Consider the following 72089-nt stretch of genomic DNA (forward strand, 5'->3'; position numbering starts at 1 on the left):
TTTCTTTTTCAAATCTTCTTGTCAACTAGTTTTTATGCTTGAGCCCCCACCCCCAAGTAGTCAGCATCCTAGAAATCAATGTTATTTTCCTTTTGCTTAAGCATATGAAATCTAGGTCAGGCTTGGGAACACTCCCTTGAACCAGTGTTTCGCAAAGCGCTGAAAAAATTAGCTCCATCTTCTCTGTGTGGCTTTGTTTCCTGTTATGTTGTTGCAAACTCCAGTCCAGCCACATTACATTGGCTTCTGTGTTCAGTATGCCAAACATACCAAAGAAGTATGCTCAGGTGTGCCAAAAATGTGTACTGCTTTAGAGCATGTAAAATGTATAGTATAGTATAGTATAGTGTCAACAAAATATTTCAAGTTACAGAGCAACATGATCCGATTAAAGTTTGAGTAGATTCCCTCTGGCTGCTGTGCTGAGAAGGAAACAAGGGTGAAGGCAAACAGCAAGGCCAGTTAGGAGGCTTGAAGACAAATGAGATGATGATCGTCTAAACTGGAGTTTTAGCAGGTGACGTTTGAAGAAATAGCTCAATCCCAGACGTACTTTAATGATGGATTCCCCTGAACTTGTTTTATGGTTTAAGAGAGAGAAAATAGTTTAAAGGTTTTTCCATTTGAACAAGATGAATGTAGTGGCCATTAGAAGATTGTAGGAAGTATAGATTGGGGCGGGAGGCACTCAGTTTGGAACATATAAATATTTGAGATATTTGTTACATATTGAATCACTGGAGAGAGTTGAAGCTGCTCTTGCAACATTTACTGTGTTAGAGATCCTACAAAAGGTTGGTATGATTTTGAATTAAATTGATGGCAGTGAGTTTAAGTTTTGTTTTAGTTTTTTTTAATTAGGGATGCAATTAAAGATGTCATGTAGTCAGATAGCACACATAGATCTGAAAAACTATAGATGCAATTTTGGTAGTCCTTAGGACAATGATGTGTATGTGATTATACACGGGGGCCACATTTACTGTGAACAGAGACAATGGAGGAACTCAATATCCTCAGTCAGATCAAAGCCAAGGGTTGATTGCTGGACAGACCATCAATTGTTCACACACAAACAAGTTTACTGGAGCTAAAGTATGACCCATCTAATCCCATCCAAAGTCAGATACCTTCTCAGAATAGAGTTGATGCAAAGAACACTAATAGTAGAAGACCAGAGAAGTTGTGGGATGACATCCAGGATATCATACATAAAGAAAGCAAAAAGTCCATTAAAAAGCAGGAAATTTAAAGAGTGAATGCTACAATAGATTCTGCAGGTTCCTTTTGAACATATAATAGCTATAGTTAGAGAAAGAAATGATTAAATAAAAAACATGAACAAAAGATTTCAAAGGGCAGCTCAATAAGACAGAGAATTCTATCAACATCTTCAGTCAAAAATTGATCAAACTTACAATCAAGAGGTATTGATAATGATGATTGATTGGAATGCAGAAGTTGGAAAAAAGAGGGAGGAGCAGTAGTTGGAAAATATAGTCTTGGCGAAGAGAAATGAAGATAGATATCACATAATAGAATTTTGCAAGACCAATGATTTATTAATAGCAAATACCTATTTTCAACAGCACAAACAATGAATATTCACATGGGACCCTCTAGATGGAATATGCAAAAATCAAATTGACTACATCTGTGGGAAGACATACTGGAGAAGCTTAGTATCAGCAGCTAAAACCAGGCCAGGATTTGGCTGCGGAACAGACCATCAATTGCTCATATGTAAATTCAGGTTGAAACAAGAATTACAGTAAGTCCATAAGAGCCAAAATATGACCTTGATTCTACACCCCCTGAATTTTGAGAACATCTCAAGAACAAATTTGCTGCATTGAATCTGAATGACAGAAGACGTGATGCGCTGTGTGATGCCATCAAGAGCATCATTCGTGATGAAAGCAAAGGCTATTAAAAAGAAAAGATAGAAGGATATGTCAGAAGAGACTCTGAAACTTGCTCTTAATGGTAGAGGAGCTAAGGCAAATGGAAATAATAATGACATAAAAGAGCTGCGTAGAAAATTTCTAGGCAGACCCAGAAGACAAAGACAAATATTATAGTGAAATGTGCATAGCCCTGTAGTTAAATCCCATAAAGGAAGAACATGCTTAAGATATGTTGAACAGAAAGAATTGAAGGAAACAACTCAAACCTCGAGTTGCAATACTGTAAGATTCTATGGGCAAAATATTGAACAATGGAGAAAGCATCAAAAGAAGATGGAAGGAATACAGGGTCACTGCACCAAAAAGAACTAGCCAACATGCTACCTTTTTAGGAAGTAACACATGAGCAAGAACTAATGGCAATAAAAGAAGTTCTAGCTTCACTGATGGTATTACCCAAAAAGAAGGCTCTAGGAATTGATAGAATTTCAACTGAAATGTTTTAACAAGCTGGTGAAGCACTGGAAGAACTTATACTGCCAAGATACTTGGAAGGCAGCTACTTGGTTAACTGACTGGAAGAGATCCATATTTGTACCCTTCTCAAAGAAAGGTGACTGAACAGAATTTACACATTATAGAACAATATCATTGTGTTAGTCTGGGTACTTTGGAGAGACAAATCCACAGAAACTCACATATAAGAGAGAGCTTTATATAAAGGTTGATGCACATCAGAAAAATATCCCAACCCAGTGCTGTCCAAGCCCACAAGTCCAACATTAACCCATATGTCCAACACCAATCCACAAGATCTTCCTCCATCTCACAAAACACACACTATGACACCAACTGCAGGAGGAAACTGGAATCAGCGAATGTGTAAACATCTCTGCACTGGCAGGGTTCTCCACACGGCTGCTCCAGCACCCAGGGCTGCATAGGAGTAGGTCCATGTGGCTTCTCCTCAGGGATGTCTTGCAGGAAGTGATCCTTGCCAACTGAAGCAGGGAACTGGATAAGGCAGCTGCACCCTGATCTGACCATCACAAAGCGAGAGACCCAAGAACTCAAAAGGCAAGGCTCACCGAGTCATTTATCCCTCCACCGTTCAATTAGCTCCACATATGTTTATCGCCCAGCTTGGCACAATAAACTACCTCAATAATTGATATCACAAAGAAGTAAATATTTGCTGGAGATGATCCAGCATCAGTTACAACAGTACACTGAAGACAGGGGGCTGCCAGGAGGTTCAGGCCAAATTCAGAAGGGGATGTGGAACAAGTGAAATCATTGCTGACTTCAAATGGATCTTGGCTGAATGCAGAGAATACCAGGGAGATGTTTACTTATGTTTTGTTGACTATGTCAAGGCATTAAACTGTGTGAATCATAACAAACTGTGGATAGCCCTGAGAAGAATGGGAAATCCAGAACACTTCATTGTGCTTTCGCAGAACTTGTACACAGATCAAGAGGCAGAACAAGAGAATGCTGCGTGGCTTAAAATCTGGAAAGGTGTGCTCCAGGGTTGTGTCCTCTCAACCTACTTATGACGAGCAAATAATCAGGGAGGCTAGCTTATATGAAAAAAATGTGACATCAGGATTACAGGAAGGCAGGTGATATGCAAATGACACAACCTTGACTGCTGAAAGTGAGGAAGACTTACAGCACTTGCTGATGAAGACCAAGGAGTGCAACCTGCAGAATGGATTCCAACGCAATATAAAGAAAATCAAAGTCCTCACAACGGACCAACAGGTCACAGCATATAAATGGAGAAAAGTGTGAAGTTGTCAAGGATTTCATCTTGCTTGGATCCACAATCAATGCTCATGCCAGCAGCAGACTAGCGAGCAAATGAAGCATTACAGTGAGTAAATCTGTCGACAAAACTTCTTTAAAGTGTTGAAAAGCAAGGGTGATACTTGGAGGACACGTGTGCAGCTGACATAAGCCATGACATTTTCAATAGCCTCATCTGCACTGTATCAGGAAGGCTGTAGAAGATTAGACGCGATTGAATTATGGTGGTAGTAAAGATTATTGAAAGCCCATGGACTGCCAAAAGAACAAGTCTGTCCTCGGAAGAAGTACTGCAAGAATGCTTCTTCGAGAAAAGGGTGGAGAGACTTTGCCTCATGTGCTTTGGACATGCTGTCAGGAGACACCGGTCTCTGTAGAAAAACATCGGGCTAGGTAAAATTGAGCATCAGTGAAAAAGAGGAAGACCTGCAAGGAGAATGTGTTAGTCTGGGTTGACTAGAGAAACAAATGTAGGGAGGCACTCATATGTATATAAGAAAGAGCTTTATATACAAGAGAAATTGTATGTTAAGAAAGCACCCCAGCCCAGTCCAGTCCAAGTCCGACATTAGCCCAGATGTTCACTACTAGTCTGTTAATTTCCTCTTCAGACTCATGCAATGTCATTTGCAATGATGCCAAATGCAGGAAGACCACAGGCCAGTGGGTGGACAGTCTTGTGGATCCAGTGGTGGTAGAGGCATCTCAGAGCTGGCATGGGTCTCCATGTGGTTCCTTCAGTTCCGAGGCTCTGACTGCCATCCGCCTGTCTCCATGTGGCTTGTGAGCAAGAATGTCTTGCAGGGACTGAGCATGTGTCCCACCTCCCGTGAGCTATTTATCTCCTTAGAGCTTCCAAATGAGGTCATCAAGCTACTACCTGATTGACAGGCTTGACTGTACCCCTTCACAATGAATCCTCAAACTGACGCCAGATTATGTAAGTACCACAAAGATGGATTGACACAGTGGCCTACAACAATGGGCTCAAACATAAGAACAATTGTGAGGATGGTGCAGGACCAAGCAGTATTTTGTCCTATTGTACGTAGGGTCACTATGGGTCAGAACCGATTCCATGGCACCTAACATCATGCAATGGTAAAGAGTAATGATGAACTTTGGGAAAACCTCATAACACTGATGAACATGGAAGATATTATGCTGAGTGAAATTAGTAAGACACCAAAGGCTAAATATGTATGAGGCCCTTATTATTTTTTAAAAACTAAGAAAATATTTTTATAGTAAAAGAAACTTTCTTTGATGATTAGCAAAGATGAGAAAGATAGGGGTGTAGATTACTGACTATAGGGTAGACATACGTTAACATGGGTGCAGGGGAAGGCAATATGTACTAAGGAGGGAGGTGCTCAGCAAAAAATCTTGGTGGTAGTGGACGGCAGAGTGAGGAATGCAAGAGTTAAAGGAGCAGAGATAAATACTGTTATAAATACAATCTTGCAATAAGGGCAATCAAAGGGGAAAAAAGAGAAAAATATTTAAAAATAGATGCAGGGCTAGACATGCAGACTGAATCAGTATGTAACGGAGAGGGGCCCCTGGTAGCAAAGTGTGCATTTAATCGCTAAAGGCAAGGTCGTTGATTCAATCCCGCTGTTCGCTCTGTGTGAGATAGCTGGGGCTATTTGCTTCATTTAAGCTTAATAATCTCAGAAACCCAAAGTGGGCAGTTCTAATCTGTCTCATAGAGTCTCTATGGGCCAGAGCAAACTCAATGGCATAGACTTTGTTTAACTTTGCTGCTAATGTATCTATGAATGTGGTGGAACATTTGAGGGGTAAGTTGTGAGACCTTCTTGGATATATATTCGAACTTCTCGAGGGAATGAGTTATTGGATCTAAGGTCTCAGAAGCATAGTCCGAGGGGATGCCAAGGTCCACTGGCAAAACACAGTTCATAAAGAAAATGTTCTGCTTCCTACTTTACTGAGTAGCTACTGGTATCTTAAAAGCTGCTGAGTGGCCACCCAAGGTACAATTATTGGTGTCTCTGTCTGGAGAAAAAAAGATGAAGAAAATTAGGGATACATGGAAATGTTAGCAGACTAGAAGTGTAGTTTTCACTCCCCTGAAACCAGAAGAACTAGGTGATGACTGGATACCAGTACTTCTTCTCTGAGAGCGATCACGCAAGATGGTCCTGAATAGAGTGGGGCAATAATGTTGAGCAAAACTAAAAATTGTAAAAAGATCAGGCTGGTGAGTCAAAATGAGACATATAGAATCCCTGAGAATATGGCCCTTAGTCACCCTTCAAGTCTGATAAGACATTCACCCCCAGGACTCAGTTTTCAGCCACAAAATAGGCAGATCTATAAGGACAACAATGACACAGAGAGATGCACATACTGTAGAAGAAGCAACCATTTGAGATTGAAAGGGTCGCATTTCCCCAAGAACAAAGTTCAGAAAGCTCAGAGGAGCCGGCGAAGAATGAATAGAAACATGACGTCTACAAGGAGAGAGGGATAAAGATGTTACATTACATTTTAGGAATTGCAATCAATGATATAACACAACATGTGTAAGGATTGTTTAATATGAAATTGATGTGTTTATGAACTTTTACCCATTCACAATAAAAATTTAAATAAATAAGTTTAGATATATATAAACTTCACCATCCTTTTATTTCATATGTTTATTTAGTGTAAAACATACACACACATGCAATGAGTTCAATGGTAGCAATAATTGGGGGTTGGCTCGACGTTGCCTTCATTTGTGTGGGCCTGTGTGTTCACTATCAGTTAAAACCAAGTCGACAGCGCCCAGCCACCGTGGTCTTTCACTAGTACGCACCCTTGCCTCCTCCTCATGAACTCTGCAATTTAAATCATCAGTGAGGAAGAAGTATGCTAGGACTGTCGTGTAATTCAACTATGTCTCATCTGATACTTAAAACCCCTCTGCCATACTCCCACTGCCAGCTCTTCCCTCCTGAGCTTGGGCATGTCCGGTGCCTACGAACATTCTGTCTTCCTGGATAATCCAGTCCACTCCAGGAACTCTGATTATTAGGCAAGCGTACTTCCTTCCACACAAGAGTATGTCCCATACTTTAAGACATAAGCCATTGTCATCTTTTTGGAGGTCTTTTTCTACACAACCCATGTGTCTCCTGGTCGCCAACCCCATTCCTCGGCTATTTCTCCATCTGCCATCTGCTTAGCTGCTGCCTATTTCCCAGCAAAACTTGTGAAAATACCTGATTCACTTGACTCCATGGCGCAATCTTCTCAAATTTCCCTCTTTACCGCCAACAGTTCATTTGTGCATTGGATTTTCTCAGCGTTAAGAGTTTGCCGGCAGTTATTAGGCCTCCTATTTCACTCCAGGGCCTTGTCCTGCTAGGCTTTCCCCACGCTCTCTACTAACATTAAGTAGGTCTGGGGAGGCGGGGTGGGGTGGTAGCTACTGAAGGCTTCAAGCAGAGCTGAAATCCATCTCCACTAATCAGGTCTAACAAGAGTTAAATTGCTCAGCCTGCTCCCTCGGGAGGGTTAAGCAGGAGGAGGAGGAGGAGGAGGAGGAGGAAAAGGAAAATCACTTGAGCAGGGGACTGTCAGCGGATGAATGGGTCTGCAACAACAGGAAAATTACTGCTGACTGGAGAGCTGGGTGGCTTTTTGTTATTCACGCTGAGGGTTTGTTGTTGTTGTTGTTGCTTTTTTTTCTTCTTTTTTCCTCCCAGCGAAAGATACCAAATAGGTATTATTATTGACTGGTTTTTAAATAATTGGCTCCAGCTAGTCTGATCGGAAGACAGCTGCTGACCCCATCCATACACTGGGTAACCAATAGGACTGCTGAACAATTCGGCCCTGTTGACGTGAAAGTGCTGCTGTCTCTAGGGTGGGGCTCTGGAAGCCACCGGCCCAGGACACAGGCACTGAGGCCGGCAGCAAGGCCCTCCCTCACGTCATCTCTGTGTGTAGAAGGAAGGTCGTTAACGTCCTTGGTGGACCAAAGAGGCCTGTGCAGACCAGAAGGCTCCGCCCAAGGCTTCGTCTTTGCCTAGCGGTCATCCATCACACACGGCATCGACGGAGACCATCCCGCAGAGCGGAGGGAGAATTAGAATGAGGACACGTGGAACTGGCCAGAAGACAACTTGAGAAGAGGAGTGAGGAAAAAATGGCCTCGCCTCATCTGATTGCATTTCCCTCCCCCTTAAAAAAAAATCTAAGTCCTCAATTTAGCCACTTCTTACTGAATTCAACACCACCCATAAGAAATTATGGGTGTTCTTAAAAAAAATACATTTCCTCCTCCATCCCGGCCTTTGCCACCACATGACAAAGAAAGCAATGAAATGTGTGTGTTGGGGGGTATTTTATTGGCTACTTTGGAAAAATAAGTATTTCTTTTTCTGACAGGAGGAAAGGCGACAAGACATAGCTGGGAGACGCTGGGACCAGGCAGTACGCCTCTCTAAAAGGACACAAAGGGGCCCTTGGCTCATTTCTGCCTGAATAAATGATCATCCCCAAATTGTCTTTTATTTTTCACTGACACTCTAAGAAAGATACAGTGCCATCCCAGGCAACAGGCAACAGTTTTCCAGAATATTCAGGCAGCCCAAATCCATCTGCCTGGATTACCAATGAAAATAACATTCTTTACAAAAGGTTGGGGAGTGAGGAAAGTGCGATATTGTCAGCTACCGCTTCCTGCTGCTCCAAAGACCCCCACGGACTGGGTGGAGTCCCAGGATAATCCGTCTCCCATCACTGGCACTCTCAACTAGCCTTGGAATTCAGCAAAAGAAAACGCTCCCCAAATGACAAACTCCTTTAAAACACATATGCATGTAGACAACAAAAAATAAATTGTACCAGCTTCATGGTTTCCTTTATGAATCTTAGTCTTTCTTAAAAAAAAAAACTTTGACACTCTAAGAAACCCAATCAATGCTAAATATGCATTGTATATTTTAACGAAGCAGCCCTGGTTCCACATTGGGCTGTTAACCACAAGGTCATCCATTGGCAACCACCAGCCAAGCTTCATTAGAGAATGATGAGGCTCTCTACTCCCAGAAAGAGTCACAGTATCAAAAACCCACATGCGGCAGTTCTATTCTGTCCTAAAGGTTGCTATGAACCAGAATTGGCTCCATGACAGTGAGTTTTTAGTTTAATATTCAAAAGTAAAACTACAAATAAATATAGGCAAAATATAAGGATGTAGTACAAGATATAATACTGAGTTCAATATTTTTCAAATATTTTGAGCCATGATGAATAATATGAAAGCTATTTATGGCATATCTCACTCGACACATACATGCACATATATCTAACCGAAATAAAACGATCCCATGCTCTGATATTCTTTAGCTATATTGTTTTAAAAATAGAATACTGGTCATTATCCATCAGGTTGATATCAAGATTCTGTGGTGAATGGCAACCCACAGTTTGTTTTACAAATATTGGATTGATTAGTGAGAGTTCAAAAAAAAAAAGAAAAGAAACAATTCAGTGCCATCAAGCTGATTCCAACTCAGAGCGACCCTATAGGACAGAGCAGAGCTGGCCCTGTGCGTTTCAGAAACTCTAACATTATGGGAGTCTTTGGCCACAGAGTGGTTTTAAACTGCTGACCTTGGGGATACCAACCCAATGTGTATTGGGAGTAGCTGAGGATTTGTGGCTATATTCAGGCAAATAGGTGTGTATACTGTGAATTTTCATACAATAAGATTCACAATGAGTTCTAACGACAATAAGACAATAAGAGCCTGATTATCTGTACTGAGTTCCAGATACAGTATTTAGAATTCACAAGTTCACACACCCAGTTCCCCTAACTTAGCCACAAAGCCGACTCCCTCTTTGCTAAAATGACTGCTCGTGAAATTGTGAACCAATTGTCTATTTTATTCTCTTACATGATTTTAAAGTTTTCTATTTGTCCTACTTAGTTCACACCATGTGATAGTGAGCTTAAACCCAGTGTTTTTGTTTAGAATCCAAGAGTTATGACCTCTTTTGTTTAGAACACCATGACTCCCAGTGTGCAGAAACACACAGTCCCGTCTTAACAGGATCAGTTTGCAAGAACACGTATGTACACTACTTAAGGTTGAGAAGGGGAATAAAAACTGATGAAGAAGACAGGCAAGGAATAAATATTCTACAGTCAAGACATAATTAGTGATATCTTTTTTCAAAATATGGAAGCCAATTAAAAAAAGCACCAACCAAACATAATTCTAGATATCTCCTCATATCATCATTTCTTTCCCTTTTTTCCCTGACTAATATTTGCCAACTTATTGGCAAAGGCTGAACTGCCCCTGTGGATTTTTGAGGCTCTTTATGAGAATAGAAAGCTCAGTCTTTCTCTCTGGATAAGATTATGCTGAGTGAAATCAATCAATCATAAAAGGACAAATATTGTATAATCTAATTTTCATTAAAAAGTCAAGAAGAGCTGTAGATACAGAAAGTCATGTTCATTGATCCTTACTAGGGATGGAAGGATGAAGAAGGGAGGATCATTTATATCCTTAACACTTATTTTTGTTGATGGGAAAGGCATTACCCAATATGGATGGATTCTGTACAATATGACCAAGCCAAATGAAGACACTGAAACAACACACAAGAATGAAGGACAATTTGGTAAACACTATTACAAATGCAGTTTTTCAACAACAATAGTGACCAAGAGTGTGAACGTGATGTAGCACATATAGGCATGTAGGGAGACATAGCTGAATACTTGTGTGTGCGTGGACAGCCACGTGCCACTTTTCAGAGGCCACAAGGATATCAATTTGAGCCCAGTGGTGCCTGCAAGAGGAGGCAGAAAGGAGCACCCGCAGAAGGGCAAGAATAAGATGCCAGCAGCACAGCCGATGGGGGCGGCCAGTGGAAAGACCTCTATGACCTACTTCAGGTTCATTTACCTTCCCTGCTGGTGCTTTGGCTGCACTTTTGATTATTTGACCAAATCCATGTGCCTCATATTCAAAAAAGCCCTTGGTGATGCAAGTATTATTCTCTATGTTTTTCTAGAGCAGAAGAGAATGAAGTCAAAGACTCAAAGTAGAGACTAGTCCGTGGGACTACGCGCCCACATGAACCACGGCCTCTCTTGTCTGAGAGCAGAAGAACTGGACACCTTCCAAGTCCTGGACAGTGTGGGAGGCAAAACGTAGAGCAAATTTCAAATACCTAATAAAGGCCAGACTCACTGGACCAATAGAGACGAGAGGCAGCTCCTAGAAGACAGTCCTCGATAGCCTTTGAAACTAGAACTGAAGCCATTCCTGAAGCTCACCCTGTAGCGAAGCAATCGTTTGGCTTATAAAATGAATAATATGACTTGTGAATAATATGTTCCCCTTAACAATCAACTACATGGGACCAATGGTCAATGTTGACAGCAAAGGAAAGACGAGGAGGAAGCAAAAACAACAAAAACAGAACAGACAGAATGGGAATAATGAGAACCCTGGCGCGCGGGAAAGTCGCGAACAATGCCACGGAAAGAGCAGTGTGAAGTGCGTTCAGCGTGAGCTCAGCTCACTGCGCAAGCTTTCACCTAAAACGCACTTCTGAGCAACTACAACACTAAGTAAATAACAGAACGAGCCCTGGTTAGTGGGTCTGGGGCGGCGTGGGTTTGGTCAACCTCTGTGCGCACTCTGTGGGGCTGCTTTTCCGTCCGGAGTGCTCCATTGGTGCCAAAGCATGTGTTGTCACACACTATTACGGAGCGAGGGAGACAGCTGTGAACAAAACCTCCTATACGGCTCGACCTCATCATACTTACAGATCAGATACAGAGATAAACATTAGTCCGATAATCACACAGAAAACTTCGCAATGAAGAATATTGGATAAGCTCTCACAGTGGAGAGACACCTCTCCGGGCTCTGATCTGGGTGAAGGATACCACCCCCCTGTCCCTTATCATGAATGTCCTCTCAACTGCCATTCTGGTGAAGGGCTGATTGAGCTTACTGATGGAAGCAATAGGTTATCCCCACGGTCTGATTTCCTCTATTTCATTTCCTCCTTCCTCCCTCCTTCTCCACACCTCCTTCTTCCTTCCTTCCTTCCTTCTCACCAATCCTCCCTTTCTCTTTGATTGAGCAAAGGACGGAGAACTACTAATTATCTCACCATAGTCACGGGAGGTCACATAACCAAATTCCATGTGACGCTAAAGACCACGTTCCAAACCCTGAGCCCAGAACCTCTCTCCAATGGGGTTCTAAAACGTCCCCCCACAATGCAACATTACAATATTAATTCAAGAGAATAAAGTAGCAGTTTCTCTCCAGAGCCAATATTAGGAGTTTTCTCAGGCATAGGCGCTGCCTCTCATGGCTGTGTGACCACAGGCAAGTTCATAAGCTGCTCTGTGCTTCAATTTCTTTATCTAGAAACGGTTGCATAGGACTGTCAAAAAATGAAATGACTTCAGGCATGTATAGTGTTTGAATAAGGTCTTCTAATAAACAGAGTGGCTACGTGTTGGGCCGCTACTGCAAGATCAGCAGTTCGAGACCACCTGCTCCGCGGGAGAAAGACCATTTTCTATGCCTATGAGGAGTGTCAGTGGGAAACTCACAGGGAGAGCTCGACCCTGCCTTTTGGGGTCGCTATGAGTCAGCATCAACTCATTGGAAAAAGCAACAACAAAATCAACCTCACTGCCATCAAGTCAATGCAGACTGAGAGTGACTGTCCAGGACAGGCTAGAACTGCCCCTGTGAGTTTCGGACACTGTAACCTCTTTACAGGAGTATAAAACCCCATCTTTCCCTGGCCCGAGCGGCTTGCGGTTTCCAATTGCTGGCCTTTTGGATCCCAGTCCAGCACAGAACCACTAGGCCACCAAAGTGCCTACAGTGAGAAAGAAATGTGTGACCCTGCTATTGTGCTTTACGTTTTGCAATCATGAGGCATCGCAGTGTTTTAAAATCATGTGAAGCAAGGCCCCTCACCATTTGGTACTACGGTTTTAGGGAAGAAACGATGGATAAATTAACTCATTTGTTCTGTACGTTTTTGTAGAGACTCAGCTGCCCATCGTAAAGGGACCGGGTTGAGAATCATGGCCAAGCAACTTCAACAGTCATCAATCAATACCACGTACAGGCCGCAAGCACCGCTTCCTGTTGCCCAGCCCTGCCTCTCCTTCCAAGTTTAGCAACACTGAACCTAATGTTTCCCATCACTCTGTTATGGAGCCGAGAGTACAGTTCAGGTCTGGGTTTACTTCCGTTTGTCTGCCATTCCCTCGGCCGAATTGGCCTATTCTGGACTCCTTGCTTCAGCACTCTGCCCGGTGTCCCTCATTCCTTTCCCCTCGTTTACTTTCTCCAAGGAAATCTCCACCTTGGAGTGGAGGAAGAAATGTTACAAACGGAGTTTATGTGAGGAAATTAGATAGGAAATGTAAGAATAATCCTAATGTTCAATATGTGATTAAGTAGATTTTAACCACTCATTCCTATTTCCTTTTCCTATTGATTATTATCCATATTATCCTAAGGCTGCACTTTTTAGTTCTTATGACTAGATTTAATATCGACATGCAAAAGTTACAATTATCGGTTAGAAGGAAGACTTGTGTATGAAAGAAGAACGTTTCAGCCCGAGCGAGTTCATCATGTGGATTGTGTGGTGTTCTCTGTTGAAGCAGCCTTCCTTTGGCTGTCGGCCCAGGAAGTTATTTATAATCCAATAAAAATTAAAAGGACTTATGGGAAGGATTTACTTACAGAGTCAATTCGCTCCTGCATTCAATTCATTGCAAATGTTCATTCCTGCTCATTCTAAAAATTCTGAATAGCCTTTCTCTCGATAGGGGATTTAGCAAATAAGACAGCATTATTAGTAATTATTATTATTATTAATTATTATTATTTATTCCTCACTTCATGCTCCGGCCTAGCTCAAGGTCTAGTACATAGTAGGTGTCCAGTGAACATTGATTGAGGGAATCAATGATATAAAAATACGGTAAAGTTAGATAGATGTGGTTGTCATAATCATAGATAGGGCATGATTGCCCTGTGTATAAATACAATTCACTGAATGCGGAGGCTTCCCTTCTAAGAAAATCCCAATGACTGGTGAGAGTTTCCGAAGAGGTCCGGTTGTGCTGGATTTGGGGGCAAGCAGCCTGTGTCCAGTAGTGTGTGCTCATTTTCCTCTGAAACTTCCTTATTTTCTATTCATTCACGCATTGACGCAGAGTCTGTAGCTCATATCTTTTCTTTTGTTTTAAGGTGCACATTTAATCAGACATGCCCGCACATGTGGTTGCTTCTGTTAGGTGCCATTGAGTCGGCTCCGACCCATAGCAACCCTATGCACAACAGAACGAGACACTGTACACTCCCGCAGCATCCTCACCGCTGCTCCGACACAGAGCCCACTTTGCATGCACTGTGTCAGTGCATCTCACTGAGGACCTGCCGCTTCTTCCCTGCCCTCCATTTCACCAAACCCGGGGTGCTTCTCCAGGGACTGGTCCCTCCTGTCCAAAGCATGGAAGAGGAAGTTCACCATCCTTGCCTTTAAGGAGTACCCTGGCCATACCTCCTCAAGACAGATCGGCTTATCCATTTAGCAGTCCACAAAAACTTCAATACTTTTCTCCAGCACCACAATTCAAATGCATCAATTCCTGCTCAGTCTTCTTCATTCAATGTTCAACTTTCACATGCATATGAAGCAGCTGACAATACCATGGCTTAGGTTAGGGGCACTTGAGTCCTCAAGAGAACATCTTCGCTTTTCAATACTCTAAAGAGGTCTTGTACAGCAGGTCTCTGTTACCTACTGCAACATGCCTGCTATCTCTCAGCTGTAGCTTCCATGCTGGTCCGAACAAAACAAAGCCCTTCCCAACTTCAAGCTGTTCTCCATTTATCATGATATTCCCTACTGGTCCACTTGTGAGGATTTGGGTGTTCTTTAGATGGAGTTGTAAACTGTACCGAAGGCTGCACTCCTTGATCTTCATCAGCAAGTGGTTCAAATCCTCCTCACTCTGGGCAAGCAAGGTTGTGTCAGCTTCACATCTTCATGCTGCGGACTGTTAATAAGGCTTCCTTCAATCCTGTAGTAAGAGACTGAAATAGATACACGCTCAACCTCAGAGACTAGTCTGTTCTGGAGAGTGTATGTCCTGCTCTCAAGGCCTCCTAAGGGGCATTAAAAAAGGAATTTTTGTTGTGGATAAGGTGGGGTGGTTTACACTGCAGACCATGAACTCTGCATGCAACAGTTCAGACCACTCTTGGACCACCTCCTCCCCCTCCCCAGTGTTCTACTCCACCTCCCCTCCCCTGATTTCCTTTCTACGTCTCATGGACCTCTATCCTCCCTTTCACCCAAAGCAACACTTGTCAACGCTGTCGTCTGTTGGTTCATCTTCCTTCCTTTGCCTTCTCCTTCTTGGTAAGCTTCAGAGTCAGTTCCCCTTGGTATGCGAGTCTTGGTCTTGGTTTTTATCCTTGCAGTAGTTACTCATACGATGTTTGTCATTTTGTGATTGACCAGCATCCCTCACCACCACTGGTTGACCAGAGTGCTCTTCAGAGACCAGGACAGTGGGCTTTCTGGTTTACTTTGGGCATGCTGTCAGGCGACACCAGTACTTGGGGAAGGACATCATGTTTGGTAACGTAGAAGGACAATGAAAAAGAGGAAGTCCCTCAACGAGATGGATTGGCACAGTCCTTGCAACACTGGGTTCAAGCACAGGAACAACTGCAACGATGACACAAGACCAGGCATGCGCAGTTGTGTATAAGGTCACTATGGGTCAGAACCAACTCATTGGCACCCAAGAACAACAACATCACTCATAATGTTCTCTAGGCCTGTTGATGTCAGGAGGTGCTTCAAGGTTTCCTCGCTGATTTTTAGCAATGCATAGCAGTCCATTTTATGTATGCACTGAAGTTCCTTAGCCACTTTCTACTCCTGGGCATTTGAGCTATTGCTAACATTATTGTGGGAGTGCAGATGTCTGTTCTTAGTATAGTTCTTACTGCTTTGGGGTCTACCCAGTGGAGGCATTGCTGAGTCATAGGGATTTCTATTTCGAGTCCTTTTAGGTAAACCATATAGCTCAGCACAATGGCTGTACATATATACAGGTTCCCAACACCCAGCCGCATATGAAGGTTCCCATCTGTCCTTACCCTTTCCAGAACTTATTGTGTTCTGCTTTTGTTGAGTATAAGGCAATACCTCATTGTTTCTTTGATGAGCATGTCTTGGATGGCCAATGATCCTGAGCACATTTTCATTTATTTGATAGCCATTTGGATGTATTTTTGGTGAACAATCTGTTTATATCCCTTGCCCACTTTTTAATTGGTTTGGGGGGTCGGTGTTTTTTTCTTGTTGACCTAGACCTTATACCTTAAAGGGTTTTAAATGCAGGGACATATAATAAATGTATATGAGTTAGGGAATGCTTCAAATTTCAGCCTCCAACAACCAAAGCAAAAACTATTCATAAAATGAAAATAGAGCAATTTCAGACAATGTTTCCCAACCTTTTCTGCAGCATACACATATGAAGTGATAATACTTGTATATATCACATAGACATGTACAGATACACAGGTCTGCAGGCCAACGGCCATTGGTGGTGGGCCCAAAGTCCCCAGGCCCCTCTCAGCCTGAAACCTATAGCAATATATAGTTTTGAATATCTGTGGCCCATTCTCTAGTGGAACCTGGGTTGAAAATCTCCAGCTCAAGAGAAGAGTCACATTTTTGTGAGACCACCATCTAGTAGACATTTCTCTTGGAGGCACTGAGAGACTCATGAGAGGTTTATGTCCCCAACCAATCTCTCATCGCTTCTATGGAGAATCCAACACTGTTCCTTGTCATCGTTCTTATCTCAGTCCAATGAAAAGTGCACAGGTAAAATGTAGGGGATCAGTTCTATAAAAACCCTTGATATGATGTTGTCTAATACAAAAAACAAGACGAAACAAAAACTCACTGCCATCTAGTCAATGCTGACTCACGGTGAGCCCCTGTGAGTTTCCAGGACTGTACCTGTTTATGGGAGCAGCCCAGTCTTTCTCTTGCAAAGGTGCTGGTGATTTTGAACTGCCAACCATATGGATCACAGCCCAACTCGTAACCACTACAGTACCAGGGCTCCTTTAATTGTGGCCTCCAATGGTGTAGCTTTATCCAAGGATCAAGAGGGAAAGCCATGCTGAAAGGGAACAAATGGATGATAGATCCTTCGGGCAAGCTCCAGAGCAGGGGAGCATTTTCACTGGATGATTGACCTTCTCTATTTTAGTTCAAGGGAGATGCGTGCAAAGAAAATAAGAGGAATTTCTTATGAAAAGCAGGTGGAGCCATATTTCTCATCGGCTCTGCATCTGCTTCAACCCACTGACAAATAGGTGATGGAGCTCCCAAACTAGAGACATGCAAAAGGAATTCCAATATTCCAAAACCAGAGCTACATTAACCCAATAATATTTAGTTCCCCAAAAAGACAAAAATCAACAGTAAAGAATATTTTGTTGGGTTTTGTGTGTGTGTATGTGTGTCTGAATTTTAAAAATCAGTCTCTATATTGCTTGGCTAACCCTGTCTCCCTTTCCCATTTTTTATAACCCCAACACCCACCCCACCATCTTGCATTGACACAAATGCACCATTTGGATTGCATTTAAGAAAATAGCATTCAATTTTTTATTGCATTTATCAGTGTGGATGTCCCATCTCACATACTCTCTGCTTTTTGAGAATGGCTCATGCTTAAAATTGTGGGTCCTCCTCACTGACTAATATAGCAGCTTGCATATTTAATCACAATGGAGCCCAAGTTCATGCTGTTGAGTGAGAACAATTAGTGAAAACTTAATGGAATGGTAGATCTGAAAATCCTAGTCCATATTAATCAAGAATTAAGCAGTATGGCCAACTCAAGGTATAGATCTCTGCGGCGGGGAAATTTTCTATAAACTCCCATTAGCTCTTTGACCCCACTCGTTGCCATCGCATCCATTCCACGTCATAGCAATCCGACTGGAAAGAGCACTGTTTCCCGGTGTTTCCAAGACCATCCTCTTGAGAGAAGCTGGCTGCTCCTTCTTCTTCCCACGGGCTGAGCCCGGGATGGGCTTGAACCACGCACATTTCGGTTGGCAGCCCAGCCCTTGACAGCTGCTACCCTGGAGTTCTATTTACTATTTACAGATCTCTACTTTTCCTAAGACCCAAATGCGTTTACTAATTGTTGCTCAGAACTCTGGTATGCATATGGATTTGCATCACTCAGCTTGGACCATTTGAGGATACTTTAATAGTATTGTAGCCAAATGACAAGGCTGTATTTGACAACAGTAGAGCGTGATGCCTGTTAAAGTTTAGAAGCCATTCCATCTTCTCATTCCTTCCTTCTGATCCGTTCTTTACCTCCAACATTATTGTCTTCCCTTATTGAAGCTTCTTAATGTCTATTTGTACATATTTTCCACTTGCGCTAGGCTGAATATGCAGGAGATTGCTGTTGGGTGGTTTCAATTCATAGGCAACTCTGTGTACAAGAGAGGCAACCCCGCCCCTTCCCTGCACCAACCTCACAATCTCCCATTGTTGGAGCCACGGGGTCGATTCATTTCGCTGAGAGTCGTTCTCATTTTCACTAATTCTCTGCTTTACCAAGCTAATACCCTATGCCAGGGATTGGTTCCTCCTGAGAAGACGTCCAAAGCATATGAGACAAACTCTCTCTCCATCCTCACTTATCTCTAAGGAGGATTCCAGCTGTACTTCTTCCCAGACATATTTGCTAATTCTTCTTGGAGTCTATTATATATTCAATATTCTTTGCCTACATCATCATTGAAGCATATAAATTATTCTGTGGTCTTTCTGATTCATTGTCCATATTTCATATGAACATGAGGTGACTGAAAACACCATGGCTTGCATTAGGAACACCTTCAACTTCAAGGTGACATCTTTATAAGGAGACCTCGTACAGCAGACGTGGCCAGTGCAATATATTGTGTTACTTCTTGACTGCTGCTTCCATGAGCACCGATTATGGATTCGAACAAAATGAAACCCTTGACCACTGAAGTATTTTCTCCATTTACCATGATGCTCTTTGTTGATCGAGGTGTGAGGATTTTAATTTTCTTTACATTGTGTATAATCCAAAAGGCTGTAGTGGTTTGATTTTTATCAGTAAGCACTTCAAATCCCCTTTGCTTTCAGCAAGCAAAGCTGGGTTATCTACATACATCCAGCTGTTAATGATTCTTCCTCCATTCCTGATGGCCAGCTTCTTGGGCTAGTTACTGAGCACACAGATGGGAAATGATGGTGAAAGATACAACTCGGATGCACATCTCTCTTGATTTGAAATCAGGCAGGGCCCCAATGTTTGGATCTCTTTGAACTGCTGGTCTACGTACAGGTTACACATGAGCATGATCATATGTTCTGCGATTTCCAGTCTTCTCAATGTTATCCGTAGCTTTGTTAGGACCCTAGTGCGTTTACATAGTCAAGAAAACATAGACAGACATCTTTCTGGTATTATCTTCTTTCAGATAAGATCCATTTGAAGCCAACAATGCTGAGAATATTCCAGAGTAAGCTGGGTTGAGAACATAGATGAGAAAAATCACAGGGAAAAAAAGAGAAAGAAAACGGCTCTTTAACATGTTGTGCTGCCCTTGCTTTGACAGCCATCTTTGTAGGAAGAACTCTCCTCCCAATGACAGAAATCCTAGAATCTCGGTCCAAGAAATAAGAGTTTCTCACACGGTGGTGGCTTCTCCTATGGTGCAATACTTGGCCACCAGTATTTCTGTTTTTTTATTTTTTATTAATAAATCTTTTTATTGGGGCTCATACAACTCTTATCACAATCGATACATACATCAATTGAGCAAAGCACCCTTATACATTCGTTGCACTCGTCATTCTCAAAATTCACCTTCCACTTGAGTTCCTGGAATCAGCTCAGTTTCCCATTTTTCCCCCCCTCCTCCTCCCTCCCCGTTCCCCACTTCCCCCTGGTCCCTTAATCGTTTATAAATAATTATTATATCTTATCTTACACTGCCCGGTGCCTCCCCTCACCCGCCTTCCCATTGCCCATCTCCCAGAGAGGAGGTTACACATAGATCTTCAAGATCGTTTCTCCCTTTCTACTCTCCCTTCCCTCCTGGTGTCGCCACTCCCACCGCGGGTGTTGAGGGATTCATCCGTCCCAGATTCCCTGTGTTTCCAGATCCCTACTGCACCGCTGTACAGCCTCTGGTCTAACCAGGTCTGCAAGGTAGAATTGGGGTCATGATAATTGGGAGGGGAGGAAGCATTCAAGAACCAGAGGAAAGTTTTTAGTTTCATTGTTGCTACACTAAACCCTGAGTGACTCATCTCCTCCCCACTACCCCTCTGCAAGGGATGTCCAGCTGTCTACAGATGGACATTGGTTGGCCACCAATATTTCAAATGGCAGCAGGGTCACAGGCTTCAGCAATATTTGCAGACGAAGATAGGAGAGGAAGGATGGGGAATCTCCTTCTGTGGGTGGGTACAGTATTGAAAGATGAGCCCTCTAGATTGCAGAGCACTGAAAATGCATGATAGCTGTCATAATCGTCCCAAACATCACAATGATCATGAAGATGGTACCCTCAGGCCGTGCTTCAGGCTGTGGTACACGGGGTCACCTTGCATTGGAGCTGACTGGATGGCCATGAGGTAGACAGTATCTGAAAACCTCCTGATTTCTTCCCACATCTTGACCACCAGGCTCCATGTGCCTTATCGTCAGTGAGGAAACTTCCAACACTTGTAACCTCACAACGATATTAGATGTACCTCCCCCAAAAGACTGAAATATATATATTTCCATTTTAAAGAAAATATATTCCCCGACACATCCGATTGCTATGATAGAAGGGTGCAATCCAGCTGTTACCATCAATTCTAAGCCTCTCTTTTCCTCCGAATTGGTAGATGCATTTTGTGTAATTATTCTGCTTGTTTTTCTGTGTTTTAACGATTTTCCCGGTAGCTCCTTGGATATTTTTTCTTGGTTAATTGCTCGCTTTGCATCTCGTTTTACCATGATTTCAGGGGGTTGTGAGCTCCCAAAAGGGTTTGTTGTAATCACCCTTCACTTGAAGGCTGATCCTAATGTAGTGGCAAGACATCCCTCAAGATAGAAGAAAGGGCCTTGACCTGGGCAAACATCTGATTGCTAGTTTTGCCTCTTTGAATTGCAGACAGTTGGGTTCTTGGCTGCTCTCAACTCCCAACCCCCACCCACTTTTTGGGTCGCCCTTGTACATCTGTACAAGGGCACACTATTTACCACCATCCACTCAGGCTGAAATGCCCCGGCCACCACTGACCTGAAATAACCCCCACTGAGAGGCAATCCAAATAAAGCAACGCTGGAAAATAGCAAGTAGTTTGGTAAGTTCTTATGTAACAGAATCAGCTGTAGTTGGAGATTTTCATTAGTTCAAGTTGCAGATTTGAGGGTACACTCTTTGGGCTTGGTGCCATCTTTTGCCCCATTCCCTTCACCCTTCAGCGACATTGTGTGCCGAGCAGCTTCTTTGGACAACGTGGTCTAATTAGGTCCAGCACATTCTTTCTGTGTGGTCTCCTCGTTGCCCAGTCCTCTGGGAAGTGGTCCAAGGGGAACTTTAACTCAAGATGTTCTGACAAAGTCTAGAACAGAGGTTGCTCCAGGTTGGGAAATTGAAAGTATCTCCATGTGTCCAAATAGGAGGATGCAGCCTGGATGTGGCTTTCGCTGACGGACCTCTGGAGTCGCATTGGAAAAATAGATCCACTTTCAGAGCACAGCAAAAGGGGAACTCGAAACTTTTTCTTGGTTTTATATAACTTAAAGTGTTAGCTTCAAAGAACAAGTTCTGCTAAGAAATTAGAACAAGGCAGCGCTATTTCAATTCCATTTGGGGGGAAATAGAATTACCACTGTGTCATCATTTAATTACAAAATTACCTTCCTTCCATTGCCACTAAATCTTTTAGTGAATCTTGTTTCCAATTCCAATTCTTCTTAGAATCCTCAGAATCATTCTGGGCTTTTCCATGCCAAGCACCCACTCGGTCAATTCCATCGGTTTCATTTTGTTGGCCAGAGTCTCCCTAACGCCTCTCTCATTTCACCAATCACTTCTTTCCACCACTGTCAAAGGTGCTCTGCAAGCAGTTGGGCCTGGTCATCATCTACAATGCCTTGGAATTTTCTGTGGCTCCCATTTCAGAGGAAAGCTATAACCCTTGAGCCCTCCGCCCTTATCCTAGGACCTATCGAGGGACCTGGCTTCCCCACCAGCTTACTCTCCGTGCACAGCCACCTTCCCAGGCTCAATTTCTTTGCTCACACTGTTCCTTCTACAGGAACTCTTCCCCCTGCTTTCCCTGCCTTCCCTGTCACTATGAGACAGCCTTGATTTGACAGCAGTGATTTTGAGTTTTTGAGTTCCTTCTCTTAGTGGTACCTTTCCGCACCCAGCACAATGCTCGTGAGGTTGACGTTCCCTTCCCAGAGACACATATAACTGAATGGTCCCAGTGACTCACTTGCAGAAAAAAAAATGCTTCGTCCCTTCTGGTTATTGTAACCACTGCATAGTAAACCAAGTTCCTCAGAATTCTTTTTCTCTTATTCTTAAAGGTCATCTAAATATCTAAGTTTACATTCAGACCGTTTCTTTCATTCTTAAAGACTTGCCAGCCATGGGTGTGTGTTGGTAGAAGCAGTATGTGATTAGAGCTAAATAAAACAGCTGTTTTTAAGGTGTCCAACTGGAGGTTAGCATATTCTTATGCAGTGCCTGCTTTGTAAATTAATAAAAACAATAACAAGGCATTCATCACGACGACAGTAAGGCAACCGTACAAGTACGAACCCTCTTCCTGCATCACTTCACAGAGTGACAGAAGTAGTTTGTGTTAGTCTGGCTAGACTAGAGAAACAAATCCATGGACACATGTATGTGTATAAGAAAGCGATTTATATTCAAGAGCAATTGAACATTGAGAAAACATCTCAACCCAGTACAGATCAAGTCTATAAGTCCAATATTAGCCCATATTTCCGATATCAATCTCTAAAATCCTCTTCAGACTCACGAAACACATGCAATGATGCCGATGCAGAAGAGCACAGGCCAGTGGGTAGAAAGTCTTTGGATCCAGTATCATTGGTAACATCTCTGCGTGGCAGGGGTCTCTCTGTGGCTTCTCCGGCTCCCGAGGTCTGGTTACGTCCATGTGGCTTGTCTTCTGCAATGTCTCCCAGGGGGTAATAGAGAGAGAGAGAGGTGTCTTCTGCCTCCAAGGAGGACGTACCAGATTTCCCAGCATTCTCAGGAATATAGGCCATGCCCACAGAAGTCTCACTGGCTATCTCCAGGTTGACAGCCTAGACTCCACCCCTACACTCTTAATCCTTAAATTGACACCAGCTTAGGTGACTACCACATAGTTCAAAAGATAGTACCATGAAAATGTATGAAAAAGAAGTTTTAAAAGCTTCCAAAGTCTGTTAGTGGAAAATCCCGAGGGCCAAACAAACCAAGTTGTCAAGGCTTTAAGGCTGTAGAAGGTTGTTGGGATCTTAACAATGACAACCATTGAAGTCACAACCTTCAATAATTAGGGTAAATTTTACCTGCTTCCAACTGGAGCCCAAGATACAGTCAGTCACTGATGTGAAGGAAGGGCGAGTAAACAACTGGTGTTGGGCAAAGGAGGCAGAGCCTGGGTCTTCTGCTGAGATTAAGAGCCTGGGTTTGGAGGTGGAGTTGGGGTTTTGCTGCTGCCCTCCACTAACTCAACGGGCAGGTTATGTGAACCAGCCAGGCCTGCTTCCTGATCCATGAAAGGAAGGTTTTAATCATATACCTCTCTCGGGAGGCAGTTGCTTGGGGTATTGATGCAGTGCTTCCGAGGCCCCTGACGCAGCACCTGGCTGAATAAAACTCAGCACTTGGGGTGATTTAACCTTTTCCAGCACCTCCTGTGCCTCTCCACATCTGGTGACTCATCCTTCCTCTATGTATCTGTTCTCTACTTCTTAGCATCTCCCTTCTCAGATTCTGGTTTGCTTACCTGGACTTCTACCTAAAGCCAAACCAAGCCTGACCCATAGGGATGCTACAGGACAGAGTAGAATTGTCCCTGTGAGTTTCAGAGACAGTAAATGTTTGGGAGAATAGAAAGCCTCCTCTTTCTCCTGAAGAGCGCCTGGTAGTTTCAAACTTCCGACCTTGTAAATTGCAGCCCAGTGAATAACCAGGAGGCTTCAAAAAGCTAGTCAAAAATGGAATGAAAATATAGCCTCTTAGAGTCTTGGTAGCACGCAGGTTAAGCACTGAGCTGCTAACCAAAAATGGTGGCTTTTTAACACCCCCCCACCCCAGTGGCTCTGTGAGAGAGGACTCTAGAGATTACAGTCTTGAAGATGCTATGGGACCACTACCTGTCAGACCAAACTCAAGGACACAGCAAACAAGCACCAATACGGGCTCTGCTCAACCTTATCGCCTCAATTTTTCCTTAAATTGAAGTATTTTCTGGGATTTTCACAGAGAACAAGGATTTAATAAGCAAGAATAATTTTAAGGGTGGACATTTCAGAAGAAACTGTCAATCCGATGGGCTATTTGCTCTAAGTGAGGTGCCCGTCATGAAGTAAACTCATTCTGCCCATGATACTGTTCCTTCAGCGTAGCAAAGGGTAGGGCCATTTCTGTGAGTCTCAGCCCATCAGATACATTCTGCCTAGACTAGCAGCAAATTATGGGTAAAAACTATCCCAATCCGTAGTGCCCTTTAAAAATAATACCTTGTTCATTTGGAGTAAAGAAACTAAATTGCTTTGGTGGTACAACAACTCTTCCAGGAAAAAGAATATGCCAAGAGTGATATTAAAAGGAGAGAGAATAAACGTTTCATTGAGCCAGTAAGGCTTATGGATAAATATATAAATATGACTGGCGAGTGAGTCAATTCTCACTCATAGCAGCTCCCTGTGACAGTTAAACTACTGCACAGGGTTTTCTTGGCTGTAATCTTTATGGAAGCAGACTGTCTTCACTTTCTCGGACAGATGTGATGGGTATGTTCAAATGGCCCTCCTATCCGTGAGTGCTCCCACACTAAGCCTCATTTAGCAGTCTCACACACACACACACACACACACACACACACACACACACACATCCATAGAAATGGGACTTTGCTTTCTAGTGCTAGAATCGGTCAGACAGTAAATATTTGTTGAGTTCATTCATTATCTCACTGTTGTCCAGTTGATCAGGGCTTGGAGCAACCCTGCAGGACAGAGTAGAACTGTGTCTTCGGGTTTGCATCTCCTCCCCTGTCGTTTTTTCCAGAAGCAGACTGCTGCGTCTTCCTCCCAAAGAATGCTGGCGATCAGAATCAAAGACCCTCTAGTGAGCTGTCCAGTGCTTAACCACGGTCCCACGAGGGCTCCTGACAGGCAATTCATTAATAATTATTCATGAAAGTAAATGCTGTTATGATAAGGGATAATATTAGTGAATTGATGTGCCCGTGATCTGCCATTTACATAGTAGAGGTCAAATTCTGTAAGATATGCATAATATGGAGACTTTTTCAGATAGTGTATGGTGTAGATGTTTTTATTTTCTTATTTACATGGGAGAACAGACAGAAAAAAGAGCAGTGTATATTAATGATATTGAAAGTCCCAATAGGTAGAGATGCTTAGTAAATGCTTTTTCAGTCAACGAACTCTCTGAGAGCACTAATTTTAAATAATTACACAAACAGTTCCCATTTCACCTGGCAACTAAAAGAAGCTCTCTCTCTTCACTGGATGAACTTTAAATGAACTTTCCATGTCTTCGCTATTGAATAGGATGCGCTTGCTTGTTTTCTAAATCCACAGTGGTTTTAAGAAGACCCATAATCTCAAGGTGGCTTTTAACAATTATCTTATTACTCGTGTGGTTATAATATTTTTGCTAAAATGAATATAATTGCAAATCTAAAATATTAAAGGAGGAGTCACTTGGGTTTGGAGACCATCAAGCCAGGATCCAAAAATGGCTGAAAACCCTATTCGCAGGTGCACGCCATCCTGAAGGCCCCTGCATGTGTGCTGCTGGGATATCTTAGATCCTTTATTCACTGAGTAGATAACCTGATTCCAGTTATCTAATGTCTCCATGCCTCAGTTTCCTCATTCATGAGTTGAGGATAGCAATGAGTATTAACCTCATAGCATGTTGGAAAACCTGAATGAACTCATACATGCAGAGTACGCAACACAGTGGCGGGTACACAGCAGATGCATGGTAAGTGCTGATTCTCAATACCCCTTATTCTCAAGATCACATCTACCAATGCAGATGCTTTTGAGAATTAAATTTACTTCTTATGGAAAAAGCCCAAGTTGGGCCATATTTTGAGAAAACCCAACTTGGAGAAAGATCGAAAGAGAAGGGAAAATTGAGGCTGAAAGTCAGAAATAGCAGGGCTGAAATTCCCCTAAAATATCTGAACTGCTCAGAGGCAACTGCTCTTTCCAGTTGTTTTGTTGTTTGTTTGTTTGTTTTTCATAAAAACCATTTTATTGGGAGATACAGGTATCAAGCCATTTCATAGTTCAATCACATCACGCAGTACTGTATAATTGCTAACACCATCGGTTTCAAAACATTCTTTATCAGCTCCCTTTTACCCACCCACCCCATAGCCACCACCCCTGGACCCCACCCCCAGAAACCCTTATTCTACTTGCTACCCCTATAGGGCTATCCTGGGGTTCAGATATCAAAAACCAGAAACATACATAACAAAAATTCAAGAGGGTGACCCCCAATGACATCACATATCTGAGATAAACCCCAATATGAAAAAATTTTTAAAAACCCAGAAAATGTTGAAAACCAGATCAGGCCTAATGTACCTCAGAGGGAAGGATCAACTGACAAGGTTTCAACCCATCAAATCAGGGTTTTTAAATTTTATTTTGATCTCCTATAGTCATCTCTCCAATGCACTCTATCACCCTTTTCCTCCAATCCCTGCTATAGACAGAAGGAATCATAAGAGCCTGTGTCCTATGTAGGTCCCAGACACGAATCTTGGGCTAATGCTCTTATCCAGAGCCTTCTGCAAACCAGATTCTCACAATTTAGGCTCTGGTAGTAAATCCCTCCTTCACCTTCAGATTATGTGATTTGTAATCCTGGATCAATGATGTTGGGGTGTTTCTTCCATGTGGATTTCGTTGACCTCTCACTTAGATGGTTGCTTGCTTGAAAATAAGCCTGCAGATACTATTTTATCTGACAGCCGGGCCCCATCTAATTGCTTCACCAAACTTTGATATAGCACCCGTATCTTCCGTGTTCCCTTTCAAGCAGGGCCATGATGTAAGAACTATTTGTTCTTCAATTGGAGCTAGGATTTACTGCAAGCCCCAAACCCATCCTTGAAGCTATGTTGTTGTTGGTTTTGGTTTGTTTTTTACTTTTGGCTCCGTTTTAAAACTTCCTTTTTAATTTATGGTAGAGAGTCTTATCGATCATACCCCCCTGGGGCATAAAGCTCTTCCATTAATATTGTCTTTGATGAGCCCTGGTACTAATTTTATAAAGCCCTTTGAGAGAAGGATATTGGTCCAATGTAGGCAAACTCTATATTGCAGTACCTGAATTGATTTTATAGTCGACCTTTATGCCTATGTTCCTGATACTTGCAGAGTTTTTTTTCAGCCAAATAAATTGGGGACACAAAATCTAATTAAAAGGCAATTTATACCTTTATATCTTTTCACCTTGAATTGGATCAGTCCACAAGCTAAATTGTTGATGACAGTTTACATTGAAGTTTCCTAATATGTATATGTATGTGTGTATACATGTGTATGGATGTAATTAATTATCACTGTAATCATCTTCAGTTAATATGCATGCCTGGCCCTTTGTGTCATGCAAATGTTCTACTAACCTAGCATGAAGAACTTACAGAGACTTCACTGGGAAGACAAAAGACAAGACATTGTGAACATGTTTTATTGTGCGCAGAAAAGACCCTCCATCTTTGATGGCACTCAGTGCTCTCACCCTGAAAGCGGCTGTGCTGGTTTGTCCCTGGAAAGGTTTGGAAAATGCTTCCACGTGGGCGTGCTCTCTAATACCATGTCTTGACAAGATGGAGAATGTGGACAGTCCCGGGCAGCGCTCCCTTTGCTTCTCACGAGCCATTCTGGTGCAAAATAATGTTTTTCCTGCTCTCTTTCTCCACCGGGAGTTTTTCTCTATTTTCAGGAGCAATTTGAGTTTATTTCACTTGTTCCTGTGTGGACATTTTTCATAATGAAAACTGTCATTCAGGATATGGTGCTCAGTGCGCTGTACATTCCCTCTGGGAAGAAAGTACTGTGATTATTCCCATTTGACAGATGGTAAAACTACCACCTCGTAAGAAGTCACACAGAAAAAAACATTGGACATTTGTAGTTGGCGTCGTGGTTATGCATTGGGCTACCTTTCACAAGGTAAGCATTTCAAAACCACTGTCGCTCCACAGGACAGACAAAGATGGGCTTTCAATTCTTGTAAAGAGTGACAGCCTTGGAAACTCACAGGGGCAGTCCTACCTGTCCCCTAGGGTCACAGTGAGTCAGCATTGGCAGTGAATTGGGTTTGGGGTTTGGGGCTAACACTCTATAGTCAGAATGTGTAACCGATGCTACTTTCCCCTTTCTCTCACAACTCTTCCTGCAACCTCGGGGTTTGTTGGGAAGTGAGAGAAGGAAGGGCTTGCAGTTTTCTTGTCGCCTTTGTGTTTCATTGGCTTGTGTTTTGATATTGGGAAACCTGGCTGAACGTCCTAAAATCTGAAAGTCACAAAATAATAAACCCTCCCAAGCTCATGTATCAGAAAACGCCTCTCAGCAACTTCCCGTGTGTCCAGCAGCAAAGGTCCTGAATGAAGAGACTGGCTTTGTCCTTCCTGTGTATCCTGTCCAACTTCTCAAGGGGGTCTTTCCATGCTTTCAAGAGGAGGTCCCTGGATTGGATTTACAACTATGCCCACACTGGTGCCAGGCCTAGATTTATCAGTAGATTTCTGAAAAGTCCATCTAGAATGAATTCTGAGTGGCAAGAATTTAGCAAAACACCACTTACTTTCAAAGATAAGTAGGCCTTCTCCAGAACAAACTATTTTCCCCACTGTGTGCTAAGGGTTCACAATCACTCTTAAATGCTCATAATTTAAATATTTAAACTTTGAAACTTTTTTGCATAACATATTTCACATTTTATTTCATGGGTCAAAAGCACACTTTCTTGTGTCTTAAATCTGACAATGGCAGAAACGGGATTCATTCCTTGGGGTACCGCAGGGAAGTCTGGGGGGAAGTGGGGAGCAGATATTGATGAGCACAAGAATGAAGAAAATGTTCTAAAATTGTGGCGGTGATTGTATAACCCTTCTGGATGTGAATGAACTGTTGAATTGTATGATATGTGAATTGTATGCCAATAAAACTATTTTTTAGACTCTTACAATGGTAAGCTACCTCCTGGTGAATTTCAAGTTTTTGTTCTATTTACATGACACTATGCATAGGCTTTTCCCCTCTTGAGAATTTTCTGAAGGTGCAAATACATCAAATTGTCCAAGCGCTTAACAATTAAAACTCAGAACTTTCCAAGGGTTAAACATTGAAACCACTCTTGTCATTGAGTTTTGTGCAGATTGATGGGATGACTAGGAAAGGGAAGGTGATCATGGTAGCATGATATAGAGAATGTAATCAACCCCACTGGATTTTACACATGGAACTTATTTAGTCGGTGACTGTTTAAGTGTGTTTAGTTCCATAAACATATATAAACAAAAACTGCCTTTACCCTGCCCACTACTGCAATCCATGGTAATTTTCAAGACAAGAGTCCTATGTCGTATCCTGAACAAGGAGCCCTGGTGGCACCCTGGGTTAGGCTTTGGACTACTAACCACAAGATCAGTGGTTCCAACCCACCAGCAGCTCTCTGGGAGAAAGGCGAGGCTGTCTGCTTCCATAAAGATTTACAGTCTAGGAAATCCCATAAACGTTTGCTTTGAGTCAGAATCTACTCAATAGCAGTGAACCCAGTTTGATTTTGAGGGTTTAGTATCCTGAATCCCAAGGCTTTACATACCGGTTTGATTTAAAAATAATAAATACTCTGTTTGCATCGCATACAAGTGAAAGTCCAAAAGTATTGTTTCTAGAGTTCCAGTTCATCCGTGAGCAGGTTTACTCCAAACAAGACGTGTTGAGACAAGTTCTCACAGTCATGCACTTGACTTTGCCATGTGTGTTAGTCTGGGTACATTAGAGAAACAAATCTACAGGAACTCATATATATATATATATATATATATATATATATATATATATATATATATATATGAGGGAATTTTATATAAAGGGTAAGTGCACATCAAGAAAACATCCCAATCCAGTGCTGCCCAAACCACAAGAAAACATCCCAACCCAGTGCTGCCCAAACCCACAAGCCCAACATTAACCCATATATCCAACACCAATCCACAAAGTCCTTCTCCATCTCACAAAACACACACTATGATGCCGACTGCAGGTGGAAAGGCCCATGAGTGCATGCGTCAGCATCTCAGCGCTGGCAGGGGTCTCCACACGGCTGCTCCAGCACCCAGGGATGTTTTCTTAATGTTCAATTGCTCTTGTATATAAATCTCTTTCTTATACACATATATGTGTCCATGGATTTGTTTCTCCAGTCTACCTAGCCTACACAGAGTCCCTTGGAAATCTTACAGATAGCATCAAAACTCCAACCCAAACAGTCACTTCTGAGAAGGCTTGCTGAACCAGTTAAATTCAAAGCAAAGAGGTCAGCTCGGAAGATTATGGCAACTACTTGGGACATCCCAAAGGGGTAGCATGATTGATTTCCTTAAAGAACATAGGATGATCATGGGGGCTTGACACATGAAAATGCTTTAAAGACATTGGGAACCACTTTGGGGGGGGGAGGGGAAGGCCAAGAATGTTATGCCAAGGATTTGTTTTCCTAACACAACAATACACTTGCTTATTCTTCAAGGGTGGCAAAGTCTGCCCTATGAGAATTTTATTGAGAGACCTTGTCCCATCCACCCTACAGGCCTGCTTTTGCCCCTTTGGAATTCTTGTTTCCCAAACTCAGAGTACATTGAAAAGGAACATACTTTCTGTCCCTTGAGGATGCCAAAGCCGCTGGTTTGCGTTGGTGTAAGTCAAAGAGGCCAGAGTTCTTTGGGGAAGGGTCAGAGAGATGGAAGCATTGCCTGCCAAAGCACATGCACCTAGATGGAGCGTCTATCAATTAATAAAACCTTCACATATTGATATTTTTGCTTAATTGATGTTTCTATGATTTTAGTAAAACCCCAAATATTTGTAACTGGTAAGATCTTCTCTCCTGAGTTCTGGGAACCAGAGCCTGGATTTATGATCACTGTGAGTAACTCCTGCTCTGCTGTGCTGGTGGCATGGGTAGCAGATCCTTGCTCTGAGCAGGGTACTAGCCATGGAATCCACTTGGACACAACCAAGGAGTCCCTTATAGTCACAACGGAGCCACCCACTGGGCTCATGGGTAACTAAGTACTTTTGTATCCCTGTATTAAGAGGAGAGACTCTGCAATTCAGGAAATGACATGTTCTGGATTTGCCTTACCTGTGTTATAAGCAGAAACAGTGAGGGATGAACTTTGAAAAGCAGGCCCCTAAGATTTAGCTGTGGGACCAGTTCCCCTGACTAGCAGTGCAGGTTGTGCTGCTATGTCCCGTCTTTAAACAGGTAGACTGATGGCATCCTAAGACGCCTCCATTACACTTCTGACACAGTCCCTCTGCTCTGCCGATCAGGAAGAGCTTTAGTAACAGGCGTTATTTTGCCAAAGAACCCTGAAAGCAAGATGTTCTTTTAAAAAGGTGCCACTACAGGGAGGGAGGGGGTAAAAAAAGAGAGAGAACCTGATGCAAAGGGCTTAAGTGGAGAGCAAATGCTTTGAGAATGATTAGGGCAGGGAATGTGCAGATGTGCTTTATACAATTGATGTATGTATATGTATGGATTGTGATAAGAGTTGTATGAGCCCCTAATAAAATGTAAAAAAAGGAAGAAAAAAAAAGGTGCCACTAAATTAAAAATGTGACCAAGATGGGAAAGGCTAGCTTGGAAATTAAAGTGTAAGGAAGGAAATTGGCTGTCCCACTCAGCCTCAAATCAGCTTTGATGGTTTAATTTTTAGTAAAGCAATAATAATAAGCAGGTGAAAGAGGAAGACGAAAAAAGGTTCCTGTACAGAGGCTTAGTGGAAAGGACACCAGAGATGGGTTCTCGTGCTTCCTCTGCCACCACCTCTGCCACCACCTCTGCCTCTACCTCTGCCACCACCTCTGCCTCTACCTCTGCCACCACCTCTGCCTCTACCTCTGCCACCACCTCTGCCACCACCTCTGCCACCACCTCTGCCTCTACCTCTGCCACTACCATCTCTGCCACTACCACCTCTGCCACCACCTCTGCCACTACCTCTGCCACTACCACCTCTGCCACTACCTCTGTAACCTTAGCTAAATCCCTTTACTTCCCGGAGGTTCTTCTACAATAGAAGGAGGGGGTGGACTAGGTGAAGTTAGAAGTGTTCTGAGATCTAAAATGGAAGCTTCCTAAGTTTTAGCTTCCAAAAATTACAAACGAGTCAAGAACATGTTAATGGGATTCCAAAGTGCTTCCCTTTATCATACCATAAAAAAATTAGTTCTCATATACAATAGAAATCTTCATGAACTCACCTAGTCCCTGCTCGGCTATTGTATTTCACTTGAATGGATGTGAGTTGGCAAACGAGGTGGGTGCTGTAGACACAATCTGACTTTTCTGTGTTCAATCCTGCTGTAGTGACTTACAATCTTGTCCAGGATTTGATATATTTGAAATCAAATGAGCAATTTAGATGGACTCACTAGTTGCCTCGTGACTACCTGTCTGATGGAGACCCTTGGTTCTGTTTTAGAGGAGGAGAGACTGACGAGGTTAAGTGATCGGTTCAAAGGCAGAAGTGAAGTGATCAATAGAAATAAAACTCAGCTCCTGGTTCCTGGTGCCCTGACCTGTGTTCAGACACGGCACGTGGCTCGTTGGAACAGAGGATCAGTTGGACTTTGTCCCTTTCAGAGTACCTGAGAGCAGCAGCCACTTGCTTTCAAACTCTTTTTTTTTAAAATTTTTTTTATTTTAACAATTTATTGGGGCTGATACAATTCTTTTCACAGTTCATATATATACATACATCAATTGTATAAAGCACATCTGTACAGTCTTTGCCCTAATCATTTTTTCCTCTTTTCTTCTTTTACATTTTATTAGGGACTCAAACAACTCTTACCACAATCCATACATATACATACATCAATTGTATAAAGCACATCCATACATTCCCTGCCCCAATCATTCTCAAGGCATTTGCTCTCCACTTAAGCCCCTTGCATCAGGTCCTCTTTTTTTCCCCCCCTCCCTCCCCATTCCCCCCTCCCTCATATGCCCTTGGTAATTTATACCTCGTTATTTTGTCATATCTTGCCCTATCCGGAGTCTCCCTTCCCCCCTTCTCTGCTGTCCCTCTCCCAGGGAAGAGGTCACATGTGGATCCTTGTAATCAGTTCCCCCTTTCCAACCCACTCACCCTCCACTCTCCCAGCATCGTCCCTCACACCCTTGGTCCTGAAGGTATCATCCACCCTGGATTCCCTGTACCTCCAACCCTCATATGTACCAGTGTACAGCCTCTGTCCTATCCAGCCCTGCAAGGTAGAATTCGGATCATGGTAGTTGGGGGGAGGAAGCGTCCAGGATCTGGGGGAAAGCTGTGTTCTTCATCGATACTACCTCACACCCTAATTAACCCATCTCCTCTCCTAAACCCCTCTATGAGGGGATCTCCATTGGCCGACACTTGGGCCTTGGGTCTCCACTCTGCACTTCCCCCTTTATTTAATATGATATATATACATATATACACATACATATATACATATACACATATATACACAGATATAAGGCATCATGCAAAAAAAAAGATATAAGTGTGTGTATGTATGCTTTCAAACTCTTTAGGCAAAAATGAACTCACATTTATCTCCAGTTATCTTTTAGTCTTGAAAATGAAAGTTGAAATGAGACTGTTGAATGCTGCTAGTTCATTCTACATGGGATATGGGTTGAGTTCATAAAGTAACGTAATAGTTTAACTTGGCAGTTTGGCAGCTCTTCATCTGTCTCCTTTAGTTACAAATAATTCCCCAGCTCATTTGCTCTTGTTTTCTTTCTATCTTTGTATTTGAGTATTTTGCTTTCATTCATGTCTCTCACTAATTAGAAGGGTTTTTTGTTTTATTTTGTTTTTTTAAGAACGTTCTCTATAGTGTTAGGGCGCTCCATTATTTTACTTTCCACTTTTTGCTTTTAATGGAGCCGTTTGGTTCAACTAAGAGTTAAACTATTCTCAAAATCCTGAAGACATTCGACAAGAAAATGGAGTGATTTTAAATAAATTTTTGTTGTTGTATAAAGAATCGTTTTCTGAACAAATAAAATTGCTATTAGTAGTAAGTGGAACCCCCTTACAGTATAAACACAAAACTCTTTCTGGTTTTTTTTTTTGGGGGGGCGGGGGGGAAGCTCACAAAAATCTCAAATTAGCAAATGAAAACATAGCATCCATTGATATTGTTTCCTAACTATGCCTGAAATGTGTCATAATCTGTTTTCCTGGAACAATAAAGAAGTGGCTCCCAGTCCTACATCACTATCATTTTCCAGACAAAGGTTATCTGTGCATTATGTTCAATATAGAATTTTCAAATTTTGAAACATTTTATTATTACAGTAATGGCTATTGCCGTTTCTAACAGACACCCTGTCAGAGGTTTAAAAAATGTATGCCTTGGTTCATGTGAAAAAAAAATAAAATAAAAAAAAACAAAGGTCAAAACTTTTAAAATGTCACTTCTTCTACAGTTTTGCATAGAAAATACATTGGATCAGTGGGAGGGCTCCTTGCCCATAGAAACAGGCTGTAGGGGAAGAATGTTACCCTGCTGCTGGAGTTTCCACTTTCACTGGCAGCTGCGGCTGAGCAGAAAAGCACTGTGGGAGCCTATTGTTACCCCAGCTGGGTAATAGTTTTCTTATTTTACAGTCAGCAACCAAGGGGGGTTGGGGTGTCTTGGTAAAGTGCCTGAAAAAAAATACATATAACTCCTGCAAATAGATCACACTTTCCCTCCTGGAAGAGGAACCAGGATCTATAAATCGGGCCCAGCATTTGGACTTATGCGTGCAATTAAATGTAGCAAACAAAAGCAACCCCCAACGGAGGAGGGTTAGAGATTCGATGGATTTTCCTAACAAACCTGGGATTTAGGAAACACCAGCATTTCCAGGGTTTGCTTCCTTGCCGCCACAATGCCTTTGCCATCCACCACCAGCTTCTTCTTGCTTTCCTTTTCTGCTATCCGAGGGTCACCTGTCAGAGTGGAAACATGAGGATGTGCAACTAGAGGTCTCATAGGTGCTCCTCAGCTTCTGAATGGAGCTTTTGTTTGTTTACTGTGCAGGTCGCCAAATTTGTTTAAATGGTGGCTGGATTGGGGAGTACGTCTTCCTGACGGAAGTTTCCACAGAGCCTGTACCTGAGGCTGTTTTTGTTTTGGTTTTAACAGACGTATCCATTGTGGTTTTGTTGCCGTGGAAACCCAGTTTATAAAGGTGAAAAGTCACCGACCTCTTACCATTTCCACTGTGGGAATTAATATTCCTGCAGTTTAGGAGAAAGGCAACTTCTAGAATGCAGGTGAGGCCATTGTCTAGTGGTATTGCCACAGTAAACTACTCCCCAGCTTTAAAGTCAGAAGGGGGACTCTGCTCTCATTTCTGATCAAACCCAAACTACCTGACTGAGTGTTTCTAGAACAATGATGCTACTTCGTGCAAACACCAAAAGGAAGCTGCGATGGCTAGTGACTCTGGATTTTTCAGAGCAGCCCAATTGTCAACTGTCTTCCTTCCCAGGAAGCTGAGCTCGACTGAGTTTGTAGATGGTGTCCTCTTCCACTACCTGGATCAGGAAGTGGTGGTGGAGGGTGGGGGTGGGGGGGCCAAGAGGTAGATTTGTTTGTAAAAACTAATGGTAAACAATCCCTGTAGACAGAGAGCTACCACGTGGTAATCTTTGCGACTACACGCAGAATTTAGAGCACCAAAGGAAAATGTGGTTATTGGCTGTTTCTTTGCTTTTCTAAGTACCTACTAAGTAAGATTTGGGGTTCATCCATTTGATTGAGCTGAAGAAAATGTTCTTGGAAAGGAAGCCTTGTTCTAGGAGGACTCTGTCCTAGCACGGCCAATGCCGTATAGGTACTAGGTGCTCAATCAATTTTTTATCAACTTAATAAACTATGTAGGAGTTGCCCGGAGCCCTTCCGGTCCTATTTTCCTTGTCAGATGATTGACAAGTCAAACAACAAGTGTGCTGGTATCGAGATGTAGCTGCTCCTTTTCCCGAGGGTCTTTCACGTAATCACGCGATGGTACCGATGGAAGGAAGGGGTTCTTCGCACGGCCTTGAACGTGAGCAAACCGCCGCAGCCCAAGGAAAAGATACGAACGAGCAGGAATCGGGTGTTTTGACTTTCTGTTTCATGTTCATACAGAACAGGAAGAATAAAGCCCCAGAAATAGCAGGATAGGTAATTGGGCGGGCGCAGCAATGAAGGCTGGGGTAGGTGTCAAGAGCTGACAAATCCTTTTAGCAGAAGCATCTCCAGAGAGGAGAGCTTTCCCCAGAGTCCGGAGATGTAAAGGCTGCTGAGGCATTGTGATCAATCTGCCTGCCCTGCCTTTCTCTTCACCGCCCAGGGATGACAGTGTGGATTAAGGCTAACAGATTTTCTCTCCATTAATCTTTGACCTAAATTTGCATAGTCTGTTTAAGAACCTTTCTTTAAGGCTGTTATGCAAAACAAGTCTAGATAATGGAAGCCGCCGGGCAACCTGCTGCAAGCAGCCCATGGACCAGGAAGTGGGCATCAGAGCAGGGAGGTGGGCGCTTAGTGCCGGCTCCCTCCTGTCCAGACACAGATGTCAGAGAAAGAGCTAGAGTCGAGGCAGTCTTCGGTGTCTCGTGGCACTTTCAGAAAGAGCAGAAACCACTTTGTTTTCTATCTTTTGGTTTTCTTGTCTGTCTGAACGCACAGGCTATGTGGTCGGTGACGGCAAGAATGGGCTCATTTATTCCTGAATCCCCACTCGAAGCACAGGCTCTCAGTGGAAGAGGATGTGCATGTCCGTCGACGCGTGGGTGGTTCCGTGAAATCACAACATGCTGCTATATTCTGAAGGTCAAGGGAAAAAGAAGGAGCGAACCCCAAGCGACCTCTTTATCATCCCACCCGCATCCACCCACCCCTCTGAGTGAAGATACATGAAAACCATAAGACAAACAAATAAACAAACTCACTGCCATGAAGTCTATGTGGACGCCTCGCGATCCTACAAGACAGGGCAGAACTGCCCCTGTGAGTTTCCGAGGCTGTAACTCTTAACTGAGGAGCCGGTGGTGGCGTGGTTATGCACTGCGCTGCACCAAAACCATCAGCAGCTCCGCCGTAGAAAGACTGGGTTTTCTATTCCCGTAAACAGCTACAGTCATGGAAACCCACAGCGGGGTGGGGTCGCTATGAGTCAGCACGGACTCGATGGCAGGGAGTTTGGTTTGGGAACTCTTGATGGGAGTAGAAAGTCCTTTCTCCTATGGAGCTGCAGGTGGTTTCGACCTGGTGACCTTAAGGATCACAGCCCAGTGAGTCACCACTACCAAAACCACTAGGGCCCTTCGAAGGTATATCAAGTCCAGGGAAAATAATCCACAGTCCTGAAAAGTCAATTAAACACTGTGAATGAAAGGATATAGAATAACTCGGAGAAAATATAGTATTCTCTCATATATATGGTATATATGTATATTTAGGATGTATGTATACACACACACACACACAAAATAGCAACCGCAACAAAAACAGTTGCCATCAAGTTGACTCCAACCCTATGTGTGTCCTATTAGTACTGTGCTCCCTAAGACTTCTAATGATGGTTTTGTGGAAATAGATCACCAGTCCTTTCTTCCAAGTCACTTTTAAGCAGACTCGAGCCTCCCACCTTTCAGTTAGCAATGAAGTTCATTAACCATCGGCACCACAAGTTCATCTAAAATCAGGTTCTTGTTTCAACTGACCTAATTTTCCTCCTGGGACAGTGGCCTCTTTTTAATTAAAATGCTTTTGTTGGTATCCTGGTATTTATCTCCAATATATGAATACCTTGAGATTACTTTTAGCAATTTAGAAGAGGAAAGTAGTTGTGGAAGGTTGGGGGGGACTATTGGCATCAAAACATAATTATGCTTCAATTTTTGTCTTGGTGAAATAGGGATCATAAGGGAATCTACTATACCTGGTGGTCTGGAGGGTAAACAGTGGGCCATGGGGTCGCTGGTTCGGACCCACAGTCACTCTGTGGGAGAAAGATGAGGCACCCATAGAGATTCTCTGAACCTGCTTTGTAGACAGTAGGGGTCCTCTGAATTAGAATCCACATGATCCCACTGGGAGGGTGATTGGTTCACAGAGTCCTTGTGGGATGAGGAAAGCACAGCAGATCATCAGAAAAGGGGACTGGACTCCCACCCAGGGAGACAGAAGGGTGAAGCTGGGCTGCAGTATGCAGAGGTCCAGTGGCACAGGGCCTGGGCCACAGAATCTGAGCTGAGTGCACCCTCCACAAGAATGATGAATGTCCCCTGGTGTGCTCATGACTTTCCTGGTGTTAGTTCTGTACCAGGCTCCCAGGTCTGGGGGATCTTCTCAGTCCAGGAAAAATACGGTTGACTGGGTTCTGGAGTTTCCCAGGATACAAGAGAGACGCTTTGCTCTGTTTCTACCCTTCTTCTCCCAGAAATGGTGCACTAGGTTGGAACCATCTTCTCAAGAAGGTTTGACTGAGGTCCAAATCTCCAGAGGGGAAGCTGCAGGCAGCCTTTGGGAAGACCTCAACTCCAATACATTGAGGCTGTGGACAAATTCTGAGATGTCAAATTAAGTCAATTAAATTTCTATTTAATAACTCTTGATGTAGCCATGATTCTATAATTGGTACTAGGAGACAGGATTTTACCCTTGGGAAGTTTATCTCTTGGAGTTGGAATAAAAATGCCTACTAAATGGTGAGGGACACAAAAGATGGCGGGCATTGCACATCAGACAAAGGAGGAAGTACAATGACAAGGACGGCCGCTCCAGGCCTTGAAAGTCAGATGAAATAGTGCAGGTATAGATAATGGTTCATGATGTGGGGGAAGGTAGTTTTTAAATGATGAAATTATTCTGAATGAGAAAGTTCACTGTGTTCTGATATGAAAAATTCTCTAACAAATACTGTCAACTGACAAGAGCAGGCACAGAGCATGGAATGTATAACTCTGTTTAAAATTATGATGAGGATAAGAATTTATATTTGAATCTGTTTTTATATACATAAAACATGTCTAGAAGGAGCCACTGAAAATAAAAACACAGTTATCTATTGAGAGGGGGCTTGGAAGAGAGACCTAACACCACATTCCAATTTTTAAAGTCTAGCTCTTGAAACGCATCGATGTATTGCTTATTTAAAAATTATACTTCACAAGACTATGACATTGACCCAAATGCTGACAACGGGAAATGGCACTAGCCCTGCATTTGGAAACTTGGAAGGGCTTTCAATAAATCTGGTGTGTGAGACGGATATCGTGTTGTTTGCATTTCCTCCCTATTATTTTCTTTTAAATTTCTCTTGGTCTTACCTACAATCAATTTTGAAAATGTCAAAAAATAAAACTTAAAAGACAATGAGAAAAGTTTTCTGTGAGCTAGAGGCCTGGGTTTCATGGGGCTGGGCACTGGCCATCGGGCATCCTAGGACATGGCCAAGGAAGAGGCTCTTAGGATTTTTGAGAAGAACTTTCTCTATTGCATAAACATTCACTTAAAGATTTTTAGAGAAAATCATTATAAACATGCACATAATACACAATTATTACATGGTGATAAATGAGGTAACAGAGAGTTGGTAACAGAGAGGTAACTCATGAAATCTAATCTCCCATCTTATACACAAGACTGAGAGCCTGTTATTTTTCCAAACTCATACTCCCTCAACACAAGATCACTTTGCTCTAATAATCCGGCATTCTGTGAATCTCACCTTCCTGATACGATCACTGAAGAAAAATGTGTGCATAAGCAAATGTGGTGAAGAAAGCGGATGGTGTCTGGCTATCAAAAGATGTAGCATCTGGGGTCTTGAAGGCTTGAAGATAAACAAGCAGCCATCTAGCTGAGAAGCAATAAAGCCCACATGGAAGAAGCACACCAACCTGTGTGATCATGAGGTGTTGATGGGATCAGGTATCAGGTATCTAACACCCAGAACAAAATCATACCAATGTGAATAGGGGAAGTGGGAGGCAGGGTGGAGACCCAACGCCCATCTGTAGACAACTGAAAATCCCCTTACAGGAGGGTGACAAGGAAGAGACGAGCCAGTCAGGTGCAGTATAGCACCTGTCAACATACTACTTTCCTCTAGTTCTTCAATGCTCCCCCGCCTGCCACTATTTTGACCTCAGTTCTACCTTACAAATCTGACTGGAACAGAGGATGTGCACTGGTACAGATAAGAGCCTGCACCACAGGGGGATCCAGGACAGAGAAACCCCTCAGAACCAATCATGAGAGTAGAGATACCAGAAGGATAAGGGGAAGGTGGGGGGAGAAAGAGGTAATCGATCACAAGGATTGACATATAACCCCCTCCCAGGCTGACGATTAACAGAAAAGTGGATGAAGGGAGACAGAGGACCATGTAAGATATGAAAATAATACTCTATAAATTATCAAGGGTTCGTGAAAGAGGGAGGGTGGAGGAGGGAGGGGAAAATGAGGAGCTGCTATCAAGGGCTCAAGTAGAAAGAAAATGTTTTGAAAATGATGATGGCAACATATGTACAAATGTGCTTGACACAATGGATGGGTGGATGGATTGTGATAAGAACTAGAAGAGCCCCCAATAAAATGATTTAATAGTAATATTAATAAGTTGATGGAGTAAAGATCACATTTTCTACTTCCCAAACCAGGGAGTTCCTAGAAGACTGTCTGCCACGTGGTACATCTGAAGATAATCATAGATTTAGTTGAAATGTTATGTCAAATATTGATTAGCTAATAAGAAAGAATTTTTAAATGATTAACTATACTACGGCAAAAAGAGAACACCGAAGCATTGTGTAAAATGCATGTAAGTCGTTACATCAAATTAGATCTATAAACATCCATTACTATTTAGCCATTAGAGTATATGATCTAATAACAACACATTATATAAGGTGGAAAGAAGTTTCATAAATACTCAAAGTAGAATTTTATGGGTACGTCAGAAATTAAAGTTATGTTTGAACACAGATCCCTAAAGAGTAATTAGCGATATCATAATATAGTTTAAGTTTGCTTAAAGTAACACGGTATCACTTTACTTTTCTGTTCATTATGGTTGTATCAATATCATAGTTAATAACTGATAGGGTTGAACTTAAGTGCCAACCTTTCCCTGCTGCCGACTTCCAGAAAGGAGAAGGGAAATATGTGAGGGACGATGCGGTCGTAATGAACATGGCAGTCTTTCAATCTGAATACTAACAAAAGCTGGGAATTTATAGTAAAGGGTAAATAAAGCATCGAGAGGAGGAAGGGGTGTGCTTCAAGGGAAAATCCAGTAACTTTCCTGAACCAAGATGCTAAGCTCAGAAAAGACAGGGAGTAATAGAGAGAGGAAGTGTGCCTGATTCCAACGGTTTCTCTGACCTGCGTTGAAGGAGGCTGAAGTGAGGGCATGTAGCATTTGGGCATCCAGTTATCATCCCGCATTTGGTGGGGAAAATGTGTATGACTGATCCGACAGAGCAATCATTGGTGGTCGAAGTCCTGGAGTCAGGATGACCCTGGGTCACCTGTGTGCCCTAGAAGGGGGCACTGCCAGGCCCTCCTCTCTGGAGGTACTTCTTCCAACACAGATTTGTTTATTCTCTTGGCCACCCTCGGTCCTTCCCATATGCCTAGCCAACACCGTCATTCAAATACACCAGTTCTGTAGTCTTCCTTATTCAGTGCTCAGTTGTCAAATGCATACGAGGTGACCGAAAATATCATGGTCACGCGGATCTTAGTCGTCAAAATGGCTTTTTTGCTCTTTAACACTTTAAAGAGGCCTCTTGCAGGTTTGCACAGTGTAATACAGCATTTGATTTCCTGACTGCTGCCCCCATGCGCGTTGAAAGAGGATCCAAGGAAAATGAAATCTCACTTGTCAATCGCTCCTCCATTTACCATGATGTTGTTTACTAATTCAGTTGTAAAGTTTTATTTCCCTGGCACTAAGGCATACTCCACACTGAAGACTACAGTCCTTGATCTTCCTCAGGCAGTGTTGCAAGTTGTCCTTGCTTTCAGTTAGCAAGGTGGCGTTGAAATTCTGTCTCCGAGGGTTCATGAGTTTTCCCTCACCCCCGAGGCTGCCTTCTTCTTCAAACAGGCCAGCTTCTTGGATCATTTGGCAAGAATGCAGACAGAGTAAGTATGGAGAAAGGATAAACCTGGATGCACACCTTGTAAACCACTGGGGATCCCCGTGTTCTATCTGAAGGATTGCTACTTGGTCTGGGACAGGCTTACATGAGGAAAATGGAGCGTTCGGGAATTCAAATTCTTTCTCAACAGTCTGTTAGGGTCCACATAGCTAAACGCCCTTGCAAAGCCAATGAAGCACAACCAGCCATCTTTCTAGTGCTTTCCTTCAGGACTTACTTTGGGTGGCACAAAATAGTATCATTGCTTTTGAAACCTCACCAATGACACGCTTTGGTCTTCATTGTCTTCTGAATCTGACCTGAATTTCTGGAAGCTCCCGGTTGCAGTCTTTTTAAAATTAGTTTCAGCAAAATTTTGTTTGCATGGACATATTCATTACATTGATAGTGTCCACATTCTATTGGGCTACATTTCTTTGAAAGAAGCACAAATATATTTTTCTTCCAGTCACTTGGCTATGCAGTTGCTTTCCGAATTTCCTGGCCCAGATGGGCGAGCATCTCCAGTGCTCCATCGGTTTGTTGAAATATTTCACCTGGGAGCATATTGATTCCAGAGTGTGTTTCTGACCCATGCATTCAGTGCCTCTTAGCTTGTTTTCCTTCAACATTACAAGTGCGTGATCCTATGGTACTTCTTGAAATAGGTAACCATAGATGGGCCAATTCTTGTTGGTATAGCGACTCTGTGTATTTCTTCGACCTTCTTTTGATGTTTCCTGCATCATTCAATATTTAGCCCATAAGATCCTGCAATACTGTAACTCGTGGTCTGCCTTTCTCTATAGTTCTTTTAACTTGAAAAATATTGAGCATGATCTTAGTTCATAGATAACTATAGCAACTCATAGTCATAAAATAAGATGGAAAAATAAATATATCACTTATTACATTAAATATAAATGTGACAGATTTTCATATTTAAAAAAGCAATTGTGAGATTGGGTTTTTTAAAATTCTGTATAATTTGTTGTTGCTTTTTGTTTTTTAACCTTAATAATAAGCCTGAGCAGGAAGAAAAAGTGGAAATATTTATTAGACAAAGAACTAGAGAAAAATGTATGCTATATAATTATAAAAGTCAATCTATTAGGATCAAATGGGCCAAATAGCAGAGCAACTAAATATAAACCACATCAAAAGAAGAAAGAAAGGTAGTAAAATGAAATAAAATAGTGTTTTCACAATGCTCATTACATTGGAGCTGAATACATACAAAATAAATGAACATTGGCCTATATGATTAATAAATGCTTATTAAAGATTTTCTATGTATGCATCTATAAATTTGGACTTTCTGATATGATAATAACACCCATATTTTGAAATTTAGGTCACATAAGTCAATGCTAGAAATATTATGAACTATCTCAGGCTTTTTAGGTTCTGAAAGTCCCGAGTATTGATGTCTTCCAAAAAACTAGATCATCATTCTGAATTGGCTGATTAGTTAACTAACTAGCTTAAGGATCAGGGAAATTCCTTACTGGAAACCATCTGACAATCTATATATAAAGCAACCTAAAATCTATGGAATAATATTGCATGCTTATAAGAAGTACGACAGTCACTAGCCACGTCATAAAATAAGTGGAGTTTATTTCTTAACAGGCTTCACCTTGCTTCATGCACAGACACATTTGTGAGAGGTTTTATGTAAATCAGTCTATTTTCCAGTTGACCGACTTACCATTTCAAATTTGTTTTCTTTCTTGATTGATTTTCAATTGACAGTAGCTGCGAACATCTTAACTTTAAGGTTTTCCTGCCCTCGTCCTTTCTACTGAAGCATTAAGGATTGCTAACCAAGTGATTAGCTGCCTTTGGCGACAACTCTTTAAAGGAGACCTTCAGTGAATCCTTCTGTAGAGTGTCCCCTTGTTAAATGAAGACGTCTCTGTGACACTGATAGTAACCTTGTACTGTACCCCTTTGGAACGTGGAGTGGAGATCTCTTTTTGTTTCAGAGCACCCATCTAATAGCTCTACCTTTGGTAAAGAGATCTCTGTGGAATCACCCATTCCCTGACCGAGATGCTCCGGTAAGATAGTCTGCTTCCAACTCAAGGCCAGAATGCAAAGGAACTTCAAAAAGTTTGTGGAATACTGGAATGGAAAGATAATTGCTTTTTTCCCCCATGAACTCTTTGAAGCCTTCTTTTATGTAACCTTGACAACCAATGTGAACAATATGTTTTCTATTTGCCCATCCAAGATGGGCACTTTATCCGATCCGAGCCAACAAGATACAATTCGATTTGGTTGTGACTTTTGCACAAGCAAGACTTATTCTCCAGTGGAGCTGACACGCAGCAAGAGGATGCAGAAGATGGAATCCTGGACTGCATCTTGTTACAATGGGAGATTAAGGTTGTGACCAATTTAATATTCGTAGGAGCCTAATGCACTCAATTCTTGATGATTAGAAAGAATTAAAAGACAAATGCATTTGTCTTTTAGCTCACCATCCCTCCTCCTATATTTCCTACTGTTCTTCTATTCTAGGTTGGGTGGATTCTCTCTCTTTTTTATCACAAACATCCCATCAGACGTTAAGTCTGAACTTTAGTGGTCTGAATGTTCTTTTAGTTGCTGGCAGGCCTTCAATCAACATAGTTCTGATATCTGTGTCATAGAACAGCAGATTCTTAGAGTCTAGAATTCCTCTCACAGTCTTTACCAGAACCCTGTGATCACCAGAGATTATAAAACATGCTTTTTCTCAACTTCCTGGGAGCTCCCTTGTCCATTCTGTTGCTTTCTTTTGGGCCGTCTTCAAAGATATCGTCCTCATACCCATTCCTAAAACGCAGGCATCTCCCCAAGTTTCTCTCTCAATCTTAACCCCTTCTTCACCATTCTCTTTCTGAATAACCTGATCCACTCCCAAAGATCAGTGACCGCCACTTGAATCTCTCCATTCTCACCATTCTCCTGAGTCCCACACTCTCGTTTCAACACTACCTGGAAGATTCAGCTTAATGTTGTTGAGCAGTTACTCTTTGTCAGATAGTGTAGAAGATGATTTTATTTAAGGAATATACTTTTATGTAAAAACCCTATAAAGTAGATATTAAAGTAGCTTCCAACTGACAACATATTTGGATGTTATGACAAACCACATTTAGGACTGTCTGACTTCTTGTTTTTTCCCAGCTTGTCCTTAGTAATATGTGCTACATGAAACAGAGTGATGTGAAACTTGATGCTATTATTCTCGGATGTTCACTCTCCCAGGGATTAAAAGATCAAATTTATAAAGATGCTGATAATAAAAGGCAATCGTTATGAAAACAAACCAAAATAAAGAAGGTATTTGACTTATGACTCACCATAGCGTTATAGCAATGATACATTGCTGCAAGTTGGCAACTACCTTACTTGTACTCGCTTTATAAGGAGAAAATCGAAACGTAGAGAGCCTTCCTTACTTTCATGTATGAATTAAGAGAAGTACTCGCTGTCTGTCATGGGCATGTTCTATTTATTGAACACCTCCTCATGACTATCCCACCAGTAGTTTAAGTTCGAGCAAAGCAGATCTCACCATCTTTGGCTCTGTACTTTATACTGTACTTCCAGTCCCGTGGTTCTCAACCTTCCTCACGCCGTGACCCTTTAGTGCACTTCCTCATATGCTTGTGACCCCCAACCATAGCACTGTTGTCGTTGCTACTTCATAACTGTCACTTTGCTACTGTTATGAATTGTCATGTAAATATCTGATATGCAGGAAGTATTTTCATTGTTCCAAATTGAACATAATGAAAACATAGTGATGATTCACAAAAATAATATGTCATTATAGATTGTGGGATATTTATTTCTAATGACAAATAAATGAAATTTTGTCTTGACGCATGGTATAGCATGGGTAACAGTCTTCACCCCCGGTACTCGAATGTGGCCGTATCTGCATGTGGGCGAGCCCGCCTGGAGACGGATAGAGGAGCAGTGTTTTGGTTCCTAAGAGCATCGGAAATATGTGCTTTCAGATGGTCTTAGGGTCGTTCAACCCCCAAAGGGGTCGCGTCCTACAGTTGAGAACCGCTGGTCTAGTCTACGTTGTTTGCTGGCCTTCCCATCCTCCCAGCAACCACTGCAGACATCTCAGCGAGCTCCGGTCGTGTCCCATGTGGATGTCCTAACTTGGATGATTATAGTAGCCTCACTACCTTCGAGTTCTGAGTTCAAATTCATCCTCCCCTGACTGCTTCATTGACTCCTAACCTGAAACTGGCAGCAGGTAAAAAATCACCTGAAAACATGTTATTTTAAGTAAGAATTTCCTCACCCAGAAATTCTGTGGTGGGACCTCTGGTTACCAGTACTTTTAGAAGCTCTTCAGAAGGTTCTAAAGTATAACCATGCCCCCCCAAACCACTGGTTTTCCAGATTCCTCTTCCATTAGACTGGTTCGTCATGCAGAATTTCCCTCGGCAACACGTGATCGATTCACCACGCACATCTACGCAGTGCCTCCTGTGTACCAAGAACCGTGTGTCCAGAAAGTACACAAAACACCCGCCGGGACACCACAGGCTAGCGGGGGAGACACCTGCAAACGGAAAATACCAACTGGCAACAGCACGTCAAGGAGATGCCAAAGAGGGAGGGGCTAACTCTCTCCAGTGGGCGGGTGACCAGGGTCGGGTGGCTAAGGAGGTTATGTTTGAATTGCTTTGAAAGACAACAGGATCAAGAAAAGGATACAGCGTTCTGGAAGCCAGAATAGCATGGGCCCAGCTTGAGGGACCTGGTGTATTTGTAGAAATAGGAATGATTCAGAACTAAAGGAATGTATGTATGGGGTGAGGGACCAAACAAAGGGAAGCAAGATGAGAGATGGAAGCAGATGCCAGTTCAGATAGGGCCTTACATGGCGACCTCATTTACTCTTGACCATGATTCACTAAAGTAGGTACTAATTGTCCCCATTTAGAGAAGATAACCCATGCCACCACCATCACCACCACCCCAGGCCACCAGTTGAAAGAAATGGTGGAGCTAACACTTGAGTCTACTTTCCACCCCCTGATTCCAAAGCTTTAGAGAACTCTCAAATACAATCTGATCAATCTTCTTCCTCCATTCTCTCCCTTGTGCTGTACTGGATCTCTTACAGCTCCCTCTTTTACAGGATGCTGCACTGGCTGGTGCTTCTTTTGATGGAACAGCCTTTCTACCATGCTCGCAGCTGGACAAAGCCTCCTCGTTGTTCGGGTCTCAACTTCACTATGAGTCCTTCAGGGTGGTCTTCGCTGAGCCATGTCAACTCTGCCTTCTCCATTTGGCCACCGACTCCTGCTGCCCACTCCCGGGGAACACCGCTCACCCCCCTGTGACAGTGTCTACATTATGCTCACTCTGCAGCCCATTTGCTTGACTTCCAGTAGTAAGGACAGCAGTCTCCGGATCTGTCCCATTTTGTGCTTCCAGTACTCAAAATTGGACTGTCTTCGGTCTTTTACAAATATTTGTAACATCAGTGAATGCACAAGTAAGTAGAGAAAGCATTTAGTTACTAAATGTCCATAACCTACATAGGAAAATATTGCAAGAGAGGATGTATAACATGGAGCACATTCCAGATGCTGGGGTTCTTTTCGCCTATTGGCATAGAGGAGGAAGTTTTCCTAGCCCAGCCACGGAGGACTCCTTAGGATTTGTGGCAGACGAGCTAGGATGGCCCTCAGAGGAGGAGTGTGGAACTTCTACCGGAGTTTGAGGCAGGCTCAACAGGAAAGATCAGACAGTCTATCTTTTGTCTATCACGGTTCGAAATGAGCTCATTAATGAGAAAGAAACCCTAAGAAAATGCTCGGTCCAGGAAAAGGAATTGGCGCAAGCAATCCCAGAATTGTGTCTCTGACCATGTAAACACGGTGGGTAGCGTCCAGGAAAGTGAGGAGCCATAAGTTGCTGTTGCCTAGATTTCTGCCTGCCTTCAGATCACAATTTTTCTTCTCCCTGATTTTACCACTTACTTTACAGCTGCATCTCTAAGTGTACTTACCTTCAGAATTAACCTGAACTCTTACCTTTGAACCTTTGGAAAGGGAGAGAAAAGGATGTTCAAGCTTGAATTAGCTCATTGGGAGATCCTTAAATATTTTTGATAAGCTAGTAGAGCTTGCATAATCAGAAAATAATTCATACAAAATCTGAAATACAGTAAAAGCCAAACAAGTTCAAAAGGCAGGGCAGAGTTTAGAAAGTCAATTGGTGTGTTGTATCAGGTATTAGTCTGTCATCAAGATTAGCATTCTGGTTCCTTCCAATTCCAACATACTACACATTTAAAAGACTTGGGGAGTCTGAGGAAAAGAGGGCTCCTGGCCAGTCCATGCCAGTTCAATTCTCTGATGACAATTTGCCTTGTCTGTGATGTTTGGCACAATATTTCAAATGCTCTACACTTGAGATTGTTCTTTGTAAAGTTGATAGCAGCACATCCCCTCCAAAGTTGCAGTTGAAGTGAACTGAGTTATCCCTTTCATGGCATGTGAAAAATGGAGTGCCCACCTCCATTCTCTGCCTCTGAGCTTCAGTGGGAAGGTATTGTCCCACTGCCTGCATGAGCTGTCACCTAGGAGGGGAATGTACAACGGTATGAACTGTATACAAACTACCTCAAAATATTTTTGTCACCTCATTGAAAAATGCCTTCTATTACAATCATTTCAATGAAACTTCAAAGCAGAAAATGAGTTAGTATTGAAAAGGAAATCGTGATGCCGACACAGCTAAGGTTCTTAGTCTCTACTCCGACTTTCTCTGGTTTCTAGGGGATCAGGATATGACCATTGCCCAAAGACGAAGACAATATTTGGAAATGGTTCTGGGGATTCTTAGAACCAGGAGCACTTACAGCAAGCTGCTGAAGCTAAAGGACTTAACTTTTTGTTCCTTAAGTGCCATTGAGCGATCGATCTCTCAGAAGGCAGGATGGTCAAGGGAATGAGGCCAGGGGTGGGGGAGCGGGGGGGGGGGAAGGAGGCAGGCACTTGAGTTCTATTTCTAGCTCCTCCATTACATTGATGTGTGTGACCTTGCAAAGGTTTCTTGTAAGAAAAAAAATATATATATATATATCATAGCTGATTTTTCCGTCTCTAAAATGCAGGTGGCACTCATGAATATTTGTTTTCTACAGGTTTGGTTTTGTAAACCTCTTCTTGCATGAAAAGTATCATGCAGCTGTGTAGTATTGTTCTTATTAATAACCTCACTTTGGCATAAACTCACCCACTTCTCATGCTTCTGATTAATATTCTAATGTAGAAAATGTGCTACAGTAATGATTTGTATTATTTTCGCTGTCTTCTCGTTTGAAAATTGACCAAATTCACAAAACAGTTAAACTTTCTTAAACCAGGATACATTTCTCGTTCCATATCAATGACTCAGAATCTAGATTTATTTCATATAGAAACATCCACCCGGTCCTCTTTGGTCCAGATGTTAGTTGCCAGCGATAGACTATTATTCACTAACAGGATGATTTTGCACCAGTCTATTAACAATTAGTGGCCGTCCGTATCGGTGGTGTTTTGTGGATCTTTGATGCTGATCTAGAGGTATTAAGGTAATCAGTTAATTATACCATTGTACCACTGCTGTCCCTCCCTCAAAAATAAACAGCCCATTTGGGAAAATCACGCATGCACACGCGCATGCACGTGCATACACAAGTTGTTAAAGGTCCTGATGGGACTTGCCCCTCCCACTGCCATGCAGAGGACGCCAACGCAGGGGCCTCCAATCAAACAGAGCAGCGCTGCTCCAGGAGGGTTCCGCAGCTGTGCATCTTTAGAGAAGCATGTATTTCTGCTGTGCACCATGATGGTCCACCCTGTGGCCAGTCATGGGATGGTGCAGGTTCCACCGTGCACGGGGTTACCATGATTCCAGGTGGATATAAGGGTAGCTAATACCACCAGCAACCTTCAAGTGAGGCCAAAGGAAAGGCAACGTTGCTCTGAAACTTGAGGACAATGATAACATTGTGCTAGGCACACTGGCCGCTTGTATGGATTGTAAGTTTACAGATACAGAGAAATGGGAGACTCCACATCATCTGTCGAGCCTCTAAAAATAACAGGAAGCAGTTGCCCCTGCATGAATACCACTCCTGGCCGTTGCACATGATTGTTTCAGAATGGAACCGACTTCCGCAGCGTTTTCAACGCCTGAGCTTTTGGAAGCTCTGAAGTGCCTCTGAGGGGACTCCCAGGTCCAGTCTCCAGGGTCCCCAGCTGAGTGTGTTCACCCACCATTTGGACCATTCATGAACTCCTCCAATATATACAGAAGAAAATAATCTACATGCCTGTGGGTTTCTTTTAGGGTACAATTCCAACCACAATTATAATGTAAGGGGAACTTTTATTAAGTCTTAAAAGAGACAAAGTCACAGGCACATCATCAAGATGAGGGAGGCCATCAGCGCCAGGTCAAATGGCTGTCTGAGGACTCAAGCCAGGATGCTAGGCAAATAAGGCAGGAAGCATAGGGGGACTGTCACAAAGTCATGATTGGTGGCAGAGCAACACATCACAGTTCCAGGCAGGACGGCAGCAGCAGGAATGGGGCCATGATTGGAGCATGTACATTGTTACACAGAAGGGCTTACAAAATTGGTTCAGGGCCTCTAACCAACAGTGAGGGCATTTCTGATGGGGCATGGCTAATAGCCATGTGACTCCCCTATGCAGTCCCCGGTGCGAGGACCTGCCCCAAGGACTCACCCAGGCAAGTCCCTAGGACAAACTGCCATTTCCTGGGCTGTCTAGGGAAGGGTTGAAAGTAATCTACTTTCCTCCGCACTCTGCTGGCAGCCAAGTTTATTCTACATCCTTGGTTGATGAGCAGAAAGAGTTCATTGGCGGCTCAATCTCTGTGGGCATTCTGCCAATGGATTTGGGGTTTTCACTGTCACCCATAGCCTTGTGCAAACGGGGGTGCTCAGAATGTGAGCTCTATTATTGGGTCAAGTCGTATAGAGCATCACGCTTGTGCGTGGGGGCCTTTGCCCACACCCTAGAGACTGTGATGAGAGTTGTGGCTGTTGCCCGTAAGCCTGTGTCTTTCCTATCTGCAAAGTCTGGCAGTCTTTTGTTTTCAAATTTTGGACCTTTGGGGCCAGACTTGGTGTGATGGATCTACAAGCACAGTAGCCACCACCAAGCAGCTCAGGAAACCTTGCCTGGGTGAAGCACCTTCCTAATAGATGTGGGGGGTTCCCTCCCCCCATACAACACAATTAATAATTCATCCAGCCTTTGTCAAACTGAACTCTATTGTCTTTGAGCAGAATGTGAAATACCCACAGTGTTCGGGGCCATCTTACGAATTCTGAAAGCAGCCTGAAGAGACGAACCCGTCTAAGATCCCGCCTCTTCATGCCTTCCTTTGTGTTGGGCAAAAGGACGACAAATAACCAGGAAAGAGCCTGGACACTGAGGGAGCGAGCTAGGGAAGCCTTCTTAAGGAACTCATTCTCTGTTGCCACGTTAACAATGATTGCAAAGTAAATTGCTTTTTAATAAGCATGATATTCTCCGGGGGAATGGGGCGAAAGGGTTAATCTAATGCCTGACCCATTAAAACCGTTGACTGCAGTGAGAACTGTGTTGGCTGATCCGATGATTATTCGTGCAGGAGAAGTGGTTGAAAACTGAGCCGGGCTTGTCTAGGTAATCAAGGGAAATCGGCCTCCAGGAGAAGATGCGGCCGAGTAAAGCCAGAACGGCTACCTGAGATTCTATTACTTGTTGTCTTTCAAGCATAATAATGAGATTATAGTAACCCTAAACTGGCTGAAAACAGAAATCTGGCTGTCTGTCAAGTTCATTGTGTCGAGGTTTACAGCAGTCCAGGTCTGGTTCCTCTGAACCTGCAATAATTACACTGGGAGGAAGGCCTGGTCAACCTCCAGGCTGCCTCACAGGTTGGCTTCTGACCAATATACCCTTGTCGATTGCACGGAAAAGTTGTTAATGTGTTTGGTTTGGTTTTGCTTTTTCACTAGGTAATTCAAAAACTAGTGGTAATACAACATTGCCAAAAGCCCTTTCTTCCCTACATCTGTCACAGGGTCCCCGTGGGTCTCGAATGATCGTGGCATGGCTCCATCAGCCCCCGGCTCGAATCACATCCTACACAGCCTAAACGGATGTGTGGGCTCCCACCACTCACGCAGGCATTACCATGTGAATTCAGCCTTGGCAGAAAGGAAGCTGAGAAACCGAGGGGCCCCAAATAAAGAGACCGAGTCTCTTCTTCCCTCTAGAGCGGTTTTATTGGGAATTTGTCTAGTTGTGTAGTTTTTAGCTCGGTGGTAAAAATCATTTGAGTTACCCGTGTGGATGTCCATGACACCCTTGGAAACGGCCGTGAGCACCCGTCTAGTACTAGTTGACCTTTGTCCAACACTCTCAGGGAAGGGAGCCTGGGTGGTGCAGAAGGCTGTTTGCAACTGAGAGGTTGGAGGTTCGAGTCCATTCACAGGCACCTTAGGAAAAAAGACTGGCGATCACTTTCTGAACATCAGTCATTGGAAACATGAAGGAGCACCCGTCGCTGCGACTCTGCCTGCTCCTGGGGTTGCCCTCAATGGAAATCAACTTGAGGGCGATTGTTTCTGCTTCAGTCAGTCAAGAACTGCTCCAATCATTTTGCATGTATTCTCCCATTGACTCTTAACCGAAATCATAGGAAGGCAATACCGTCACTGGCACCATTTTCAAGACTGAGACATGAGGACCAATGTAGTTTGGCCAAGTTACCAAAGCCAGTGAGACAAAGAGCATTAACTCTGGTGCTCTCAGCTCCAAGTTCTGTTGCCTCCTCAATGGAACTGTCATTGAAGCTTGAAGATTGGTTTCTAAGGGACTGGTTTGGTGTGTCACGTGTTTGTGAGTTTGGTTTAGACTTTTTAAACATATCTATTTCATCGTGGTTGGAGTAAAATATTACAGATGAAATTAGCTCCTCATTCAACCCTTTACACACAGTTTGTTTCTGGCCATTGGTGCCATCCCCTCCATGTTAACAGCATTTGGGGGCTCCGCTTGCCCATTTCCACTGCTTCCATCTGCCCATTATGCCTGCTCCTTTCTGACTTCAAACCCTTGTTTGGGGGACAAGGCTGCCCTGACAGTCTCACGTGACGGATGGTTCTGAGAAGCAGGTACCTCATGGGGCTTCTTATTCGCTTTGTAGATGTGGCTATTATTTGGCTGAAAGTTGATCTCAAGTGGGTTCAGTTCCAGGTTTGAAATGTGCCCAAGGGCCAGAGTCCTGGAGCTTCACCAGTCTCGATTAGACCAGGAAGTGTGGCCCTCTGGTGTAATATTCAAGTTCATTCTTTTCTTTGTGTTCTCTACTTTGATGGTGATCTTTATCGCTGTACTCAGTAATAGTATCAGGCACCATCCAGTTCTTCTGGGTTCAGGTTTGTGCAGCTGCGTTTCATGTGGTCCATTAGCCCTTTGTGCTCATGATTTCCTTGAATCTTTGTTTTTCTCCGCTTTTCTTGGCTCAAAACATGGAGAGACAACTCATGGCTTCCTGGAAGGTCACCTGCAACTTTTGAAACCTTAGTTCAGTGGTTCTCAACCTTCCTAATGCTGTGACCCTTGAATACAGTTCCTCATGTTGTGGTGACCGCCCCCCTGCCCCCGCAACCATAAAATTACTTTTGTTGCTACTTCATCTCTGTAATTTTGCTACTGTTATGAATTGGGTGGCCCATGTGAAAGGGTCGTTCAACCCCCCACAGGGGTCGTGACCCACAGGTTGAGAACCTCTGCTTTAGTTGCTACTCAGGAAAGGAGGATGTCACCACTGTCCTTATGGACTATGGGATGACCATGACTCTAGCTGTCCCCTGACTGTGGCCCTAAGCCGCCAATATGAGTGACTCATTCCCTCAAGGTCTCTGGTTATGGCTAAGGAGTCTTGATAATTTTGTCCCTGTATGTTTGACTATGTACTGGATGTCTATAAAGCACAATACCTATGTAGAAATACCCTCTGTCAAATTTATATATGTGCAAGCGTGTATGTGTCTGTGTGTACTCTCATATGGTATCCTGCACTTGCTCAGCTTACATATCTACCTACGAATCTACTCATAAATGATCATTTCTTATTCCCGCAATTGCAGGATTGTGTGTGGAATAGTGTTTGCACTTGTTGACGTTTACTCCACACTAACTCCCTGTGTCTTCCTTGGCCTGGACCCCGTTGTTCTGAATTGCCTTATACTATACATTGCCTTCCCCTCACCCAAATGAATACAATCTAGTTGGTGGCTCCTTCCCTTCCCCTCCACATATGTAACACTGTGTTTTGGAATACCAAAGCCAAAACAAACTCGGCACATAAAATGATTTGCAAATGGCAAGGCTTGCAAGATGAGGCTTTCTGCTGCTGCAAAGATTTACATCCTCAGAATATAAGGCAGTTCTACTCTGCCGTATAGGGTCGCTCTGGCTTGGAATTGACCCAATGGCCATGAGTGAGGAGGCATGGGACACTCTGACCTCTGTTTCCTGAGGCTATTTCTATGAGGACACATTCCAGATCTGTAATTTTCTCACTCTAGAGACTATGTGCTAATTAATATTCATGCTGAATATTAGCTGGCTCCAAAACAGATATGAAGAAATGCAAATTATCCCGAATATACTATACAATTCCATTTAAATCTCTAAAAGAAAAGAAGAAATTATTAACTTCACAAGGCAATTGAGTTCTCGGGAACACACATATGCCCTGGTGCTTATTTGAACACTGCAAAAAAAAATTTTTTTTAAAGAACATTACCACATCCTGTAACCCAAAACATAGACCCTATCATGAGGTGGGCCAAGACAGCCCCGTTTTTCTGGGTATTTCTTTATCTAGAATTTCCCCTTGACGATAGATTTGCCCTGCAGCAAACTAATCGATCACTTTCTGTTGCTTTTTCCCCCAACTATAAAATGGAATCTATAATCATTGCCTCCTCATTTCACACTCTATTGCCAAATCTATATCACTGCTTCATTATGAGCAACCAAGGAGACAATTTGGGTGAGAGAATTTTCCACATGTAAGGCCTCATTACAGTGGTTGTACCCACAGACACCATAAGGAATGCTGGTAGCCTAGTGGTTAAGGCGTGGCTGCTACCAAAATGCCAATGGTTGGAACCACTCCAGGTGCTTCCTGGGAGAAAGAAGTAACCATCTGCTTCAATAAAGATTACAGTCTCAGAAGTCTTCTGAAGCAGTTCTCCTCTGTCTTACAGCTCACTATATGTTGAAATCCGCATGGGGTAGAAGAATTCACTTTAACGGACAGCACTGAAGCTACATCTCAGGGAGAGGGGAACATCTGATCAGAGCACACAGGAGCAAATGAAGAGGAAAGGGGAGAGAGTGGAACACATCCTGGCCCACCAAGTCCCGAGAATAATATTTTTGCTTAGAGCAGCCAATGCACAGAGAGGACTACAGGGCCGGCCCCATGACAAGACACCACATCCCTCACTGACCCATAGTACTACAAGGGACAACACTGGAGGCACAGTGCAGGCATTGTGCCTGATCTGACCCCAGCACACCAGCGTGAAATGCTAAGGGTGTACAACAGAGCAGCAAGGGGAGCAAAGCAATGAAGTCCCCCGAGAAATGCCATACAGAGTTGGAACTATTTATAGGCTTTGTTTTTTTGTCATTGGGCTTGTTGTTGTCTTGCTTTGGTTTTTTGTTTTCTTTTGTTTTTTTGGTTTTGCTCTGTCGTGCTTTTGTGCTTATTGTCTCTGCATGTCTATCTTGATTCAATAGGCAGGATAAACAATCCAGAAGAGAAAACGACAGGAACAACATTTCCAAGGCTACATGAGAGAGGGGGAGATTGGGGAAAAGAAGTGGGTGTTAACAAACCCAGGAACAAGGGAACAACAAGTAATCTAAAATCAACAGTAAGAAGGGTATAGGATGCTTGGTAGGGCTTAATCAAGGGCAATGTAACCGAGAGGAATTACTGAAGCCGAATGAAAATGGGACATGATAGTGGGGCAAGAGGAAAGTAGAAGAAAGAACTAAGAGGCAAATGGGAATTAATAGAGGTCTAAATATAGGCGTGTAAAAATGTAAATATATTTATATATAACAATAGGGGAATAGATCTATGTACTATGCATTTATAGTTTAAGCATCAAAGTAGCAGATAGACATTGAGCCTCTACTCTAGTACTCTCTCAATGAAAGAACACTTTGTTCTAGTAACCTGCCATTTTGTAATGTTCACCTTCCTGACATGATTGCTGAAGACAAAATGGGTGCATCAGCAAATGTGGTGAAGAAAGCTGATGGTGCCCAACTATCAAAAGATACTGTCACTAGGGTCTTAAAGGCTTGAAGATCAACAAGCAGCCATCTAGCTGAGAAGCAACAAAGTCCACATGGAAGATGCACACCAGTCTGTGTGATCATGAGGTGTCAGTGGGATCAGGTATCAGGCATCAAAACTCAGAACAAAATATCACATCAATGTGAATGAGGGGGAGGACAGAGTGGAGTCCCTAACCCCATCTGTAGAAAATTGGACATCCCTTTTCAGAAGGGTCACAAGGAAGAGATGAGCCAGTCAGGATGCAATATAGCACTGATGAAACTCAACTTTCCTCTAGTTCTTTAATGCTTCCTCCCACCATAATGACCCCAAGTCTACCTTACAAATTTGGCTATACTAGAACATGTACATGGGTGCAGATAAGAGCTAGAAATACAGGGAATACAAGACAGATAAACCACTCAGGGCTAATAATGAGAGTAGCTATACCAGGAGGGTAAGGAGAAGGTGGGAGGAGAAAGGGGGAACCGGTCACAAGGATCAACATATAACCGACTCCCAGGGGGACAGGCAGCAGAAAAGTGGATGAAAGGAGACAGTGGTCAGTGTAAGATATGAAAAAAATTTTATAAATGATCAAGGGTCCATGAGGGAAGAAGGGTGGGGGAAGGAGGGGGAAAAATGAGGAGCCGATACCAAGAAAGAAAATGTTTTGGAAATTATGTTGGCAACAAATGTAAAAATGTGCTTGACACAATGGGTGCATGTATGGATTGTGATAAGAGCTGTATGAGCCCCTAATAAAATGATTTTGGGGGAAAGATATTCATATGCGGCAACAGTTTCAGTAGGGACCTATAGGATCAGACGCTGCTCAGTTATGTGGGAAAATACAGCAGCTGTTCCTGCCTTGGTTTTCATTTGTTGGGAAGGGAATGATTGGGAAGAGAATAATTATTGGAACTAAATCTTACTTCTCGTCGATTCCAACTAACAGTGGCGTGTACATCTTTACGGAAGCAGTCAGCTTCATCTCTCCCCGACAGTGTAGCTGGTGGGTTTGAACCACTGACCTCTTGCATAGTTAGCAGCTCAGCATTTGCCAGAGAATGCCACCTATGGCTCCTGACACCTGCCACAGTCAGTAGATTTTTGCTCTGAGTCACTGAGAAGTTGAACAAGGGCTCAGAACAAAGGAAACCACTGCCACTAACCCCTTTGTGTCCACCTAATGGTGTTAGTGCTTTGGAAACACAATGGTGAAACCCTCAGCTGCTAAACAAAAGGTTGGCAATTCAAATCCATCCAGTGGCTCCACAGAAGAAAGACCAGGCTATCTGCTTCCCTAAGGAACCCTGGTGGTGCTGTGGGATGCGCATTGAGCTGCTACCTGTAAGGTCAGTGGTTCAAACCCATCCACCACTCCTCAGGGAAAAAAGTGAGGCTGGCTGCTTCCATAATGATTTACAGTCTCAGAAACCCTGTGTAGGGCCACTGTGAATCAGAATCAACTCTATGACTGGGGGTTGGCTTCTGCTTCCATAAAGATTACAACCAAGAAAGCCCATTGGGGTAGTCCTGCTCTATCACATGGGGTCCCTATGAGTGAGAACCAACTCCGGGGTATCTAAGAAGAATAGCATTCAATGAATTACAGAGAGAGAGAGAGAGAGAGAGAGAGAGAGAGAGAGAGAGAGAGAGAGAGAGAGAGAGATTATACTACACTCAGAGCTCAAAGGCGCAGCTTTAACCCCTGAAGTTCTGGTATTCACTCTATCACCTTTCCTCACCAAAATGAAATCAGTAGACAAGGTAGGTTTAATAGGCATCTCTGTCCTAGTTCTCACCCAATTTTTTTTTTCATTTTCCACATTTGAATCCGCTTCGTCTACCTCTCTTCCCATGAACAGATGGCCCAGCAAAATAAACAAGTGTGTGGAGGCCCCTAGTAAGTCTTCTTTCAGGCCTTGTAGAGTCGATGTGGAGCCCAGGGGCTCTGGAGAGGGTAGAGTCCCTCCTTTGCTACCAGTCTGCCTTGTTTTCTGCCCAGGCTCATCTCTGGGGCCACCTGAAGACTCCTGGTTCTGCCTGACCTTCCAGGTCATGTTCATCTTTGCACATGGGGGCAGAAAGCAGATAACTAGGATTCTCCACAAGACTGGTTGGTTTTTCCACATGGTGTGAAGATCTTTGCTGGCCTTGCCAAAATTATACTTGAAGCACAGCCGACTTCCCTGACTTCTCCTAGAGAGAGAAATGGGGTTCATGGGATTCTGTGGCTCTCAGCTGTTGAAAAAAGTTTCGGGAGTTCTAAAATCGTGATTAAATTCTTGCACTTTGCACTTTGATTATTATGGCTCTGAGACCACATCTTAATTATATAAGTGCCTATGATACAAGTTTTTGCTATCTTAATAACCCTCTCTAATTGCTCATAGAATGCAGACCGTGGATTGTGATGAAATTAACTATTCAGAAGCTAACATAACCCTCAATGTCATCAAATTATTGACACTGTTTGGCTCCTGCTTTGTGGCTTCTTTTTGATTGAAAATCACCACGGTAGAAATTGCCAGGTGTTCCAACATATCAAAGCCCATAGACCATCTAGTGCCGAGAATAAGATCCCTAGTCGTGCCGTGCTTACACCTGAGCTATGATCCACGTGGTGGGCAGTTGCAAACACGAGCAGCTCCGCGGGAGAAAGGCTGGGCTTCTCCCATAAACTGCTACAGTCTCAGACCTACAGGAGGTAGCTGAGAGTCAGCATGGGCCAGATGGCAGTGAGTCCAATTTGGGGTTTTTGTTTAGTGCCAAGAGTATAGTCTTGAAATTCCATTTCTCACTAAAAGGAACCCAGATGTCTCAGAGTAATAACGATTCCAAGTCAGAAGTTGGTAATAAAGCCCAAGATGAATGAACCTGGAGTATTCTGCCATCTTCCACAGGGAGGACGCCAACTTGAACCACCTACTGACCACACACAGGGAAAACTGATCATCAAAATCTAATAACCACACTAGCTTGAAACACAACAAGTATGTTTATACCCAGGAGTTCTTAATGAACTAAAAAAAATAATTAATTAATTGGTACCCCTGGAGGATGATATTGAATAATTCATGGTTTTGAGAACTCGTAAACAAAGAGAAGGTATCAAATATTTATCTTGCTTTTCCAATATAACATCCACGACTGAGTAACCAGAGAGAATATGAAGAAATGATCGCGTTTATAGAAGCACTCCCAGCAATAAATATCAGCATATCACAATCTTTTATGAATTCATGTATGTCACCATTAGCTGCAACAGCTGTTAACTTCACAAAAAGAGGGACAACCAGAAGTTTATGCCCCTCCTCGTGGAAGATTCAGTCACCTATGAAATACCCCTGGCCACTCGGAAGAAGCCTGAACCAGACTCAATCCCTAGTTCCAATCACAAGATTGAGGATGTGCAGAGAGAGGGGCGTGCTGTACCAGCCCCTGGAATGCAATAAGTGAGGTCTGAGGAGAAGACAAAATGGAGGTTTTATTAATAAAAGAAGACTTAAGAACCAGAACAATCAATTGCAGTATATGCTGGGTCTTGTTTTTACCTAGATTCAATTGAATAATAATTTTCTAAAAATGATCAGAAAATAGTTATCACACACACATACATACATACAATACTGAATGTGGCAGATGGACATTCTAAACACCCCACTAGGTATTTTCTGATCTTGTTGCTGCTGTTCAGCGGTTTTCTGACTCAGGGCAATGGCAGGTGACAGAGTGGAAGTGTCCCCCAGGGTTGATAGGCAGAGTGGACGGCTAGATTCCATCCCCAGATCTTTTCTCTTGCAGAGCTGTCAGATGGGCTTGAACTGCCAGAATTTGGTAAATAACTGTTGGCGTAACCCTTGTATCACCAAGGATATCTTTTGTGATATGAAGGGCTTACTGTTGATCTTTTTACATGTGCCAGTGTGGTAATTTTTGAGTCATTTCTTAAAGCTACACACCTTTACATGTGGAAGTATATGAATTGGGGGGTTTCCCGGCAGAGGGAAGAAGAGATCTCTATGAACTGCTAATCACTGAAAGTATATGACGGGTTCATGGGGATTCATGACACTACTCTTTCCGGTATGATATATGTGTGAAATATTTTTATATACAACATGTATATATACATACGAGGGAGTTTCAAAAATCTCAGGGGAGGCGGCGGAAATCCATGATCTTTCCATCCATTTTTCCACCAACTTTGTGTAGCCCCCTCACATAATCACATATTCCTGGACAACAAAATGCCGGTTATTGCTGGGAAACAGATTTGATACGCCTACATATGATGTTTATCAGTATTCGTATGTACTGACACATACACACTTATCTAAATATATATATATCTGCTAATATCTTTAAGTATATATCTCCATAGACAGTGAGGTGTATATTTTAATTGCTTTCCCTAGTGAACAAGATAATGCATTCTGCAACCATTGATTAAAAACATGAACTGTAAAATTATGCTGCAAAGTTTAGAAAACTTTCAGAGGTTACATTTTGACATCCTCGGATCTTGCCTTTAACAATGACAGAATGCTACACAAAAATACTGCATTTCCTCGGGCGTGGGTCTTTATCTTATCTTGACAGATTATTGCTGGTTAAATTGTAGTGCTGACTTAAAGGCAGGACGCTTCAAGGGAGTCAGAAATTAAGGCCTCACCAAATGGTAATAAAGCTATTAAAAATGCAAACAGCAAACAGCTACACTGTACAGGTTAGACAGCTAATCCAAACTAGCAGTTTAAAAAAGCAGAGCAATTACACTTTTATTTAAATGCAAGGAATAGGAGCAAGAATAGAATGAGGAGCCTTGTTTAAATGCATTCTTTTGAATATTTATTAGAAATAATACATGTAGTTAAGTCACTTATCTGATTTCAGTGAATAAGTAAAATGCAAAAGATCAATTTTCATAATTATACCAAAGAAGTCTGTCTTTCATAAAAATCTCATTAATAACACCATTATTACTGAAAAAATATCTCGGTATTATTATTGTTATTCTAATTATCAGCAAAATGCTACTGATAATGTTGTCATAAAATTCCCTTTTAGTATCCTATTAAGAAAGATAGACTAAGTAGTGGTTTAGGTTAAATCTGGATCCTAAGTGGCATTATAAAAATCCTCTTTGTGTATTTGCTTAAATATATTATGTGTATAATTACATAAATTGCTATGAGTTTGGCAAACAGGACTTTATGTACATATATGTCTGTACATTGTACACAGTTACTGATCCTACACACATCTATATGTACACACATGTCCACAATGCATGCCACCGAGATGCTTCTGTGTTGGGGGCACAATGATAGGCATTTTTAGAAGCCATGCCATTTATTACCTTAGAACAAGGTATTCTTGATCATGGCTAGGTGATCATTTTGTAAAGTTTGTCGATTGGATTTTGCTTTTACTTCCTATTAATCATTTGCTTTAACTTCCTGAACACCCATGTTTAGAGGAAGATGTCGCTTCCTTGAGTCTATTAATCCTTTGCAACTTCTGCCCAGATGCAGGGAAAAATGACTTCACTTCCCGGTGCCTTGGTTTGCGTGTCAATAAAACTGCCCTCCTCCAAAGTGCCTCAGTACCCTTTTGCTTCCTGTTTAGCTGAAAGCATAACATCAGGCTGCCTGAACAACTGGCAAATATTGCTGCAACACACAAACTATTCTGAGGCTTCCCTTTTCTCTACGAGCTCTGTTTCTGAACAGGACAGACAGCAATCTGCATCAAAATTAAATATGCAGCTATTGATGGGATTTTGTTTCTTGCTCCTTAAAAAAAAAAATCAAGTGTCATTACTTAAGTAACATATTTCCCTCTTAACTCACTCGACCCAATTCTCTGCTACATAGGTAAGAAACAGCCCCCTAAATATACAGGACTGGCTGAATTATGAGAGCTATTCTTCGCGTGTTATGAAAAGACACACCTTTTGCCACGAACTATCCTCAGAATGGGTTCCTCCCTCACCCAGACCCCTCAGGAATGAAGACCTGGGTCACCCCACCTAGTGGAAGAAGGTACTTCTACCTATCAGGACCAAGTGATCAATTACAGAAGTGAGGTCTGGGATTGTCAGTATTTCTTCTTTATGTGTGTTTGCTGAGTATCTTTCCTTTGTTCATGTATAATATACCAGATACAAAGAGATTCAGTGTTCTTTTGTTTATATGTATGATCGATGTATGGTGTTAGTTGTAAGTGTGATTTCATTAATGTCTGGAAATTATATATGGCTAAAACTGTGTGTACAAGTGCCAAGTTAGCAAGGGGTAGACTGTGATAGTTACGTTTATTGTGCCAACTAGGCCAATAGGAACATGTGGGCAGAGTTTAATCAGGTAGCAACTTGATTGGAGGACAACTAAAATAAATACAATCTGGCATTCCATCTCCCTCTTGCTCCCTGGTGACTGGACTAGATGTGCTGCTGTTTTAGCTTGTTCTCTGCCTCAACCTGTGTGCTACATTGCCTGTGTGCCAAGCGAACCTGTGAACCATCTGGCTAGAGCTTCAGGCTCCTTCCAGACTTGCTTCATCATACTGCTGGGGCATACATTGCTTGAGCTTGAGGCTAGTTGATTCTGTCTGTCCCTGTGCATCAATTGAGTTTGAGATCACATAAGGGCCTACTTTGCTAAGCTCCCATGCCCTGCTGTCTACCACTTTCAGGCAGACTCTGCCTGTCTTGCCTAAGGGAAGACTTCACTGTCTGCTTCCCTGACCTTGGACCTGGCAGCCCACATGAGTTGAAGGACTACCAGTATATGAACTGTTCCACATTAAGTGAGTTGAATTGAGCCCTCTGTACTGCTGTGTAGACTCATTCGCTGTTATATTCCTTCTCATTGTATAAATCTATTCATATATATATATCCATAAAGTCATAAGTGTACTGGTTTTGTTTCACTAGAGAACCCTGCCTAACACACTCCATTTACTGTTCATTGCCAACCCCAAACAGAGCTCACTGTTATAAAGACAATTCCAACTCATAGCCACTGTAAGAGAGTTGAACTGCCCCGCAGGCGTTCTGAGGCTGTAAACCATTGTAGACGTAGACTGCTGGTGGGCTTGTACTGTCAACCTGTCAGTGACTAATGACTTCTGTTTACTCTGCACTTGAAAAGAATACAAATGGCTAAATACAAAATGGCCACAAAACAAACCTGCTACTAAATATATGCAAATATCACCATGCTGGTGTAAATAAAGAATTGTGAGTGTGCGAAATACTTCAGGAGTGACCCTTACTTAGTAAATCAGTGCTGAAACACTTTAAATTCTTTGAATTTAAAGAAATCATTTGGTTTTGACAATTTGAATGAATAGGGAGAGTCACCACAACGTAGTACAAGACTTACCTTGCTCAAAAATGACACATAGAAAGAAATTTGGGGAAATAAAAGGATGAGGTTAGTTCAGGCACTCACTCCTCTCCCTTTCACAATTATCCAGAAGAACGCAAGAAAGACGGGCTTTCTCCTTCCATACAGATGTAAAGCCTTAGAGACTCAAAAGGCAGTTCTACTCTGTCCATGGGATCGCTATGAGTTTGGTTTGGGGCTTGGTGGTTCATGAGGAGCCTTTGGTTTGGTGCTACTGGTTACACATTGAGTTGCTAACCACAAGGTCAGCAGTTTGAAACCACCAGCTTCTCTGGGGCGGGAGGGGGAGATATCATAAAAGTTGACCTCTTTGAATCTACATAGTTGTTGTTAGGTGACATCGAGTCAGTACTGACCCATAGCGACCCTGAGAGCAAGATACTACACGGTCCCGAGCCATCCACAAAAGTGTCCTTGTGCCTGAGCCCACTGATTGCTGCAGCTACTGTGTCAATCCATTTCCTCACAGACCTTTCTCACTTCCAATGACCTTCCACTTTACCAGGAACAATGTCCTGCTCTGATAACTGGTCTCTCTGTAGCTACATGAGTGACCTTAATAGCATTGAATGTGGTCAACATTGTGCTATAAGCTGTCCATGCTAACTTCCCAGTTGTATCTTGTATTTTCTAAATGACACAGTGTGGTGCCTGTCAAGATGGATTGACACAGTGGCTGCACTTTGGGCTCAAACGTAACAATGATTCTGAGGATGGCACAGGACCTGGCACTGTTGTATTATACCCAGGGGCCCCATGAGTGGGGACCAACTTGCTGGCACCTGAAAACAAGAGTCTCATCATAGTAAGTCCCAGGCTCTGGCCAAATTTCAGCTTCTCAGAGTCCTCCTCAGTTCAGTTCCATTTCACTGAGCATTTACGAAGTGCCAGACACTATAACAGGTACTGAGAGCTAAGGAAGCAAACAAATATTGAAAAAGACAGCCCCGGGCATCAATGACTGCCCACACCCACTGAAATAGAGTCATTTCCAACTCATAGAAACCTCCTAGGTCAGACGATCGCAGCCCCTGTGGGGTTCTGAGACCGTAACTCCAGACAAGACCAGCAAGCCTCATCTTCCCCGCGGTGTGTGGAATAATGGGTAAATTCAGGATGGAGAAGGTCCTCACTTTGGGAAGAGCTCAGGGGCCAAGGAAATCTACCTGAGGGAAATTCCTTTAAGTCAAGGTCTAAACCATGAATAGGCATTAATCAGATACTGAGACAATGAGTTTTGTCTTAACATAACGTACAAGGGACTGATCTCTAAGATTTATAGAACATTTCAGCACCTCATCAAGAAAACAGACAAATCATTCCATTATAAAATAGAGGACCTCATCAAACACTTCACCAAGGAAGACATTCAGGTAGCCAACATTCAGGTATTAAGAAAGGCTTGCCATCATTAGCTATTACAGAGGCGTAAATTAAAGAAACAAGGAGATGTCATCTCACTCCAGTAGTCATGGAAACTCTCTAAGAAACAGAAAAGAGTAAATGGTGGTAACAATGTGGAGAGACGGGGACATTCGTACATTGAGGTGAGACTATAAAATGGTACCCTTTCTCAAAAAGGTGGAAATAGCAACACCACGCCATGACGTTTCCACATCTAGTTGGTGTACATCCCAGAGCTATAAAAGCTGTGATACAGACAGACACGTGCACAGCCATATTCATGGCAGTGCCATTCACCATAGTGAAAGCAGGAAAACGATCTAAACAGCCACTAACGGGTGAGTGGAAATGCAAACAATGGTGGTCCGCACACCTGGGAGCACTATGTAGAGTTGGAGGATCCTGAGGGGTCTGGAAACATCTCAGAACATGGATGAGGCTGGAGGCCACTGTGCGGCGTGTAATTAGCCAATCACAAAGGGACAGCTGTTGTATGAGATGGCAATTGTAAAAAGTCAAGAAAAGGTTTTCACCCTAAAAGAAACATTCTTTGATGGTTACCAGGGGTGAGTAGGGAAGGAAGTTCCTGAGGAGGGGTAGACATGTGGCCACTTGGGCGAAGAGAAAGGCAATAAACAATGAGAGGAGGTTGGTAAAAAATAACGGTGGCAGGAACAGACCCCGGGAGGTGTACAAGAGTTAGAGACCACTGAGGTAAATGCTGTTACAAGACACAGTCCTGCAATCCTGGTGGCCCAGGAGTAGATGTATGCATACACACCCAGGCTGGCTGGGTGTAGAAGGAAGAGTGGAATTATACGCACAAATATAATGGTATGTTTGACCGAGAGATTTTTAGCTGGGTATTTGACTTTGATAACAACAAACAAAAGGAGCCTACAGTCATGGCGAGACAGGAGAAACTGATCATGGGGAACATGGAGACCATATCAAGTTGCCAATGAAGCCGAGCCCAGCGGGCAGGCACATTGAAGTGTAGCTCATGGAGGACCAATGAAGGATTTGAAGCAGGGAGGTAATGGGATTTTAATTTCAGAAGCATCTCTATCCCTGCAGCCTAAGAACTATTTGGAATGAGCAAATCTAGAAGTAAGACCCACTGGGAAGTTGATGCCCTGATATTGGAGAGAGATTGTCGAGTTTAAAAGCTATTTAGAGTACGTATTTTAAACTATATTAAACATTAGCAGGGTGGAGGGAGGGTGGGGTGGAAAGGGGGAACTGATTACAGGGATCTACATATAATCTCTTCCCTGGGGGATGGACAACAGAAAAATAGGTGAAGGACACATGGAACAGTGTAAGATATGACAAAATAATAATTTATAAATTATCAAGGGTTCATGAGGGAGGGGGAAAGGGAGGGGGGGAAATGAGGAGCTGATGCCAGGGGCTTAAGTGGAAAGCAAATGTTTTGAGAATAATGAGGGCAATGAATGTACAAATGTACTTTACACAATTGATGTATGTATGGATTGTGATAAGAGTTGTATGAGCCCCTAATAAAACGATTTTTTTAAATTAACTACATTGTACATTAACTGGAATTTAGTAAACTAATCTGATAACCCAATGTCACGTTTTAACATTATTTCAGTGAAAAAGCATTTTCAGATCCTGGTGCCACAGTGGTTGGGCTCTTTACTCCTTTAAACACTTAGCGTCTCTGAAACTCACTGGGACAGCTCTACCCTGCCCTATAGAGTCGCTGGGAGTCAGTGTCCACTTGATGGCAATGAGTTTGTTTGTTGTTGTTTTTTAGACAACTAGGTTACATATTGGTCTGGCAACTACACGGTCTTCAGTTCAAAACCACCAGTTGAACCGAGGGAGAAAGAAAACACTTTTGAGTCCCTTGAAGAGTTACAATCCCGGAAATGCACAGGGACAGTTCTACCCTCTCCTATAGGGTTGATATGAGTTGGCATCGGTTGGGTTGGTTTGGTAAGTTCCACACTAATATAAGGACCCCTGGTGGCACAACGGTTAAGCAACTCCACTGCCAATAGAAAGGTCTGCAGTTTGAAACCACTCTTAGGGAGAAAGGCCTCATATACTTCTTCCATGACGGTGACAACCAAGACACCTGCTTTGAGTAGTTCGACCTTGTCACATGGGGTCACGACAAGTCTGAATCGACTCAGCAGCACCCAACAAGAACAACAATTAATATATCATTGAATCTGGGATATAATCTATTGGCAAACCAAATAATACTTATATGGTAACATTAAGATCTCAGCTACCAACTGAAAGGTTGACAACTCAAGCCTACCAGAAGTCTACTTCCATAAGAGCTTACATCATGGGAACCTCTGGGGGGCAGGTCAGCTGTCTCCAGTGGCTGTGAGTTGGAATGGACTTCATAGCAATGAGTCCTCTTTGGCATTGGCAATGAGCAGTAAAGGGAGGAACCCGTCTGTGGAGAGAACATGACAGAAGGTGTAGCTCTTCTGAATCCTGTTCAAGGAAGAGTCATTTTCCTAAGTGGCAAAAGCTTCTGACACGGTTTCATATCCTGGGCCAGCAGGACAGAGTTTAAGATGGCTGAACAGAGGACGTTAGTTAAAGTGACCCCATGTGACAGAGAACAACTGTCCTGTACTGGTTTCTACGCTGTGGTCTTTATGGAGAGGGTTATCACATCTTTCCCCTGGGGGACGGCTGGTTCAGACCACAGCAGCCAAGTGCTTAGTCATGTGACCTTCACAGTGAAGCCCACGACGGACCGAAAAGCTAAAACTTAGAGACATTTTTTATTAATATTTATTTTTAGAGCAGTTTTCATTTTAGAGAAAGGTATGCATAAACTACAAAAAGTTCTCTTCTACCTCCCCTTGCCCTGCACACAATTCTCCTGCGATTTATAGCTAGCATTAGATATGGTTGATGAACTAAGATTAGTACATGATTGCCCATCTTAATTAAAGCGAAAAGTTTACTTCGGTTCTCACCAATGCACAGTGTCAGTGTCAGGAATGGTATATGTGTGTGTACCATTAAAGAACCATACAGAATCTTAACAGTTTCATCTGAGACTTTATTTGGTTGAAAGAATATAGGGCGTGAAATTGAACTCTCATGGGTCTCCGTTAAGTGTTTTTCTTTAATCATAATGAAGAATGAGTGAGCACCATTTCTGTGACTAAGATCGCCAAATCAAGTGTGATTCAACAACCAGGAAACGCGCTGTTTTGTTCTGTTTTTAATTCCAATCGGCCACTCAATAGTACTTTGTGAAATATCATGAAAATAAATGACTAAAAGCAGAGGAAGTAAAATAACCAACAAAGTAAAAGCACGTTGCTTTTAAATTATGAGATTTAATAAATATACCTTTACTTGGGTCGAATTGCTTCTAAATTCTCCCTCTCATGCTGATCCTCGTCGCATTGCACATTGGCAATCACCGGTTTGTGAAGATCTGGGCCATGGACCAGACTGGCATATATGATGGAATGCCATCCAGTCGGCCAGTATAATTGCTCAAACAAGTGGATGTGCGTTCAGTGCTACAAATAGCTCTAACCATTCATTCTCTGGTTTTCTTTTTTGACATGGCATTTCTAGAAACTAGAGGTATAGTGACCAGCTGAGATTTTAAAATCAAAGCCCTGGTGTCACTTTCTTTTTGTTATTCCTACCAAGGAAACAGTTACTGAGCCTTTCACCAAAGAGAAAATAATGTGTCTCTTAAATGGAAGTACTGGGTGTCTAGCTATAGTGAAGTTAATGAGAAATAAAATATGGAAGATAACTCAAGTCTCATTAACTTTGGCTAATGGGCATAAAATGTTTACTCAGCTCCCATCTGGGCATGGATCCTTTGAGATCAAATCAAATATACATAATTGTTTCCACACCAAGCCAGTAAATATGTTGGGGTTTTTTACAAAAGATGCTGTTGTGAACACAGTGGTTCAGAAGCTCTTGCATCCTTTTTCAGTTGAGCTTGGTTTGATGCCTTTCACCTTCATCCACAACCTCTCCTCTGCCTCATATCTCAAACAGAGGCGTTGTGGACAGACTCGTGAGCAAAATCATTTCTCAGAAAAGCAATATGTATCTAGAATCAGAAGGCAATTTGGGCTACTTGTTGAACCAAAGAGCCAACAAATGTTATTACTAACTGCCATTTGTACATCTGTGTCTCTCCTTTGGCAAAAATAGAACAAAACAAAACAAAAACCCCCAATGTATTAGCTTGGAGTCCTAGTGGCACGAGAGATTAAGCACTTCACTGTGAAGGTCAGCCATTCAAAACTCCTCCACAAGGTGGACTCAAGGAGAAGAAAGGAGCAGTCTACTTCTTGAAAAGATTTCTGTTCTGGAAACACTATGGGCGCTTCTGTTCTACCCTCACAGGGCTGCTGTGAGTCGGATTTGGCTTTATGGTTGCATTTCATTCGCTCGGTGTCTCACCCAGGCTAAGGAAACTTAGCCAGGATGCTGATCCTGTTGGTTACCTGTGAGTCCCTGGTATACAGTCTCACCCTTCTCTGGTCCATGTGCTCCTATTGGTGAAGGCATGCGCACACACTCAATAGGATTTCGTTCTCAAAGAAAGGACTTAGACGGAATAAGAAGTAACCCTAGTGAAAGTCATTAAGAAGGAAGTGCTGCCTTCCTCCTGGCCACTGAATCAGCCTTTAATGGCCAGGAAAAGACCAATGCTGTAAACAATCCAGTGTGTCCATGGTAACAAGCAGTTCAACATTTAACTTTTCAGTGTATAAAGGGGGTAATTACATTCTTCTTTACATTTGTATAGTTTATAATAGCAATAATACTGCCCCCCATCCTTCAGGTCAGACAATTCCTGTGATTAATGATCAACTGGCCATTTTCATTTACTTTTTTTTCCCTCCTTTCTGAAGGGCCTTTGATTTTGCTCCAGGTTTTTAAACTCCTCTGGTCACTAGCTAGCTGCCAGAAAGTGTTCCCCTCGGTGATCATGATTGCCCCCGCACTCTTGGTGTCACAACAAAGGCAAAGCTAGCGGTGACAGCTTGCTGTGTGGCCTGGCTGTTCTCTAGCGCCACGAGTTTCTACCCATTGCATGCGTGGGTGTGGGTGTGGGTGTGTGTGCAGGTGGGCTTTGTGGGTTTGAGCAGGTAGCATGTGAAGCGTGTTTTGTACTATAGCAGGAACGGTGTTAGACAATGTGTATGTATTGTAGGGACATGTTCGGCTTAAAGTTACAGAATCATCACATGTCTCTGTGCTTTAGAAAATACTTAGTCATGACTTTCTGGGGCTGTGACTAGACAATGCTCATGCAGGTACTTAAGCTGTGTTGATAAGGGAGGAACCAGATGCAAGACCGAATCAAGTGTATTCTACAGATGGTAGGTATAATCAACTTTCAGTGGCCTTCAATGGATTGCAAGATGGGTGATTTCTTCATTGTGGTGGTTGTTGTTGTTATTCGGTGCTATCAAGTCGGTTTGGACTCACAGTGAACCATGTGTGACAGCATGAACCATTGCCCGGGCCTGTGCCTGCCATGTCCTTGGGGTTGTGCTCAGGCCCATTAATGCAGTCACGGTGCCAATTCTCCTTCTTGGGAGTCTTAGTCTTTTTGATAACCCTCTTAAGTCACCAGGAATGATGCCTTCTCCAGAGAACATTCCTTTCTAATAACATGTTCAAAGTTCAGGAGCCTAAGTCGCACCACCCTTGAGCATTCTGACCGTACTTCTTCTTAGACAGATTCGAGTTCTGCTTCTAGCAGTCCCTCGATTCCATCACCAACACCAGAACTCAAGGGCATCGGTTCTTCTGCAGTCTCCCTTACTCTTTGTTCAGCTTTCATAGGCCTTTGAGATGATTGAAAACATCGCGGCGTGGGTCCTCAAAGCAACAACCTTCTTCTTCACCATTGTCAAGAGGTCTTGTGGAGCCGATGCTGCTTCCTTGGAACTTGCTTGCAGCTCTAAGTAAAACGAAACCCATCACAATGTCAGTCTTTTCTCGGTGTTTCGTGATGATGTCTGTTGGCCCAGCTGTAAGCCTGCGGGTGTCCTTTACATTGTGCTGCGATCCATCCTGAAAGTTGCAATCTGTGATTTCTATCAGGAAGTGCTTCAAGTCCTCTTGGCTTTCAGAAAACGAAGTTGTGTCGGCTGCACAATGCAGGCTGGTAATAAGCCTTCCTCCCATTCTCATACTGCATTCTTCTTCATTTAGTTCAGGCTCTTGGATTCTTTGCTTAGCATATAGATTAAGCCAACATGGTAAAAAGATACAGCCT

Source organism: Tenrec ecaudatus, chromosome 11, assembly GCF_050624435.1.
Source record: "Tenrec ecaudatus isolate mTenEca1 chromosome 11, mTenEca1.hap1, whole genome shotgun sequence".
Lineage (NCBI taxonomy): Eukaryota > Metazoa > Chordata > Mammalia > Afrosoricida > Tenrecidae > Tenrec > Tenrec ecaudatus.